The sequence below is a fragment of the Hyperolius riggenbachi genome, chromosome 8 (assembly GCF_040937935.1).
Source record: "Hyperolius riggenbachi isolate aHypRig1 chromosome 8, aHypRig1.pri, whole genome shotgun sequence".
Classification (NCBI taxonomy): domain Eukaryota; kingdom Metazoa; phylum Chordata; class Amphibia; order Anura; family Hyperoliidae; genus Hyperolius; species Hyperolius riggenbachi.
In genome coordinates this window covers 269,433,521-269,495,719 of record NC_090653.1, presented here as the reverse complement: position 1 = coordinate 269,495,719, position 62,199 = coordinate 269,433,521, and the positions used below count along the sequence as shown (strand labels likewise).

At 42.7% G+C, this 62,199-nt stretch overlaps 1 protein-coding gene across 1 annotated transcript; it reads right to left on the bottom strand.

The window, feature by feature from the left end:
• Positions 1 to 38,573: 38,573 nt before the first annotated feature.
• On the bottom strand, positions 38,574 to 60,739 carry PRDM12 (PR/SET domain 12). The gene is given in 6 exon segments (XM_068249903.1): positions 38,574 to 39,067; positions 43,551 to 43,662; positions 50,008 to 50,163; positions 57,743 to 57,933; positions 60,518 to 60,607; positions 60,610 to 60,739. Coding segments are annotated over 6 exon segments (1,062 nt in total). The 3' UTR covers positions 38,574 to 38,684.
• Positions 60,740 to 62,199: the final 1,460 nt, after the last annotated feature.

The following is a 62,199-nucleotide window of genomic DNA, read 5'->3' as shown; positions in this document are numbered from 1 at the left end:
CCACCCAGCATGGGTATGTGTAAAAATACACCCCAAAACACATTATACTACTTCTCCTGAGTACGGCGGTACCACATGTGTGGCACTTTTTTGCACCCTAAGTGCGCTAAGGGGCCCAAAGTCCAATGAGTACCTTTAGGATTTCACAGGTCATTTTGCCACATTTGGTTTCAAGACTACTCCTCACGGTTTAGGGCCCCTAAAATGCCAGGGCAGTATAGGAACCCCACAAATGACTCCATTTTAGAAAGAAGACACCCCAAGGTATTCCGTTAGGAGAATGGCGAGTTCATAGAAGATTTTATTTTTTGTCACAAGTTAGCGGAAAATGACACTTTGTGAAAAAAAACAATTACAATCAATTTCCGCTAACTTGTGACAAAAAAAAAAAATCTTCTATGAACTCACCATACATCTAACGGAATACCTTGGGGTGTCTTCTTTCTAAAATGGGGTAATTTGTGGGGTTCCTATACTGTCCTGGCATTTTAGGGGCCCTAAACCGTGAGGAGTAGTCTTGAAACGAAATTTCTCAAAATGACCTGTGAAATCCTAAAGGTACTCATTGGACTTTGGGCCCCTTAGCGCAGTTAGGGTGCAAAAAAGTGCCACACATGTGGTATCGCCGTACTCAGGAGAAGTAGTATAATGTGTTTTGGGGTGTATTTTTCCACATACCCATGCTGAGTGGGAGAAATATCTCTATAAATAGACAATTGTGTGTAAAAAAAATAAAAAAATTGTCATTTACGGAGATATTTCTCCCACCCAGCATGTGTATGTGTAAAAATACACCCCAAAACACATTATACTACTTTTCCTGAGTACGGCAATACCACATGTGTGGCACTTTTTTGCGGCCTAACTGCGCTAAGGGGCCCAAAGTCCAATGAGCATCTTTAGGCTTTACAGGGGTGCTTACAATTAGGCACCCCCCAAATGCCAGGACAGTAAACACACCCCACAAATGACCCCATTCTGGAAAGTAGACACTTCAAGGTATTCAGAGAGGAGCATAGTGAGTCCGTGGCAGATTTCATTTTTTTTTGTCGCAAGTTAGAAGAAATGGAAACTTTTTTTTTTTTTTTTTTTTGTCACAAACTGTCATTTTCCGCTAACTTGTGACAAAAAATAAAATCTTCTATGAACTCACCATGCCTCTCACTGAATACTTTGGGATGTCTTCTTTCCAAAATGGGGTCATTTGGGGGGTATTTGTACTATCCTGGAATTTTAGCCCCTCATGAAACATGACAGGTGCGCAGAAAAGTCAGAGATGCTTGAAAATGGGAAAATTCACTTTTGGCACCATAGTTTGTAAACGCTATAACTTTTACCCAATCCAATAAATATACACTGAATGTTTTTTTTTTTATCAAAGACATGTAGCAGAATAACTTTCGCGCTCAAATGTATAGGAAATTTTACTTTATTTGAAAAATGTCAGCACAGAAAGTTAAAAAAGTCATTTTTTTGACAAAATTCATGTCTTTTTTGATGAATATAATAAAAAGTAAAACTCGCAGCAGCAATCAAATAGCATCAAAAGAAAGCTGTATTAGTGACAAGAAAAGGAGGTAAAATTCATTTAGGTGGTAGGTTTTATGACCGAGCAATAAACCGTGAAAGCTGCAGTGGTCTGAATGGAGAAAAAGGCTCTGGTCCTTAAGGGGCGAAAAGACTGTGGTCCCGAAGTGGTTAAACACACCTCGGGTTCTCTTTAAAATTTGATGTGTGTACACGCCCTCGTTTGCTCATTGTAAAATCTTTCCTCTCTTTGATTTACATTCTGAAATTTATAACAGGTGGCGACATCTTTAGTCCTGTCAGGTGATCTCTGCAGAATGTTGCTGAGAATTCTGAAGCCAGTGAAAATAATGCCTGGTCTCCCCAAAATGGGGAGGACGGGTTCCGCATATCTAATCAGCCTAGGCTAAGCATAGGCAGGGTTACATACAATAAACAGCAATATATACTGTAGATACTAGCTCTCAGGTCCTTTAGAATAACAGGTGCTAGCAGGACTGCTGCCCCCACATCCTCTTGTTATCCACTCACTGTTGCCTGGTGGCACCTTGAACTGTAGACACGCCAGCCGTGATCTTCCCCAACACTGTACCCGGACCCAGGCCTCAAACCCCTCCCCCCACCTGCACACTGGCGGTAGATCTGCTGGCTGTGCGTGTGCAGAATGACTGTTTCTGACACGGACAAAGGTAGCAGATGGAACGCAGCGCCACATGGACTTTTTTTATATACGGTACTGTAGATACTATTAAAAAAGGCCAAGAGAAAAATTGTCAGCGCTCCTAATCAGGCTGCATCTGAAATGACTACCAACAGAGGCGTGCAGAGCCTCCCAGAGGCAATTACACACTATGCACTAAACCCTAAACTCAGATTAGAATGGAATGCAAACTTGATTTAATTGATTAGGAGGGCTGCCAATTTTCCCCTGTTATCTAGTAAAAAAGACCTACCAGTGAAATAACGGGCGCTAGGCCATGACAGCTATCTGAGGTGCGCACCAAGCACTATGGACACAGGAGGACGTAGGGACAGAGAATTTATTATGTAGATAAGTGTTTCTGATGCTAAAACCAGGAAAATGTCAGTAAATTTGGGTATCCTGAACAATTTACTGTATCTCACTATACTGTATATCACCACAGAGCCTCTTTAATGAAAATAAATTAACTTTTCATCTCGTTTTGCAGTCAGCAATGAATTTCTGTAAATGTCCAGAAGTGCACCGGTCACGTCTTCACATGAAATCGCTTACAAAACGCTCATACAAAACGCTAGCGATTACGATTAGCTATAGCGATCGGAACAGTTGAAATGGGAGCAAGAGGTGTCCTGTTTAAGAGGGCACCTGCTATAATAGCTGGCCACTGGGCTATTTAATTATGCAGGCTTCTCCTGGGAGACCAGGTTTTGTTTTTATTCACTTCAGAACAAAACAACAAACAATAATTCTCCAGTGATACACTTTGCCAGCAGTAAAAATGCCACCACCTGTGATAAGAGGTTGCTCGAACCTCCGATTTTAGGTTCGCGGACCTCGAACGCGAACTTCCGCAAAAGTTTGCGAACCTGCAAACTTTTCAAACCGCAATAAACTTCAATGGGCAGACGAACTTTCAAAACTTCAAACATTAATTCTGGCCACAAAAGTGATGAAAAAGATGTTTCAATGGGTCTAACACCTGGAGGGGGGCATGGTGCAGTGGGATACACACCAAAAGTCCAGGGGGAAAATTACGGATTTGACGCACAGCAGGGTTTTAAGGGCAGAAATCACATCGCACGCTAAATTGGAGGCATAAAGTGCTTTAAAATATCTTCCATGTGTATACATCAATCAAGTAGTGTAATTAGTGTACTGCTTCACACTGACAGACCAAACTCAATGTGTAACGCGCCGCAAACAGCTGTTTGTGTAGTGACGGCCATGCTGGACTGGTGCGCACCATGGCGAGAGTACAGGCGATGGCGGTTTTCAAGCCCATATGGTTGCCGGGCTGAGGTAGCTCAATGATAGAACAACAGTGACTGTCCAGCTGATCGAATTTAGTCTGTCCACAATGAAGCAACAACCTTATTATCTTGGGTGTGCCCCCCAACACACTCATATAGCCGGCGGTCATTGCTTCATTGTGATATGCAAGCCCCTTCACCGCGGCAAGGTAACAATCACGAAGGGGAATTAACACATGTACATGCCTTTTCTTTTGTTGTTGCAGCTGCAATGCAGGCAGAAAAATTAGGCAGGCATGTACACGCACCAGGAAATTGATTATTCTTTTTGTTCAGGAATCCACCTGGAGTCCTGTACCCTGTTGGTGGTGGCGGAGAAGGCAGTCAAGCGACCTGCAGGCAGAGATGCTGTGTGGGGACTGACTTAGTCTTGGGGCAGGCAGAGATGCTGTGTGTGTGGGGACTGACTTAGTCTTCGGGCAGGCAGTAGCCCTCCGGGATCCATGCCTCATTCATTTTAATAAAGGTGAGGTACTGAACACTTTTTCGACCTAGGCGACTTCTCTTCTCACTGACAATGCCTCCAGCTGCGCTGAAGGTCCTTTCTAGGATGCTTGAGGCAGGGCAAGGCAGAAGTTGGATGGCAAATTGTGACAGCTCTGGCCACAGGTCAAGCCTGCGCACCCAGAAGTCCAGGGGTTCATCGCTACTCAGACTGTCGATGGTTCTTTCTCTACCATTGTTAAAGAAAGGGTACGGATGGGGAATCAGGGTTCAATTCTGGTCCAGAGTGGGAGCCTGAGAAACGGCTACCACCACACATCCAAGGAAGGCAGCAGGCACGGCACGCAAGTCCTGACTCGGGGAGGTAGTGACAAAAAATAACAATACAGGACTCTTTCAAGGCCCTGTATAATGATGAGTACACTTGAAATCCTTTAACGGGAATCTGTTATGGAGGGCAAGTCAGCCATTAATTCAACTGCGTGGTCAACTCTCATTGGTACTTTCTGCACCATGGTGACCATGGGTAATGGCCGGGGAATCAGGGTTCTATTCCAGTCCGGAGTGGGAACCTGAGAAACGGCTACCACCACACATCCAAGGAAGGACCCAATGTGCTGTATAAGTAATGTACCTGCCCTGGCCGTGCTTTGCAGACCAGGCATCTGTGGTCAGATGGACCCTTGACCCAACGATGTGTGCCAGAGATGACATCACTTGCCTTTAACGAGAATTTGTTATGGAGGGCAAGTCTGCCATCCATTCAAGTGAAAGGTATGCACTGACTCCCAGGTATAATACAATGTGCAGTGACAGATGCAGTGAAAGGTATTCAGTGACTGCTGGTATAACAATGTGCAGTCACACAGGTGCAGTGAACAGGTATGCAGTGACTGGTTTAAATACAATGTGCAGCTGTCACACACACAGGTGCAGTGAACAGTTATGCAGTGACTGCTGGTATATAACACTGCATGCTGTCACGCAGGTGCAGTGAACATGAACAGGTATGCACGGTCGGACTGGTATTACAAATGTGCAGCTGTCACACACACAGGTGCAGTGAACAGCTATGCAGTGACTTCTGGTATATAACACTGCGTGCTGTCACACAGGTGCAGTGAACATGAACAGGTATGCACAGTCGGACTGGAATTACAAATGTACAGCTGTCACACACACAGGTGCAGTGAAAAGGTAGGCACTGAATGTACTGGGCTTGGCAGTGACACAGTATAGGAATTAGCAAGGGCCAGCTGTGACTGACTGACAGGGCTATATATGAAAGTGTCAGTGGGCCACACACAAAAAAAAAACAGATCACAAGAACAACATTAGCTCTTAAAAGAGCTGTTCTGGGGTGCTTTTTAGCAATAAGTATTAGCAAGGAGAAAGCTAACAAGCCTAACAACAGCCTAACTAAGCTTTCCCTAATCTCTGCAGCAACCTCTCTCCCTTCTCTCACTAACTGCGCAGCACACAGAGTGATATCATGGCCGACGCAGCTGCCTTTTATAAAGGGGAGGGGGGCTCCAGGAGGGAGTGTAGTCTGATTGGCTACCATGTGTCTGCTGACTGTGATGTAGAGGGTCAAAGTTTAGCCCAATGATGTAGTATAGGGGGCGGGTCGAACTCGCATAAAGTTCGCGATTCGATGCGAACGCGAACCACCAATGTTCGCACGAATCAGTTCGTATGCGAACCGTTCAGGCCATCTCTACCTGTGATAAATTTAAGAATGTAAATCAGGGCGAATAAAGGTTTTAAAATGTGCAAACACCGACTAAATGATTTATAAATGAATATTGTAAATTATAAGCAATTTGAATCATTAAGTCACACTCAGTAAAATTCCTCTATAGGTTTAGAGACGGTATTGTTTGCGACAGAACCAGATAATCCACAAGGCAAACCTAGGCAGCTGCCTAGGGCCTGGAGAGAGTCTAGGGTCTGGCGGATGCTAGCCCCCACTAAGCCGGGTGACCATCAGTGGTGGACAAAAATTGCTATCTTGCCTAGGGGCGTTTCATCTTAAAGGGAATCTAAAGTGAAAATAAACGTATGATATACTGAATTGTATGTGCAGTACAGCTAAGAAATAGAACATTAGTAGCAAAGAAAATAGTCATATTGTTTCCAGTACAGAAAGAGTTAAGAAACTTCAGTTGCTATCTATTCTAAAAAAAAGCTTCTCTGAGCTCTCCGACTAATATAGCCAGAGAGCAATGCCATTTTCTGAAGCACTTATCTCAACCTGTCTCTTACTGTTTCTTGTTTGTTTAAAGCTTTTCTGCCAGGAAGTTCAAAGGGTCAATGGCTCTGTTTCATCGATTAAATAATACAGTGTCGTTTATAAACTGGAAATATTAGAGAATGATGTAATGGTATAGAAAAACAGCTGTATAACTGAAAATAAAAATATATGACTCGTTTGTTTGCTACTTGTTATAAACTGTTCTTAATCACCTTTTTCCGGCACCAGCAACTCATCAGCAAGAGTTGCACACACTACTCATCACAGCAAGCAGGAGATAGACTTTTCTCAGGCTTCTTCAATGTGTAAGGAGTTTATTCAGGAAACATATATACAGATATAGTTCATCATATCCTAGCCAAGCAAGATTCTCATTTAGTCATTCCGTTGCGCAGCTTCTTGATTAAACTTCCTGCTGAAGTCAATCAGGTACCTTCTTTCTAAACTACGTTACACTAGACTACCTATGTACAGCATACATTATAAGTTTTATTTTGCTTCAGTGTCATTTTAATCCTTTTCTGTTGAAAAAAAAGTGAAAGTAGAAGCAGAGGTATTATTTTGTTTCTACTCTACAGGTAAACTCAAAGCATTACAGGGGGTGGCAATCAAAAAGCAGACAAACATTATAATAATTATAACATTTTCTATCATTAGCTAAAGTGACTCAAACATACCCTATAAAGGCAGCGACCTCGTTGAGGAAAGGTCAATAAATCCATTTCTTTTCATTAAACGTAACTTTGTTGATTCTAATTTGTTTTGCACTCTTCCCGATTTGCACATTTTTACCGCCCCAAAAAAAAAACAGAATATCATTAATGATCTGATTGTTTTCCCTTAAAAAAAAACGCTGCAGTTGGAAGCAAAAAATAAAAAGCTCTATTTTCTCTGACATATCTGCCCTCCCGCAACAGCATTTGATGTGCCATCATTCATCTGCATATTTAACATATGTTTTATTTGTGATTCCTGCGGCTTTTAATTGCCCACAATTCATTGCCACACATTGCCACATACACTTTGCACGCTTGCAAAATAAATAGGGAAAGTCGGAGTCACCTACTGTGACAGTGGGAGATGACAGCTGAAACAGCTGGCTCTTGTTTTATGCAAACTACTCGCCCAATGTTGTGATGGGCAAAGAAATCGTTTATTTTCATATTTTTTTCCTTTTTTTTATTTGTGTTTTGCAGGAAAATTAAAGGACTGCTATCATGTATGTTATTCTGTTACTTGCATGTTCGAAGGGGAGACCGTAGAGACGGCTAATGTGATGAGCACGTATTCATATTTAAAAGCTTTTTGTTTCTTTTTTTAGACTTTAATTACATATGCCTGTCAGTCAGAGGTTTGTGTGAAGACGGGGATGGCGGCGGAACTGCGGTTTACGGTAAAATCTGTGCTAGTGGATCTGATCCGCTCACCATCACCATGACAGTGGCTGGATACCGGATCATGACAGGTCTGTTGCTTGACCACAGGAGGACCAATTTTGCCCATTTTGGTGCAAGGAAGCTGTTGCCTGCCTCTTACCCATTAGGGGTCTTTCACACTGGCACGGTGTGAGATTTTACCACAGGCTAACGCTAGGGCAATGAAAGTCTATGGGGCATATCACACTACACACGGCATGGTGCGGTGGGAGTAGCTATTCTAACACGAGCGCATACCTATGTTACCGTGCAACCTCTGCGGCAACCTGCGGCAATGTGCGGCGGACCGAAAGTCATGTTAGTCTATGGCGACACACATGTTTTAAAACGACCGCAGCAAGTTTTATGCGTTGAGCAAGCGTGGAAGCGTATATTAGCAATACACTTCCACACACGTCACTGATTAGACCACAGGAAGTGAGCGTCACTTCCTGCTTGGTTCCTGCTGCTTCCTGCTGCCAGACTCAACTTGGGCCTCTGCACAGGGAAGAAGAGAGGGAAGCACTCAGGGAGGGGAGTGAGCTGCCTTTCCCTCATCAGGCGCCTGTAGGCACATGCCTATAGTGCCTTATGGTGAATCCGGCCCTGGTCAGAAACATCTGATCTGCATGCTTGTTCAGGGTCTATGGCTTAAGTTAAAAAGCTATGTATACACACTAGATGAAAGGCAGCTGGATCAGCTGATAATGTCCAAAACGACACATCATCCCCTGAGCAGCCCAGATTGTGCTGTTCTCGTCGTATCCCACACCCACGTGAAGCCACTCTATTATGTGCCATTGATCATCCCTCTGCCCCGCCCCCTCCATAGAAACAGAATGCATTACTAGCCTTCCGGCTAGAGCTGCATCTGTACAGCATTTGGCCCAAGATTGTTGCCAAAGGAATTGTTTCAAGATCCCGATGGGTGATAATAATAGGATGTGTGTACTTAGCTATAGAGACAGAGGATCAGCAGGACAACCAGGAAATGGGCATTGTTTAAAAGGAAATAAATAGGGCAGCCTCCATATCCCTGTCACTTTAGGTGCCCTTTAAAGGACAACTCAAACAAGAGGGATATAGAGGCTGTCATATTTATTTCCTTCTACTCAATACCAGTTTCCTGGCTATTCTGCTGATCCTCTACCTCTGATATTTTTAGCCACAGACCCTGAACAAGCATGCAGCATATCAGGTGTTTCTGACATTATTTTCAGATCTGACAAGATTATCTGCATGCTTGTTTCTGGTGTTATTCAGACATTTCTGCAGCCAAATAGACCAGCAGGGCTGCCAGGCAACTGGTATTGTTTAAAAGGGAATTAATATGGCAGCCTCCATATCCCTCTCGCTTCAGCTTTAAAGAGGAACTTTAACGACAAAACGTCCCCTGGGGGGTACTCACCTCGGGTGGGGGAAGCCTCCGGATCCTAATGAGGCTTCCCACGCCGTCCTCCATCCGTCAGGGGTCTCGCTGCAGCCCTCCGTGCAGCGGTGACGTAATATTTACCTTCCTGGCTCCTGCGCAGGCGCTCTGACGGCTGTCGGCTCAGAAGTAGGCGGAAATACCCGATCGCCGTCGGGTCTGCTCTACTGCGCAGGCGCAAGTTTCCGGCGGCCTGCGCAGTAGAGCGGACCCGACGGAGATCGGGTATTTCCGTCTATTTCCGAGCCTAAAGCAGCCACAGCGCCCCCGCTGGAGCCAGCAAAGGTAAATATTGAAGCTACAGTCGGCTCTGTCGCCGGCTGTTCGGAGGGCTGCAGTGAGACCCCCGTGGGACAGAGGACGGCGTGGGAAGCCTCATTAGGATCCCGAGGCATCCCCCACCCGAGGTGAGTACCCCCCAGGGGAGGTTTTTGTTGTTACAGAGTCTCTTTAAGTTGGACAATACTTGGGTTTGAAAATGTTATGTAGTGGCTCTGAAGTTGTGGATAGCTATGTAGGCGTATTATTATAGTCAGACAATGACACAGCTTGCTGCTACGTATATCACAATAAGAACTTATCAACAATGTTAAGAGGTGACCTTTGCTCTTTGAATGGGGATACAACGAGGAGCAAGTAAACTGGACTATATCGTCTTTATTGTATGTTGTATGCCTGTTAATATATGTGAAACTTTTACAGCTTAGTACAATTACTCATTTTAAAGGAATGTTTATCCTTACAGGAGTAAATGTGTTTATGTATTTTATTTGTTGCTGAGCATGAGTTGTCATGAAGATAGCTTATGTCGTTGGTTCCTGTGATTGTAACAACCCCGGGTTCATCTAAAAGACAAAAGGAGACCAGGAGCCCAATGGTGCAGAATCGTGTAAGAGTCAGGAAAGCAAATTGCTAAGGATATATATACTCACAAAGGTGGGTTGCAAATCCTTGCAACCACCGTCTGAGCAGGTGGGAAGTTAACCATCCCCCCTCGGATTTCCAGGTCTGTGACAGGAACTGTGTGGTCGCACTCCGGAAGTTCTTTAGGACAACTAAAAAACTATCACCTGTCTGTCACCGAGAGGCGCTCATGCTTACTACACAGCCATGGCAGTTAAGGCACCTGTTTTTTCACTGACCTGAGGAGGCAGACAGGCACCCACGAAATGCGTTGTCAATTTTACGTGCTCGAATAAAAGATCTTTTTTCAATAAACTGGTCCAAATTCTTCAAGCGAGGTAAGATTACCTCTCTGTTTATAAGATTAACAGCTTATTAGCCTATCTTTTATGCATTGGGCGCCTTCACCCCTATTTTAAATAAGTTGTCATGGTTTATCATATGAATGTCAACTGTCCACATCGTGTGCAGACATCATTCAATTTGCTTTTGAGGCCCCTTTCACACTAGTAGGTTAAACCTGCATTGCGTTACCTTATTTTACCTCAAGGGGCCACAAAAGCAATGAAAGTCTATGGAGACTTACGGTCCTTTGCGTTGCGCCAGAAGTGTTTGATCCGATGCAAGGGAAACATCATGTTACTGCGAGCACCTCACTTAAAGAGACACTGAAATCTCTTTTTTTTTACCTTATTTTCTTATCCAGCCCTCTTCAGCATTCAATTCTAAGCTGACTTGCGGCATCCCCACAGCAGAACGAGTGATTTATGTCCCAGAAATAGCCCAGCAAAGTTCCTGGCCTGCAGCATTTTGCTTCCTGGTAGAGGCAGAGCTGTATGCAGTAACTCTGCCTCCTCTCCAGTCAATCTTCGCCAATCTTCGCCACTCCCTGCCTCTCCCCGCCCCTCTCAGTCTTCTTTCACTGAGAGGGGCAGGGAGAGGCGGAGATTGACTTAAAGGAGAACTGTAGTGAGATGTATATGGAGGCTGCCATATTGATTTCCTTTTAAGCTATACCAGTTGCCTGGCAGCCCTGCTGATCTATTTGGCTGCAGTAGTGTGAATCACACCAGAAACAAGCATGCAGCTAATCTTGTCAGATCTTACAAAAATTTCAAACACCAGATCTGCTGCATGCTTGTTCAGGGTCTAGGGCTAAAAGTATTGGAGGCAGAGGATCTGCAGGATAGCCAGGTAACTGGTATTGCTTAAAAGGAAATCAATATGGTAGCCTCCATATACCTTTCACTACAGTTCTCCTTTAAGAGGAGGCAGAGCTACTGCGCACAGCTCTGCCTCCCCCGGGCAGCAAAATCTGCGACCTGCAAAGTTGTGGAACTTTGCCGGGCTATTCCTGGGCCATAATAACTTGTTCTGCCGTGGGGATACAGCGAATCAGCTTAGAACTTAATGCTGAAGAGGACTGGATAAGAAAATCAGGTAAAAAAAAGAGACTTCAGTGTTTCTTTAACGCACATAGCTTGAAGTAATGGAAGTTTATGGGCAATGCAGTAAGTGTTAACGCAGGTGCGCAGGGCATCACGGCACACATGCACGGACCGACAGGAATCCTAGTGACGTACTTCCAAGGAGTACGCCACTGAGTGGATGGCAGCGCTATACACATGACCCTGTCGGCGCACTCTGATGCAGGGTCATATGTTTGTTGTTTTTTGCATTGTGGTGGGATGCGTCAGGAACATCGCATCACACAGTGCAACACAAGTTTCAGCCTGTGGAGTGATTTTTTTTCCTGTTTGTTAGACATTGTCAATATCGAATCCTGAGGAAGCGGGGTTGGCCTGCAAAATGCCTTGTTTGCAGTGTTTGAAGAGGAACTTTACTGAATATAACTTAATGGAAATAAATTATTGAATATAATATATGACTGAATATTACTTTATAAATTATTTAGTTAATGTTTGTCCATTGTAAAATCTTTTCTCACCCTGATTTACATTCTCAAATTTAAAGAGAACCAGAGACGAAGCACCCTCATGTATTTTATTACATTTATCAGTGGGAACATGACAGTAAACATCTATCCTGCTTTTAAGGGGCCCATACACCTAACGATTTTCCCGCCGATATACAGAAGATTCGACCACTGTGATCAAATCTGCTGTGAAATTGTTGCACTAAAATGCTGAACGAACGATCGATTTCTGTCAGAAATCGATCGTTCCCGTCGATCCGTCCGTGCGGAAGATTTTGATCGATCGCCGGTGGGTCGGGAGTGCGTCGATAGCGGCGTTCGAATGTCCGACGACCGACGCTAGCGGCAATACATTACCTGCTCCGCCGGCGCGTGTCCCCGCTGTCACCGCTGCTCCTTCTCCGCTGGGTTCCGGCAGGCTTCACTTCTTCCTGTCCCGACAGGAAGTTTAAATACTAGAGCGCCCTCTACTGTTTAAACTTCCCCGGGCAGGAAGAAGTGAAGCCTGTCGGAACCCAACGGAGAAGGAGCAGCGGTGACAGCGGGGACACGCGCCGGCGGAGCAGGTATTGTATGAGGGGGGGGGGGGGGGCGGCGGCAACGGCAGCTTCACAGATGGTGAATCAATTTCATGCTGAAATCAATTTACAATCTGTTTGCAGTAAAGGCAGCCATACGATCCCTCTCTGATCAGATTCGATCAGAGAGGGATCTATCTGTTGGTCGATCTGATGGCAAATTGACCAGTGTATGGCCACCTTTCTTCTCTGCTAAATCTGCCTGTTATCAGCTCTGATAAGAATCCCCAACTGAGCATTCAGTCTAGGTTTGACCTGGAATCATTATAGCTGAGTCAGTCTTCTGTGGAGTCTTTTCAAGCCCAAGCCCGCCCCCTCCTGGCTCACTTTTCCTGCTTTGCATACTCAGAGCTCTGATGACATGGGAGGGGCTGCTCTGGTGAGAAAGAAGCTCTGAAACAGACAAGTGTGGCTGCTGTGTGATCTGTGTGCACTGTGCAGTCATCATTATTATCTGTTTAGTTTCATTTCTATGAGAGTCACTTCCTACAGGCAGCTGCACAGCATACCAGAATAATGAAAGATGCTGCAGCAGCCCTACTTGTCTATAGTCTCATAGAGAGTAGCCAGCACATCCAGAACAGCTCATATTAACCTGGAAGCAGAAGGGGTATGAGCCGGCGGCCATATTGAATTTTTCCTGGAGCAATAATGGATAAAAAACACTCAAAAAGGCACACCAGAGTGGCAAAATTTTCAGGTAGAGCATTTATTCTTTACAAGCTATTGACTGATATGTTTATTTTGTGTGAAAAGTTAATCTCTGGTTTCCTTTAAAGTGTATTTGGAGGGGGGGAAAAGTGCCCCTACAGGGTCACCATAGGAGGGGGAAGCCTTTGGAGGATCCACCTCCTCCTCCTCCACAGGCCCGCTCCAGCTCTGAGATCCCCAAAAACCTGCTTGTCAACAGTTTGCACATGCTCAGTAGTGTGGACCTGCTCAGGCAGCAAAAGCCAATCCCAATCAGGTATGTGCTACTGCGCGTGCGCAAGCTGTCTGTGCCTACGCGGTAGCATTGACCCTATTGGGCTTGGTTTTTTCTGCCTGAGCCCAATGCAGGTGCAGTGTGGCCACGTTACGGGGATCTCATCACTGGTTCGGCCTGGCTGAGAAAGACAGGGGAAGCCTTCACCACCTAAGGTAAGTATTCAAAATTGTCTGTAGCAACTATCACAGGTTTGCTTTAATACAGGTGGTGACATCTTTACTGCTGGCAAGTAGAATCACTACGAAATGTTTGTTTGTTGTGTGTTCTGAATTAAGCAGAAACAACACCTTGTCTCCCAGAGTGCCCTAGGAGAAGAAGGCTTCTTGACATCATCGCCTAGGCCTCGCATCACTGGGAGGGCGTGGCTACATAGCAATATATAAGTGCAGGAAGTGTTGCTGATGCTGTAAGTAGGATAATTGGGCACCCTGAATGATGTAATATTTTTTCTGTATGCTGTTGTTACAGTGTACCTGTAATAAAGACTATTTGCCTAACAGGCTGCGATTTCATTCAGGAGGTAAGTATTTGTCACACCTGCGCTCTCTTTCACATCCTATATACTTTAGTTTAAACTATTTTATTTTGTGACTTTCCATCTGAGTGTGGTAATCAAAGGAGAGCTTTGTGATGTGTTAATTAGGTTTAGTGTTTGTTCACACCTAGAGCGTTTTCGGGGGTTTTTTAAGCGCCGGCAATTTTCAAAATCACCAGCGCTTGTGCAATGATTCCCTATGAGAGTGTTCACATCTGTGCATCTTGATTGCTTTCCGCTGATCAAAGTGATGCCTGTACCATTTTCTGAGCGTTTTGACTGTAATGGAAGGTATAGGAAAATCGCTACGCGCTTGAAAAAGAACTTTGTATAGCGATTTTCCGAGCGCTTTTAAAGTGAACCCGAGGTGAGAGTGATATGGAGGCTGCCATATTTATTTCTTTTTAAACAATACTAGTTGCCTGGCAGTCCTGCTGATCTATTTGGCTGCAGTAGTGAACTGAACAGGGGCGTAACAATAGGCCCTGCAGCGCCTGCGCCCGCGGGGGGGCCCGGCCCCCCCCTGGGGCCCGCTCGGGGCCGTTTTTGGGGGGCTGGAGGGGTGGCAGCATGAGGGGAAAGCCTTGCCCACAGTTGGCGGGGAGAGGGGAAGTTCCCCCCTCTCCCTCACCTCGGGGCTCTACCCTCTGCGCTCCCCTCCAGCTAGTGAACGTGTGTGGGCAGCGGGCAGCAGCGGCGGCAGGATACATACCTTCTTCCTTGCGTTCCATCGCCGCCTTCTCGCTCTAGCGGCTGATGTCACTTCCGCTTCCGGGCTCTAGCGGCTGATGTCACTTCCGCTTCCGGAAGTGACGTCAGCCGCTAGAGCGAGAAGGCGGCGATGGAACGCAAGGAAGAAGGTATGTATCCTGCCCGTGGAAACCAAAACTAATCCGTGGTGGGGGATTGGAGGATCGTTCGAGGACCGGCGCGGGCACAGGATGTCTGCATGGGGCTGGTAGAAGCCCCAGGTAAGTGAAACTCTTTTTTTCCACTTTGGTTTAGGTACACTTTAAGTGCTCAAATCCCACTTTAAAGGCAAAAGCCATCCCAGTATTCTATCTAGCTAACCGTTGTCCCTATCGCAGTCACACATACCAGACACGTTGTCCAGCAGGTACAGGTAATGGATTTCAGTTACAACATGACTTGGATAGCGATGATGTATAGATTTTTGGTGAAGTGGAGTAACTGCTGTGCCAGCAGTACAAAACATGTCCATTAAACACCATTGCTATCATTGATCATATAAATAACAGAGGAAATTCTGTCTTTCAACCTCTAGTGCCAGAAATGTCATGAAACAGTGATCTGAGCAGGTCTGTGGACAAACAGCTGGTATTATTGACTTGATTTATTATGCCTAAGAATGACATGCAGTGATCATGAGGCCAAGTTTCCTTAAGGTAAGCTCAGAGGTATGTTCATGCTGGATCCACATATCTCTCTGCACTTTATGTTCCTCTCCTCATGACCCCCTTGAAAAATCTGACTTTCAGTTAAAGTGGACCTGAACCCTTGCACAGGACAGAGGGAAAGCATAGAGAAATGCACCCTGTATATATTTAGAGAGTTTAGCCTGTCTAATCCCCCCTCATCTGTGACTAATCACAAGTTTTTATTTGATCCTTCAGCTGTGTCAGACAGTAGTAGTTAGACACAGGATGTTAACCCAATGTCTGCTTCCATGAAAGCAAGAAGTAGACAAACTGCAGATTTATTGCGGAATTTGTATCAGCTGTAACAAATAAATGTTATTGTTATTGTTATTGTTTTGTTATTGTTATTGTTTTTTGTTATTGTTTTCTTTAAAGGTTATTATGCTGTTTCTTATCATTTTGAGCAGAGAATAAGTTCTGAGGTTAGGTTTCCAGTATAGATAACTAGCTATAAGTGCTCCTAGTATAGATTAGCCAGGTATAGGTGCCGCCAGTATAGGTAGGCTAGGTATAGGTGCCGCCAGAAAAGGTAAGCTAGGTATAGGTGCCGCCAGAATAGGCTAGCTAGGTATAGGTGCCTTCAGTATAGGTAGCAAGGTATAGGTGCCTTCAAGATAGATAGCTAGGTATAGGTGCCTTCAGGATAGGTAGCTAAATATAGTTGCCAGTATAGGTTAGCTAGATATACAGTATATTGTTCATTTACAGCAACACAAACGACTCTTGCAGAGTCGGGGAATGATCATTTGTCGTTGGATCCCCCGATCCATCTGGTCGCATCTGTAGATGGGTACTAAGCTTTAGAAAGAGATGCCTTATTGCTATTAGGCAGGGCCGTGCAGAGGATTCTCAAGGGGGGGTGCTCAAATTTGAAAAAGGGGCCCTAATCGATAAATCGTGCTAAATTGTGTATGTAATACCCCTTCTCCAGAAAGCACCAGGCAGTCTTAACACCCCAACACACACACACACACACACACACACACCTTTATAGAAGTATCAGGCAGACTTTGTGTCTTCTTCCAACCAACTTCTTTGGTGCCACCACCCTCAAATCAGCAGTCATAGGTGCGCACTATTAGAGTGGGCACAGTGGAGCCTGATGTAGGCATGGATTCCCCCTTCATTACTGGGACCTCTGTCCCTCTAGATCAGCACCCAAGCTTTTCAGGCAAAGAAGAAGTGGTTGCCAATATGCAGTGGTTGCTAAGCATTAGTAGATGCAAAACTGCAGTAAGTGCCAAGGTGCAGTGGGTGCCCAGATGCAGTGGGTGGTAAGACGCAAAGGTCCAATTTGTGCTAAGTTGCAGTGGGTGCCGAGATGCCAAAGTACAGTCTGTGTCAAGCTGCTGTGGGTACCAAGGTCCAGTTTGTATTGGGTGTTTATTTGCAGTGGATGCTATGCAGTATTGGGTGCTGAATGAGTAGCAGATGGTGATAAACAATAGTGGGTGCCATGTGAGTGCTAATTGGTACAGGGAGCCATGTGAGTGTTGGACATGAGTGAGTAGGGAGTGCCATGTGTGGTCTGGATGTGTGCCATGGGAGAGTACTGAGTCTCATATGGGTTCGGACCAAGGGTGGGTACTGGTTGCTATTTGAGTGCTGGCCATGGATGGGTACTAGGTGCATATAATGGCTTTGGAACTTTGTGCTGTGTGAGTACTATGCCATGTGGGTGTTGATTATGGGGGTTATAGGGTGTCATGTGGGTCTTAGGTGCAAATACTGAGTGCCAAGTGGGTACTGGGAGCAAGTACATGGTAACATCTGGGTAATGGGTGCTGGCTAGTGGGGTATTTGTTGTCATGTGAGTGATAAATGCAGAAGCTGGGTGCCATGTGGGTTCTGGCACAGGGTGTCATGTGCATTCTGGCTGTATGGTTTGGTGTCAAGCATCATGTAGGTGTTGATTGCAGTTACTCAAGCCCTTGTGAGTTCTGGGTGCAAGTACTAGATGTCATATGTGAGTGCTTGGTGTGGGTGTTGGGCACCAAGTGGAGGCTTAGTGCAACTGGAACTACTGCAGATGAAACATGTGGGTGTTGGGTGCAGGTACATTGGTGCGAATACTTGGTGGATTGCCTGCACTAGGTGCTAGCTATGGGTGGGCATTGTGTGCCATGTGGATTCTGAGTGCAGGTACATTGGGTGCTAGTACTGGTTTATGTGAGTTCAGATAATGTGCAAGTACTGTGCCAAGTGGGTGTGAGTACTGGGTGCCAGCTATAGGGTGAATGATGAAAGTACTAAGTGCCATATGGAGGTCGGATATAAGTATTGGGTGCAAGTTGCTTGGTGCAAGTACTGCGTGCTTGCTATAATGGGGGTTACTGGTTGAGTGTAATGTGGGTGCTGAATATTGGTGGGATTGCGGTGGGTGCAGGGAGTGGGAGGACACTGTGGGTACTGCTATGAATGGCATACTTGCTGCTAGGGGAGGTAGAGGTCAGTGTGGTTGCTGGGGGAGGTAGAGGTCAGCGTGGGTGCTGGTGGAAGGATAGGTCACTGTGGGTTCTGTGGAAGGAAGAGGTCAGTATGAGTGCTGGAGGAAAGGGAGGTCACTGTGGGTGCTGGGAGAGGTCATTGTAGTTTTTGGAGGAGGGAGTAGTTGTGGATGCTGTGTGTTGGGAGAGATCAGTGTGGGCGCTGCTTTTGGGGTGGGAGGTCCCTGTAAGTGTTGCAGGGGACAGGAGGGTAGCCTCTGGGGGAGGGAAAGATCACTGTGGGTGCTGGGGGAAGGATAGGTCAGGGTCGGTGCTGGGGTAGGCAGGATCACTGCTAGATTTGGGGAAGGAGAGGTGATTGTGGGTGGTAGGTGAAGGGAGAGGTCACTGTGGGAGGGAGAGGTCACTGTGGGTGCTGGTGGAGGGAGAGGTCACTGTGGGTGCTGGGGGCGGGAGAGGTCACTGTGGGTGCTAGGTGGAGGGAGAGGTCACTGTGGGTGCTAGGTGGAGGGAGAGGTCACTGTGGGTGCTAGGTGGAGGGAGAGGTCACTGTGGGTGCTAGGTGGAGGGAGGGGTCACTGTGGGTGCTAGGTGGAGGGAGGGGTCACTGTGGGTGCTAGGTGGATGGAGAGGTCCCTGTGGGTGAGGGAGAAGGCACTATGGGTGCTTGGGGAGGTAGAGGTCAGTATGGGTCCTAGGTGGAGGGTGAGGTCAGTATGCCACACTAGGATTCCTATCCAGGCCTCTTCACCTAAAAGTGCCCCAGGCGGAGCTTCTCGCGGGTGGGTGGGGCTTACCGCAGTAGGGGGCGGGGCTTATTTTGCGCGATCAGGGGGCCTTTTTTGCTGATTTTAAAAAGGGGGGGGTGCCTGGGCACCCAGAGCACCCCCCTCTGCACGTGCCTGCTATTAGGAGACAGCAAATGCACTTTACCCTGATGAAGAGGGTGAAATCCATTAAAACGTGTTGTATGGTGCTAATATTTGATTGGATAACTCTTGAAGGTAGCCTTAGAAGATACACGTTTTACTTACACTTCCTTTTTATGTGTTAAAACATTTTAAGCATTAGTTGGACGCCTACAAATGTTCTTTCTTGTCGCTTATTATATTCAGCGTATAGGTTCTCTCTTTACAAATGTCATTGAATTTTAATTCTGCCAGTGAGATAAGGAATACATAGTATAAAGGCGTGTTGATGAAATCTCTCTACATTTCATAAAATAACCCAGATTAACTAAGTGTAATTCATAACCTCAGATAAAAATAAATGAATGGCATTATTTCAGGAGCGGCAGCGATGTATAAAGTACTGTAAGCTGACAAATCACCTTTTATCGGCATAGAGAAATCCGGGCAAAGAGAAAAGGTTTCCATTTATTGATATGGGACACTTATTTCTTTAGTGCATCATCTGCTTCATTCCTATTATTAACCATGTGGACCCTAAAAACTGACCCTTAACAAAGAGACAGTATAAACTGAAGAGGGTAAGGGCAAATAAATGTATTAAATCAGCCTCCTGATGCTGTACCACTTTGCTAAAAGGAATAATCTAATACTCTGTTATTGAGGCAAATTTTAAAGGAGAACTGTAAAAATATTGACCAAAGACAGGTATGCCAAACTGGTCCTACGAGGGCCGAGATCCTCACACATTTTTGGTTTCAATATTTTTATTGATTTTGTAACAATACAACAAAAAAGAACAATTGGAACAGTTGTACATGTATGATACAGTCAAAACGGATCCTGGCTTGAGGACAATCCGGCAGCCCATGGCAACATATACCAGAGAGTTCAAACCAGAGCATATGGTGCGTACAATCGTTACCTTTAATAGAGAACAGAAACGTAGAACTTGGTCCTGAAAGGTCCCACTGCTATCAGTGCTGGGGACCAATTCTCACAGGTGGGGCTTTATTGAGGGGGGGAGGGGGGGGGGCTAGCCGCCCACCCACCCTCCATGTTACCTGTCCCCCCGGCCGTGGGGCATGGCCGAGGAGGAGGAAAAGGAGGGGTGCGGAGAGGGGGGAGAAAAAGGAAAAAGAAAAGAGGGAAGAGAAGAGGTAGAGAGAAGATAGAGTCCAAGGGAGTCCAAAGGGAGTCAATACGTTGTAAATTATTTGTTGATCTGCACCCTTATTGCTCCCACGGACCCCAGTGGACTCGAAAGTGAGAGGATAGGTAAAGAGGAGAGAGAGGAGTAAAGAGGTAAGAAGAGCAAAAGGAGGGAAGATAGTCAGAATTAGGGAGTGAACAGTAAAACACCAAATAGCCTCCCGAGATGACTCTAGGTCATGAGTGGGAGTCATGGTGGGGGTCGCAACTGCCAGCTGCATGGTTGGGAATTTGAGGTGGGAATGTGTGGGCATTCCCAAGGTAGGGGGGCAATCCGATTGAGTAATGTCCCAGGCTTCGAGAGCAGCTTAGGGGGGTAAGATCTTGGTGTGCTGTAACCTGGGGTTGTTAGAGGGCTATGCTGGTTAGTCCGGTGGTTTAGATGCTAGAGGAGCGTGCATGCGAGTGCGCTCCAGTATTGGGGTGGTAGGAGAGGAGGGGGGGGTTGGGTAGGGGAATTGGGTGGGATAGGAGGCGCAATCGCATGCACGCTTAGACAGGCGGTATGTGTCCAGTTTGGTGCTTTACGCTAGCCTCCTGTCTAGGATAGGATTACGGGAGGTTGTACTGGGCGAAATAGTGTTCTAGTAGGCCGCGGAGGCTAGTCTAACGGATCAAAGTTCGCATTGTTGCTGTTTCTCGTGGCGGGCCACAAGGGTCATGCCAAAAGAGAAAAAGCAAGACCTAGTATAAGGCAACACATCAAGGAGGAACATTCAAAATAAAGTTATATTACATTTACATATAAAGGTAACAGTATAAATATATATGACGTTTAAGCGTTTAACCGAAGAAAGCTGATCTTGGAGTGGGAAAAATGGACTACCTTCTGTAGTAGGTGCGGCCAAGGCTATAATCCGTGTATCCCCGTGGCGGGTTCTGCTATGTCGTGCCTGTGGGAGGGGAGAGGGCGCCGGGAGGGACCAGGCTAATGATCTATGAGGGGTCTCTACTGTAGGACCTAGTCTAAGAGGGCACCATATTAGCACTGTGGGGCAGGTACTGCGCGCCTGATTGAGGGGGCGGTGTACTGACTGAGTCAGATGCGGCTAGGATTGTGGCGTAGTGTGGGTTCCTCAGTCCAATGGACCATAGAGGCTTGTCTAGTGAGCAAGGGTGTATAGTGTTGCTTTTCTCTTATGACGGGCATCAAGAGCCGCTTCCAGGAGGAAAAGTCAAGTCCAGCCCAAGGCGACACCTCAGGGGGAAACATTCAGAATAAAGTTACGTTGTATTTGCGTATAGGGGTGTCAGCAGGGATATGTCAAAGCTAATATTTCGCAATTTCCTCAGTCCAATGGGCCGTAGAGGTTAGAAGAGTAAACTGCCGCCCGTTATGGGTACGGCAGAGGCTATAATTCGCGTGTCCCCGTAACGAGGTCTACTGTGACGTGCCTTTGAAGGGGAGAAGGGCGCCGGGAGGGGCCAGGCTGGCGGCCTATGGGGGGTCTTTACTTCGGGGCCTAGTCTACGCGGGCCCCATGCTAACGTCATGGGGCAAGTGCCGCGCATCTTGTTGGGGGGACGGTGTACCGACTGGATCGGATGTGGCTAGGATTGTGTCGTATTATAGGTCCCTCAGTCCATTAGGCCATAGGGGTATGACTAACAGATCAGAATGCGCGGCACTGCTACTTCCCATGGCGGGCAGCAAGGGTCGCCCCCAGAGGGAGAAGCAAAGCCCCGCCTAAGGCGACTTATCAGGGGGAGATATCCAAATGAAATTGTATTACATTTACGTATAGGAGTATCAGCAAAAGTTTGCAAAAGCTAATATTTCACACTTTCCTCAGTCCGGTGGACCATGAAGGCTATTCTGGAGGGTGGGACAGGCAGCCCCGCTGTTCTTTATAACAGGCAACGGAGATGGCGCCAGAAAAGCGAGGCATCGCCCGTTCCCCCTCCCGAACATCACAAGGCATCAAACAGCGTAATTTGTTGGAAAAGAGCATGTACATCAAATAAACAGCAACATGAATGTGGTTAATAAAGAGAGATAAACTCGAGGTAGGGGGAGGTAAAGTGCTATCTGGGTTGGATGTAGCAGAGGCTGATGGCGCGCGTGTCTTCATGGAGGGCAATCTTCCACTGTGTCACGCATTTTTGAAAAGAAAAAGGGCGCCAAGAGAGACCAGCCTGTTAGCCTACAAGAGGTCTCTGCTGCGGGGCCTAGTCTGGAGAAGCGCCATGCCAGCATTATGGGAAAGCTATAGTTAACAACTTATGGGTAATAAGAACTTAGTTCTAGTAAAACGTGTGGTAGTAGTTGCTCTGGACCGGTTCTTCGCGATGTGCAATCTTCCATTAACCAAAAAAATCAGAGCTTGTTTGCGGTAGGGAGCAGTACTTACGGTTGGATGTTCGATCGGAGTGTCAGGGTGTCTTGTGTTAGGGAGAAACGTGACAGCCTCGGGCTGCAGAGCCAAGGGTTTCGCCGAGGCCTGGTGGTAGATGGAAAGGTGTATAAACCGCTTCTCTCTCTTTGAGGTGCGGTTAACGGTTGGGACAAATGCCATGGCTTCAGGAGCTCTCACTGCGAGCAGGGGACGCATCATGGGTCGAGGACTGCCTCTGGGATGCTCGCTTCCAATTTGAGTGCGGAGGAGACGATCGTTGTGTGTCTTGCGATCCCGAAGGCCTGGAACGGAGAGGCTTCGTAGCTGGAAGGGTGAGCTTTAGCTTTTCAAATAGCCACTGGGCGTCATCGGTGGTGGTGGCGCTGTGCAAGCGGCCATTGTAGGTGAAGCTTAGCTTGAAAGGATGCCCCCATTTGTATCTGATACCCTGGGAAATTAGGATATTCGTGAAGGGCTTCATAGCTTTCCGCTTCAGCAGGGTTGATTGCGCCACATCTGGGAAGATTTTGTATGGATGTGTCTGGAACTCGAGATCTTTCTTCTCCCATGCGGCTTTTAAGATGGCCTCCTTCGTCTTGTAGAAGGTAAAGGCTATAACGATGTCACGTGGTGTCCCATCCGGGCGTTTCGGGCCGAGCGCTCTGTGAATTCTGTCGAACTCCAGCCGTTCAAGTGGGATGGAAGGCACAAGCTCCTGGAAGAGTGCTGTAGCTGTGGAATTGACGTCTTCAATAGACTCTGGCAGACCTCTGATTCGTAGGTTACTCCTGCGGGCTCTATTTTCCGCGTCCTCTTGGCGGAGGTGGGCTTCAGCTAGGTCGGCCTTCATGGTGGCTGTGTCTGCCTTGAGTTCTACGATATCTTGTTCGTGGGCCTCAATCACGGTAGTAGTGTTGTCCAGCCTTTCTTCAACGTCTTCCACTCGAGAACCCAGCTTGGTAAGCTCACGTGTGAAGTGTGCTGCCAACTTATTGGTAGCCGAGTCAAGTTCCCGATGGAGCTCGCGCTGTAATAGGGATTTGATTTTGTGGAGCAAGGTGGCGTCTCGGTCGGGTGCCTCGACCTGGGAGGTTTGGGAAGCAGTCTCCTCGTCTGAGTTGTGCGTAGTTGGCTTAGAGTTGCGAGACTTACTGCTAGTGCCGGAGCGCGCGCCCGCCATCTTGGTCTGGCCTCGGATCCTCTGAGGGAGCCCTTGGGGTGCTTCTTCCTCGATTTCCTCCGAGTGTCTGTGGGGCATTGTATGCCTGGGGTATTTAGTCGTCTGGGGATGTTAAGCAAGTCGGAAAAGGATGCCTCAAAAAGTGATTAAACTGAACCTATGCAGCATGGCAGTGCAGAGCTAGCTCAGACAGCGTCCATCCGTCAGGCCAGCTCGCCACGCCCCCAGATCCTCACACATTTTTGATACAGCTCAAATGAATTGATGGGTCTGAATCAGGAAAGGTGTGGTCAGGTAGAACACATTCCTTTCTTTCTCAGTCCATCCTAAACACTGGCATGGATCTGGCCCTCCAGGCCTGGAGTTCGACACATGTGACCTAAGAGAAGTGTAGGCTCTGGATTAGGGATGGTCAATGAGATGCAAATAATTTCGAGTTGATGCAGCTTTATGCAAATTTTGTATGCAATATATGCAGCTTGATAATGAACCAATCAAATCCTGCTGAGGTAACATTCAATTGGTCCATTTTGTCAAGTTTGCATAATGTTGCATCAAACTGAACGTATTCGCATCTTATTCTCCCCTGATGGCGCAAGAGTGCGAAACCGGTCGGGAAGGTAACAGGCGGCATCATTGTCTATTGATCTATTATTGACCATTACATGCGCGTTAATCGTCCGGGGCTCCCAGTTTATGGGCCCCGTATGTGAGTTATTGTTTTTATATCTACTGCCTTTTAAAGAAATTTTATCTAAATAAACGGGTTACACTTAGATATTGCCATTTTTGTTTTCCTATATAAATTCCTGAAACTTTACCTCCATACGGATGTCCACTGGATCTTCACGACGTCTGATGTTCCCTGGACGTTATCTGTGACCTGAGCCATATTACAACCTTATAATGTGGGTTGTTGGGAGCTGGTAAGCCTTTTCTAGTTTTGATGTTTGGCGGATACCTACCTCTGAGCATTTGATATATTGTGGTGAAGAATTTATCATTCCCTACATACAATGGGCCTGATGCTATTCCAAGTGATAAGTAGCTTGCAGATGCGAGCTACTTATCACCTTGCCATCGCATGAGGATTACCGGCAAATGCTATTGCCAGTTTCACTCGTGCGATGGCCGATCGTTAGGGAGCATTACTCAGGCGAAAGCCTGAGCGATGCTCCCTATTACCCGGGCGATGGGGAGCGAGGTTTACCCTGTGGTGCTGTCCATCAGCACCACGGCCTTGCTTCCCACACATGCGCACAACCCACTGAACATCCGCCGCCATCTTCCGCCACTGCATCTGGGGGTCTCCTTTAATAAGGAGACCCCCAGAGCTCCCCGCCGGCCGCCGCTCGTCTCCGCAACCCCCCACAAAGTTACAAAGCTACAAATTGCTTAAATTCCTTACCGCCGCTTTACACCCGTCGGCCGCCGCATCTCGCCGCAAGTCCCCGCTGTGTAATTACAGTGTACGAGTTACTGTAATTACACTCACTAATAACAGAGTCCCGGCAAAGCATCTTTGAATCAGCCGCCGGGGCACCCCATTGGTTCACAGGCTGGACCAATGAAAATGGCTCAGCCTGTGAACCAATGGGGTGCCCCGGCGGCTGATTCAAAGATGCTTTGCCGAGACTCTGTTATTAGTGAGTGTAATTACAGTAACTCGTACGCTGTAATTACACAGCGGGGACTTGCGGCGAGATGCGTGGGCCGACGGGTGTAAAGCGGCGGTAAGGAATTTAAGCAATTTGTAGCTTTGTAACTTTGTGGGGGGTTGCGGAGATGAGCGTCAGCCGGCGGGGAGATCTGGGGGTCTCCTTATTAAAGGAGAACCCCAGATGCAGCGGCGATGTCGTGCGTTAACATGTTTAGACCTGCTGTTTGCAGGTCTAAGCTAACGCTCATGTCTGCCGGGAAGCATCGCTTCCCGGAGGCATGCAAAGTGTAATAGGATAGGGTGTAAGGAACTTGCTGGGCGATAATATCGCCCAAGCGAGTTCTTTTAGCACCCTGCCTAGGGCTAAATGCAATTGGATCAGGCAACTTTATAGTCGCCTGATTATCGGACTCACCAGCGTTTAACACTGGCGAGTCTGACAATTTCATCAGGCCCAATGACTTTCTAAACCTGCGCTGACCTTTGATGTAAAACTGAACGTATTTGCATCTTATTGACCATCCCTACTCTGGATCCCTTAGAGCCTTCCTGATCCTCTTTGCATCACCTCGTTCCACCACCAGGCCAACCCAATCTAGCCTCCGACTTAATGTCAAAGAAGTACTTGGGTCTCCAAGTACTTCCAAAAATGAGCAGCTTCAAATTTCCCATGCGCTACCACGGAGTTGTGCATGTGCAGTACGAAGCCGCACATTTTCGGGAGTACTTTGAGACCCGAAGATGCAGCTGGCAGAAGATTTGAATGGAGTGCCGGCATTAGAATGAGGAGACACGGAAGGAAACGGGATGGCACTGAGGGATCCAGAACCTTTACTCCTCTTAGGTGAATATGTAACTTTTTTGTTTTCAGGAGGTTATAGTTCACCTTTAAAGCGGTATTGTCACCATAAAAATCAAATTTCAACAGCAACTAGTCTGAGTGTATTAAGTGATAAAGATGCTAATCCTGCATTCAAAACTTGCAAAACTTTTTCTGCTGGAGTTATCACATACTTTATGAGCACTGATCTCAGTGCCAAACAGTGCCAAAGAGTTGAATGCTGGGAGTTCTTTTTATCTATAATTCCTTCCTCTTCTTCCATTTATTTCCCTGCCTAGTTTTCTTATCTGAAACACCTCTGCTCACTTGTGTTTACAAGCAAGGCTGACTTGACTGAGCGATTGGAGGAGAAGACAATACAGTTCCTAGTATACACCTCAGTGGGAGTGTCTGAAGCCTCTGAGAGGATACACAATGAGCAAGAGAATGGAGGGGGGAAAACAAGAGTCAGGGAGGATATGATGTCAGCATTAGCTTGGCAAGATGGCCACTGCCTAGAATAGGATTTTCTGCTTTTCCTTTATAAAATTCACAGGAATCATTACGTAAATAACACAATACATCTGTTATGCAAGTAGAAGTAGTATTTATCTACTTATATATGTGTGTTTTATTTCTAGGTTAGCATCGGTGTCGCTTGTTCTTTAAAGTGTTGCATCAAGCTTATGACACTTTAAGCAGGCTTCTCGCCTATATCCTCGATAGCTTTAATCTCTGCTTCAGAAGCTGTGGCATTGAAGGCTCCTTCTTACATATGTGGTGGCATTGGACCATTTAGGGCTCGTTCACATCATTTAGCAGAGATGGTTGTGCGATCGGAACGCAACGTGTACGATTGCACGCCACCTGCGCTACTATGCCCTGTGCTGCAGATCCCATTCACTACAGTGTATGAATCTGTGCTGTGATTCCCAAAAATGCATGCAGCAGTGAGATAGCGCATCGCACTGTGGCGCAGCACATATGACGGGAACTGTAGAAGGGCTATCTAAGCCCTTCTACCGTTCTTACGTGTCGCACCCTATACAAAATGCGCACGGCAGCGCGTATAGTCTAAACAAGGCCTAAGTCTCCAGATTCTGGGATACTGTTTGTAATTTATAACTGAGGTCATTCAAGAAACATTAATCAAGGAGGCAACTATCCTACTTCTAGGTAATAAGGACAAAGTTTCCTGAATATAGATTAACTCATATTGTATGTATACTAGCCAAGTCACATTTGGCCTCTAAATGGAATGGAAAAACCCACAACTATCTATAGAGGCCGTGAATCGTAAATGTACGAGCTATTTATTTATTTATAACAAAATGGTAACCTTGAGAAGAGATCCTATGCCTCACTTTTACAAAACTTGGTTTCCATGGCTTGGTTACTCTGCCGATGCGTTGCCTTGGATGAATATGTCCCTCTAAGTCATTGTCCCTAAGTCGTGTTAGTGACTCGCTCTATTCCTGCTGGATCTCCTTACATTTTCAATGCTCTAGATTATTAACTTTTCTGAACTCTTCTCTTTATTTTAGCGATACTTAAAGTATACTTACACCAGAGCACATAATAATGTGTCTCTTGTACAAGTATGAATTCTACAATGGAAACGTGTTATCCTTCAAGAGGGAGATTTGCAGATTTTGTATACTTCACTTATAAATTTCTAAGCCCCTGATGAATAACACATTGATAACCCCAGTAAAGAGATGGGAGAAGCCCCTGGCTGCCTGTTGTTCACACATGTTTCTCCTTTGCCAGTCAGAGGCATAGCTAGGGTTTTGAGTGCCCAGGGACAATGCCAGTTTTTGCATGCACCCCTCCCCCACAGTGTGCTTAGCACACCATGCAAAAATGGGCATGTCCATGTATCAGAATGTGGGCGTGGTCATAGCAAACATAGAGCCTCTTATAGGAAATGCATGGAAACATTAGACCTCATATGAAATACAGGAAACATTATGTCACATATAGGAAATGCAGGAAACGTTACACCCCATACATGTAAGGCAGGAAACATTATGCCACATATAGAAAATCCAGGAAACATTGGACCTCATATGAAATACAGGAAACATTACGTCACATATAGGAAATGCAGGAAACATTACACCCCATACATGTAAGGCAGGAAACATTATGCCACATTATAGGAAATGCAGAAAACATTAGGCCTCATATGAAATACATGAAATGTTATGCTCCAGCTGCGTGTGCTCCCCCCAGCAATGGCCACTGAGCGCCCCTACATTGCCGCGCCCGGGGACATATGTCCCCCATTGCCCCTCGCAGGCTAGGCCCCTGTTGCCAGCAGCCTGTACATAACATGAGCCGTGTCACAAATGCCTCTGTGCTTGCACTCTGCTACCCTGTCCCATTGTGCCTCTATGCACAATTTTGCACAATTTTGGAGGAGAAACCAGTTAACTTATCACTATGTCTTTTGGGATGTGGGGATGAACTGGGTTGCCCAAAGGAAAGAAATGCAAACAAGGAGAGAAGATGTAAACTTCATGCAGATAGCATCTTGGCCAGGTTTCCAATGCGATAACTTATTGAGATTGCTATATCACCCTGCTGCAGATACATAGGTAGGTAGATAAATAGGTAGATAGCAAGACAAATAGATAATTAAAAAGTGATAGCTACGTAGATAGATAGATAGATTGATAGATAGATAGATTATTCATTTATGCAGAACTGACATCTTCTTCAGCACTTTACAGAGTACATAGTCATGTCACTGACTGCCCTCCAGAGGAGCTTTGTAGTCTAATCTCTAATGTTCCTATCAAAGTCTATACACAATTTTGCAAAATGTTGGATGAAACCAGTTGACTTATCAGTATGTTTTCTGGGGATATGGAAACGAACTGGGTTGCCCAAAAGAAAAAAATGCAAACAAGGGGAGAACATGCAAACTTCATGCAGATAGAGTCTTGGCCAGAATTGCAACCTGGTAATCTAGTGATAATGCTATGCCACCCTTCTGCACATAAGTAGGTAGCTAGACAAATAGATAATTAAAAAAGTGATAGGCTGGTGGATAGATAGTGCTAGACAGATGAGAGGGTAATAGGTAGATGGGGGTTAATAGCAGACAGATAGGAATGAGATAGATAGATAGATAGATAGATAGATAGATAGATAGATAGATAGATAGATAGATAGATAGATAGCATCTCTGTTTTGCTGTGAAGCAGTTAAACTCTTCTCTGGCATATTTTGCCTCTTGTCACCCCTTCTCTGAGTTTACTGCCAAGCATCCACATTGAAATCATGGAAGAAGCAAGCCACTTACAGAATGGCCCATGAAAAAAAGATAGCGAGACATTTCAGGAATAAGAGCCGCAGGAAAAGCATTATAATTTCATAATATTATTTCCTTAAATGCTGCGGAGAGATGCATTCAGATCTGCGGTTTGAAAAGGAGCGATGCTTTCAGCATAGTGGCAGGCTGGGAATTTTTTTCCTCTCCCCTCCCTGCCTTTTGGTCATGTTGCTTTTACCTGTATTTTGAAACATTTCAGCGCGGCTCCCCGCTGCGAGAGAAAGAAGTACACTACGACTGCTGTCAGGCAACAATCCCATTCTAATGCCTGACATAGCCCTCTATTCATTTCCAGTAATAGGTGCTTACAGCGATGCTTCAACTATACGATCTGCCTGCGCTGTGTCTGATTTCCAGCGATTACTTGGACTGTGTCACATCACGCGCTCAGAGGTCAACGTCACGCAGCGGGAAAGGCGACAGCTGGAATATTTCAGAATATTTTCCACCGCCAATATCCCTCTTGTATCTATAATTCATCCCTGCTGCTCAGCAGTGTCACAGTTATGAAAAGCTTGGCATACCTCTAACAACATATACAAAAAAGGAAAAAAATATATAGTCTTTTTTTGTTTTGCTGTTTTCTATTTTTTATTTTTTTTTACAATTGGGGGATTGATAAAGTCCTAAAATTAATTTTATATCGTGTTGTTTATGTTATTACTTATATTTGCAATATATTACTTAGTTGGTCATCTACATACCGCAAATATAAAATATTTATTGGAAAATACTTTAATAGGGTAGATCACTGGTTTGAATAGAATAGACTGTTCAAGGAAATGTGTAGTGTTTTTTTTTTAATATTCTAGTCCTTTATATTATGTTTAGTGCAAGTATATTATTATTATTATTATTATTATTGATTTATAAAGCGCCAACATATTATGTGGTTCTGTACAAAGTAAGAAACAAAATAATACAGACAATGGTGTACACCAATATACAAAATACAGAATTGGTACAAATTACAGAATTGGTAATATGAATAAAATGTGTAACAAATTTTGAGACACAAAAAGTATCTCGCTTTACTCTAACATTACAGAAGTTGGGTTTTCTGTAGTGACTGATAATTAATCCCCACTGCTCACTACGGATTATTCTTTACTTTGGACCGATCTTTCTTCCGTTCAGTAAAACAAAAAAATTCTTTCCATATGAAAAACCAGCCTGTCAAACCAGAAGGCGGAGTTCAAAAAAAGCAAAACAGTTATCTACAGCATATTTTCCTGATTAAAAATAAATATCTTTTTAATGTAATATTACCACCGTTGATTAGATCCTAGGTTCTCAACGTGTGGTACGCGTACCCCAAGAGGGTACTTCTGATGGTTCCAGGGGGTACTCGGGCTTGATATACTTAACCAAGAATAACAAATTTAGAGTTTATGAAAATGATAAATCTTATTTAAACAACACCAAATTAGTATTTTAACTAATTAAAAGCAATAGTAAATGCTTAGAAATGGTTTAGAACCAATTATCATGTACTACGATTAAATATATATTTGTCAAGGGGTACTTGTGATAATGTTTACTATGCTAGGGGGGTACTTGGTGAGTACAGGGTTTTAAAAGGGGTACATACCAATAACATGTTGAGAAACACTGGATTAGATTACACTTAATAAATATTCATGACTATATGTATAGAGTAGGTGCCCTTTGATAACATCTTTCAAAACCTGCCGCTAAGTTCCTATCTAAAACAAAAGCAAAGGATGACAAAAGTGTTTTCTATAACATTTCTTAGCATGGAATAAATTGTGGGGAAATTCTATTATTTTTCATTATCCATTATGGCTGCTGGAAGCATTCATTGAAAAGAATAGTTAGAAATAAATCAAGTCTCATTGAATAGCACAGCGAGTAACCATAAATATTCTTTACGGCGTACATTGTGCAACACAACATTTCAAGCACTGTAAAACATTCAGTGACTGTGTATAGTTTTCTAATGATGCGTCTTCTATTTAATTAAATTATACCATCCCCTATTCAGATTAAAAATTGAAAATTCTTTTGAATTAGGGCCTAATAAACAGAACAATAAACTGTATGAAAAGGGGGGAAAAAGTATTTTAATTTTATTTCATGCTTCTGCTCTCTCTAAAATATGTTTTCATCAACTGAGCAACCTGTAATGCACACCTTTGAAACACGGTCAAGTAAGCAGTTAAAAACTACATTTTCATCTGACAATAAGCCATTCATAACCTAGCAGTATAGCTAATAGAGAAATATGCTGCATTGTTGCAAAGATTCCCAATATAAATTCCCCTTTGTGCAAGGTGCATTGTGACACATAAAACAGGTCAACAAGGAACAAGGTTACAGCAAAAACATTTCTTTGTACGATTGTCAAGTGCATTAGGATGCAATATGGAAGCTTGGCACAACAATGTGTACATCTTCAGGGATTTTAAAAAGATACACTGGTCTTTTTGTTGCTGGATTTACAGGAACATGTCAAAAGAAATATGTACGGAGCAAAGGATCAATCCCCCAACATCAACATAATAGTTTTTTTTTCAGTTGTAGAAAGCACAACCACCGCCTTTGCATGGCCGTAGTGTAGAACACCAAAAAATGTGTGTAATCAAGTACTATTGAATATCAGAGGTTGACTTTTTTTACCCCATAAAGCTTTGTTTCTTGAACAGCAATAAAAACAAAAGCCTTTCATTAAAAAATAAAATATTTTGCTACTTAAAGGTTAAGATCTGTAGATAAGTAAAGACAGGTGTTGCGAGAAACAATACAATAATTTAGAGACTGAATATATATATATATATATATATATATATATATATATATATATATATATATCAATTTTTTTCCATTATTTTGGGTATATCACATTGAAGGTTATTTCAGTTATTACAGCGGTACCTGTCTTTTGTTTTGCATTGTTGTACCTGTTGCAGGCTAGAGACAGTAAAGGACAGTAAGGTTGTACTTGAAGTATACTATTGGTCTGGCAAAAATGTACATATAGTAGACAGAAGTTTAAAGAAGAAATAATAATAACAACAACATGAATTTATGAGAAAGATCAAAATATTGCTTAAAAAAATAGAAGTACTGGTTGAACTCGATGGACGTATGTCTTTTTTCAACCCAAGTAACTATGTAACTATGTACTTACACTTGAAAAGAGTCTATTAGCAATAGCCAATAGGCGTAAAAAAGGTGAGTGAGGATCAATAGTATTGCTTTTGATGTAACATGAAGATCGGCAACTTACACTTCTTAATAGATATACCAACATCGACGAAGATTAGAATATTGACAACAGTTGTTGGCAATTTTTCTGCACAATTAGTTAAAAATAATGATGCCTCTACAGCAGATACATTGGAATACCTTTTCATTTGTTAGCGTGTGGCAATTTTCATATCCCCATTTATCTTTTTTTGTAAAATACTCTATGAAACAATGTAGACAAATATGACAATAATATGTGCATCTGTATGGGATTTCACCTGGATGTTAAAAATATATATAGATTTTAATAAAAAACAAAAAGTGTGTTGCTAATGCCTGTATCAAAATAAATATCCATAAGCCTGGGTTTGAAATGGACTCAGATACAGAAGTACATTTATCAACTCCTAGGGGTTGCCACCTGGGAGTGGTAGATGCAACTGGGGTTAGTGTTAGTACCAGCACTGTTGATTCTGATACATGGGTACAATGACGCAAGCCCTTCGTAAAGTGAATAGGAACCACATTTTTTTAAAAATGAAGCAAATACTTACCTAAGGAGAGGGAAGGCTCTGGGTCGTATAGAGCCTTCAGTCTCCTCTCTCGGTGCTCTCTATCCTGTGCTGGCTCCCCCCCAGTTTCAATCCCCCGCCGAAAGGGTATTTGGAAGTCTTCGGCTTCGGGAGCCGTGTCTTCCCGAAGATGTACGGCTCCATACTGCACAGGTGTGAGCGTGCTTGCACAGGCGCAGTACAGGGCCGCCCTTCTTCAGGAGCACTCGGGCTCCCTGAAGACTTCTGAAGCCTCCTTCGGCCGGGTAAAGTAGTATTTGACTAATTTAGTCAAATACTGCTACCGGGCGAGCCAGCACTGGAACGAGGGGACCAAGAGAGGAGCGGGAAGGCTCTATAGGACCCAGAGCCTTCCCTCTCCTTGGGTAAGTATCTGTCTCATTTTTTTAAATGCGGTTCCCATTCACTTTAACTACTTTTGCCCCTTTATCTGTTGACTCAGTATTAAAAGCCTCGTGGCTAGAAGTGTTCTCCTAAAACTCTCCTAAAACCTAAATCTGTACCGGAACAAAAAAGAAAAAAATGGACCAATTAAAACCAGTGGTTGTGAGCAGCTGGTTAATTATTTGAAAGCTAGATGCTTTGATTCGTTTTTTTTTTCCTTCCTGGAACCCTGGAGATTTCAAAGTTAGGTGAATATCTTGTTCAACACTAGTGATTAAATATATAGAATGCAAAACAATTGCAGGCTTGTCTGAAAATGACTCTACTATTCTTATACGGTACCCATACTGTTTCATTTACACTTGTATTGAAGGAAGTGTCTACATGAACTTTCCATTAATATAAAATATTAAATAAATGCATGGTTGCAGCTCAATGACACGGTATACAAAGCAATTTTTGGGGATGGAGGCCCCCGAAATGTTTGGATAAATATTAATATAGGCATAAACTTTTTAAATGAAAAGAAAGATAAAATAATGAGGGGTCTTATCTTACCTCTCCAGAAGATAGGTCACCAGTTTAACTGGCAAAGCTTTTGTATTCAAAACACAGTTAAACAACACGTTACATGGGTGCTAGCCCGCTTCCTCGGGTCAATTCACAGTGCTTTTCAGCAATATGAGTAGCGTATAGGCGCCCCAGATTGTACAGGGAGTACAAGCCCACTACAGGAAACACCAAAACCTTTCCCCAGTATACAAAGCGCAGTAGCTCTTAATCAAACAAAAATGTTCAAATAAACTTTATAGACAGCAAATGAAAGTGAAATACCAATTGGTTGGTCAATAATAAGGGGAATTTAGTTGAGATTTTTAAATCTCTTAAGTTAACTTGGGTATTTTAAAATCCAAACAGACTTCAATGAATATTGTTCATTTCAAGGACTTCTTTAGAAATGCTGGGTCAAGAACCAGTACTGGAAATCTCTGTAATGGAGCAACTGAGAACATTTTATTATAGCCTTATAGCCTCCTTCTTTCCCTCCACCATTATCACCATTAAACCCTATCTACAGAACCAGTGCCCCTATTCAATTATTTTTTCTCCTGAGTCTTTGCACAGTAGATGTTTTCCCAACTTATCAGTTACATACCCCAGAAGGCAAGACTGTGCTCAAAATTAGTTTGACATTACCTTTTCACCAAGTTTTAGCACTTTTTCAGTTGTTTCATACTTCAAAGTTATTTTGTAGATAAGATGAAAAATGAACTCCTGGGAGAAAACTCCAGATTAAAGTTAGTTGAACAGGGGCCACGGACCTCTACAGAATCCAACATAAGAACAACATTTGTTTAGGTGATACCTATAATGACTAACTGTACAAGATTTCTTTGCAAACTTTTGAAACTTTAAGTTTCTTCTTCAGGCTTGTTTCAGAACTGGTTCTGATCTTAAACTTTCAAAAGCTTGCAAAGAAATCTTGTACAGTTAGTCATTAAAGGTACCACCTAAACAGCTTTTGTTGTTATATCTTCACATTCTCTACACTGATACTGGACCACAGGCAACTGGACCTCCTCTACAGATGATTTATCCGTGCCGGGCAATGAATATTGTCATATCATAAATGGTTGATCTCCTAAAGCAGATGTAGAACAATACATTGATAGCACATTCATTCAACCATCCAGTCAAGCACAGTAACATAAAATAAGAATGGTTATACTATGTGATTTAAGGTTCTAGGTGATCATTGTATTTTCACTGCTTTTTACCTCACACCTCCTTGAGTAATTTTCACCTTTGATCCCTAATTTGGCATTAGAAGATTAAGGAGATCCATAGCTTGGGTCCAGAAACAATCATTTATATGGATCAAGTTAGGTATTCACATTGTTGGATGTGAGGAATGTTAATGATAGTTGTGGTTAGTGGACTTTAGTGAGAGGTTTATGAGGAATGTTCTTTAAGAGATTAAGGTTAGGCAAAGTTATAGTAGGGGAAAGGTTTGGGTTAGGTTATGGTTAACAGTAGCTTGGGATGAAAGTCAGGGCTAGGTGTCACCTAAAGTGTAGAGACTAGAATTATGCTTGCTTAAAAGTTAATTGTTTTTGTTAGGCACTGGGCAAGGAAATTACCTAAATTAGACACATGGTTAAAACCAGATTTAAGGATTAAAGGATTAAGCATAGTGTGGGGAATAGGATGGGGTTGGTTAGGATTAAGGCCCATACACACGTCGGATTTCCGCGAACTACGGGTCGTTTGCACGCCCGTCGTTCCGTCGTTCGCCCGCTAAATCGGGCGTGTGTACAGACTGTTGTTCGCTTGATAAGGGTGAGTTTGAGCGATCCGCCGGGCGAACGACAGAGAGAGGAGTGAGGTAAGGCTAGGCATAGTAAAGGAGTGTAATATAATTAAGGGGAACATTAGGAACTGAACACACAGGAGAACATTATCATTCCAAACCAGCAGTGGCTGGATATGGTACTGGTACTGGTTAAGGGCTCTGCCTCTGACACAGGAGACCAAGGTTCAAAACCTCGGGTATTCCTGTTCAGTAAGACAGCACCTATTCGGGGAGGAGGCCTTGGGAAAGACTCTCTAATGCTACTACTGACTATATAGTGCACCCTAGTGGCTGCAGCTCTGGAGCTTTGAGTCTGTCACTGTCAGGAGAAAAACACAATATAAATGTTCTGTTTCTGTGTCCAAACCAGTACTCTAAAATGATCACAATGCTGAAATGATTAAAGAGGAACTGTTGTAAAAATCTTAAAATTTAAAACACATACAAATAAGAAGTACATTTCTCCCAGAGTAAAATGAGCCATAAATTACTTTTCTCCTACGTTCCTGCTATTTACCGTAGGTACTAGAAATCTGACATTACCGACAGATTTTGGATTAGCCCATCTTCTCATAGGGGGGTTCTCAGGGTTTTATTTATTTTTAGAAGCACTTAGTGAATGGCAGTTGCTCCGTCCAACTGCCAAAATAGTGTGCAGTGAGGCTGGCCAGCATCTTTGTATAAAGATTTTTCAGGGAATGACTTTATAAAGAATAAAGGCCATGCTGAGAATCCCCTATGAAGAGATGGACTAGCCCAAAATCTGTAGGTATTGTCAGATTTCTAATGCCTACTGTAAGTGACAGCAACATAGGAGAAAAGTAATTTATGGCTCATTTTACTCTGGAAGAAATGTACTTCTTATTTGTATGTGTTTTAAATGTTAAGATTTTCGCGACAGTTCCTCTTTAAAGCCAACATACCACTGTGGGTGTGTGCACACAGTCCAAGTCTTATCAACTCAGTTTACAGACTTACAGTAATGTCTCTCAGTCTGTTGCTGTGCTTTCCTGCGCCAAGCAACATTTAGTTATAGAAAATGTTGAAATTGAGGTATTTAGCGACTCTCCTCTAGTCTGTTGATGATCGTTATTATTGTTGCCTGAATTTTTCTAAACTATTTGCTATATGGGTTTAGAAAAGCAGAAAAACATAGACTGACGCACACTCTCTCTCTCTCTCTCTCTCTCTCTCTCTCGCTCTCATTTTTCAGACGCTCCAAATAATCCCAAAACTTGCCATCATAAATGAAAGGAACAGCTTTCACAAAATAAAGTTCTCTCTTTTATTCTGAATATGTTATAGATATTGAGAAGTACAAATTACTTACAAGTATGATACAGATAATATCAGAAAAAGAAAAGATTTTACATTTTTTATTTATTTATTTACAGGTATAAAGTGACTCAATTAGTGGATTTTTGTTTTGTTTTTTACCCATAGAACACTGTTTTTGTGAAAATGCTATATATATATACTTTAAAGGTATTATTTATATATATATATTTAAACTCTTTCTCTTTCTATATATAGATATGTATATATTTATATAATTTTATAGATTTGTATATACTCTTTTATACAAAAGGCCTTGCCAGTTTTTAAGCAGTAGAGAGTAGTTTGCACAAGGTGGTGGTGTCAGGACTATAAGCAATGGCCTCTTTCCCTGCTTGGAGGGCTATAATACTTATAGAGGTTTTTTGTTTTTAAGGTTTTTTTTTTGTTTTGTTTTGTTTTTGCACAAGGATTATCCAAGGTGTTAAAACAAGATTGACCAATAATGTTGCAAAGAATTTCAAACAATAAATTTACATCCTTCAGGGTTTTATGGATGCAACTTCCCAACTCTATGTCCATCTTACGGCTTGTGGTAAAGCATGCTGGGAAAAATACAGATGAAACTCGAAACATTAGATAATCATGCAAAAGTTCATTTATTACAGTAATTCAACTTAAAAGATGAAACTAATATATGAAATGGAACCCTTTGCCGGTGTGTTGAATGAATTAGCTGATTAGAGTCTGACACTTTGAACCTGGAATATTAAACATCTTCACAATACTCTACTGCTCTGAGATTTTGATTTCGGAGCAATCATAAGGTGTAAGCCGATTTCATGAAAATTATAACAAAAAAGGCTTGAAATATCTTGCTTTGCATGTGAGTCTGTTTCATATATTAGTTTCACCTATTAAGTTGAATGACTGAAATAAATTTACTTTTGCAAATTTCAAATTTCACCAGTAGTTTGAAGGAACAAACGCTAAAACTCCTAGTTGCTACCGGTATTGTGCAACTGCCTCTTCCTTCATTTAGGAAGAAATGGAATTGTCGTTCTCTGCCTCAGATCTAACTGGTAAATTTACTTGAGTTAAAAGCAAAAATACGGTAGTTTTATTTGCACCCAGTTTTGTATTCTGGAAAATGTTGAACAAGTGATACCTTCATAAAAAATTGTACTAGTGGCAGTAAGTGTGTCAAATTTATGTCCACCTAAAATTGTGACGAACAACATGTTGTAGTGTGGTGACAACACCAAGGGATCTGTCTCCTTTCTCACAAATACTGCAGAAGTGTACAAAATGGTTGAATTGCAGTTGTATCCTGTTTTCACCAGACATGGTGGAAATATGTTTTTTTGGTACTCTGTTAAAAAGGTTGAGGAAAGTTTGATAGAAAATAACCTGCAAAAACAACAACAACCCAAGAGCAAGTAGTGGAACAAGTCACTGCAGTCCAATGGTCAACTTATAAAGTGTCTCTATATTGTAAGCTGAGCATCTCTAAGGGTAAGCGTTCTTCACAAAACCATGGTGGGGATATGATGAGCCAGAGAGGCTGGATGTGGCACTGGCAAGGTTGGAGAGTGGGCCTGGATGGTGCCATTTGGTGGGCGGTGTCGTGCGCTCTTTTGGTGGGCTCGAAGTCCAGCTAGTTGAGAGTAGGCACTCTGACAGACTTGACACTTGTATGGGCGCTCTCCCGTGTGCAATCGGACATGGTTACGCAAGGTGGAAGACTGGCTGAATCGGCGATTGCAAAAGCGGCACACAAAAGGCTTGTCCAAGGTGTGAATTCGCATGTGGGAGCGTAAGTTGCTGCGGGAGTTGAAGCCACGGTGACAGATGACACAACGCATGCGACCGGTCAACACTGGTGCAACATCTACACCACCAAATTCATCTATGGGAGAAAGAAGGGTTTTCAGTTATTTGTTCTTTATTAATTTATACATATTATTTGAGTGCACAATATATTAATACATATCCAAGGACAACAGCCCCTCTACCAGCAGGTTCTTAAGGTGGGACAGTTCTCACTATCACCAGGGATATTATGGTAACATCTAAGACACAAGAAACATTATCAGGGTCCATTACCAGTGCACCACTTTATTGCCAGGCATGTTATCACTACTCCTCCAAGGACATTTTCCGGCACACCTTCCATATAAATCCTACTATTACTGTAAGAAGTGATCATTTCACTAATGGACAAAAATCTCCTAACCAATCTGATCAGATTGATGGGTTGGATCGATTTCATTAATCTGATCATATTGGTTAGGAGATTTGTGTCCATTAGTGCTCCCAAATGATCATGTCTGCCACCTTTAGTGGATAAAGTAGGGAATGTTAGCTTCAGTTTTAGTCCATATGGTTAAGTTTAGGCATCAAGAAGGGCGAGATAGGTGCCAAAAAGGGGTTAACAGTAAGAGGGAAGTTAGCGTTTAAAATGAGGAAAGGGTTAATACTAAGTGGAGCTTTTAGGTTTATGGGTTAGGAGGGGGCTACCAAAAGGGAGAGAGTTAAAGTTGACCATAAGGAAGAGGGTAATCTTAAGGAGAGAAAGCATGCAGAAGGAGTTAACATTCAGTTAACGGGACGGGACTAACATTAAAGTGGTATTTTATTACCAAAACTAAAATTTCAGTAATTACTCTTAGTTACATAAAAGAACATGTGAAAGCTTTCCCACACATTCCCTGTGTGTAAAATAATTTATTTTCACTGCAGAGAACAGCAGAAACTTGCTTATCGCTTGTCATCGGCAAAGACAAGAATCTCCCTGTGCTTGTGCCTTCACTCTGCCCCGCTCTGCTGAATAGACACAATGCCCTGGCAACAGCTGAGTCACTTCAGCAGAAAAGACTGGGGCAGAGTAAATACACACGCACAGGAGAAGTTGCCTTTGACGATAATCGGAGATAAGCAAGCTTTTACTGCTCTCTGCAGTAAAAATAAATGATTTTACACACAGGGAATACTTGGGAATGTTTTTAAATGATCTTTTATGTAACTAAGAGTAGTTACTGAAATTTTACTTTTGGGAGTATAACACCACTTTTAATGTTAGCCCCTACTTGACCCTTAACCTTAAGGGGTTAATGTTGAGGGGAGCAGGGGGTAGGGGTCGGGAAGGGTCTTTTTAATTAATGTAATAGATTAGAGTTAAGCTGTCGTCATGGGAGATACGCCAACATTAACTAACAAACACAGAGTTGCAAACCCAAATCAGCAGAGCATTGCTAATTCCATTACTGGTACTGGCACTGGATCTACTGGCAAAAAAACAAACATACCCCTCCCTCAATAAAAATTGTTTATAAACCCCTTCAGCAGTAACATTTACACCACACTCATCTGTACTGTGCTGATTCCCCCATCCAAAAATGCAATTTTCTACTCCTGTCAAACTCCTCCAATGCTGTTAATAAACTGAAGTGATAAACTGTTTATTACAGTATTTCCACACATCAATGATCTGTATAGCAGCTCTGAGAAGACTTCTGTACATCCTGTTAACACCCAGGAAGTAGGAGGGATGCTGAAAGGAACAGGATGGTTCTGCAAAGCACAGATCAGACCCACTGTAGCGATCACTGATATGTGAGTAATACACAAAGCATGGACATGAGATTTTAGAAGGAGCAGATAAATGCATAGACAGGCAGAGCAGTCGTGAGTAAGCACAGCAATGCTGCGTATTGTGCATAAGCTGTTGTAAAGATACAAGTTCTTAAGGTACCCACTAATGATACAATCTTAGGTGGCCATACACTCGTTAGATTAGCAGCAGATAGATCATCAGATAGATCTCTGATCTATCTGATGTGTTTAGGAACATTTTTTACTAGGAACAGATTTTTAATAGATTTCAGTATGAAATCTATTGAAAATCGATCTGATGGCATTTTTTTGCCATCAGATTTCCATTAGGTCCAATGCAAAATGATAAGCAATCTCAACAGATCTTCCTAAATTTTCCAACATGTTAGACTGATTGAAATCAATCAAAATTGATCAACATTGACCGCAAATCGATTGATTGGTCAATCGATTTGCAATCGATCGATTGATCGATTTCGATTCATCGATCGGCCGATAATCTGCTGAGTGTATGGGCCCCTGAATGGTACAATCTAACCACTTCTATGTCATATGAGGAACTACCATTCAAAGTATATTCACTTGGCTTACCCCTCTACTACATACATTTAGTAAGAGTGTGCAATCAAGATTGTATCATCAGTGGACACCTTTAAGGTAGCCATACATCTAGCGATTCTGATTCAATCGACAAAGTGATCGACTTTATTAAGAAATGTACTTCAGTGTGGTTGATTGAAAGTCGATTGACTAGTGACCCACACACTACAAACGATATCCTATGCGTTTCACCTTCACTAATCAATCTGTCCAATGTTGTGCCTCCATGCCCTGTATGTAAAAAAATCGATTCAGAGTCGATCGAATGACATGTGTACTTTTCAATTGGGAATTCCGAAACACACTCAATTTCCTCTCGATTCTATAAAATGATCAAATCGAATGGTCGATCGTACAGCTAAATCTCTAGATGTGTGGCCACCTTTAGCTGAGGAGTTAGGTCTAGTTTCAATTCACAAGGCAAAATCACAAATGTTCTGCAACTACATTATTGATCGGAGGCAAATTGGACATTGTTGGGAATTTTTGAAAAATGTATAAATGTGAATAGATTCAGCATTCTGAAAATAAAATAAGCTGGAATAACATCTTAGGTCTGGTTCACACTGCAGGCGTTTTTTTGTTTTTTTCGGCCGTCTGCGGTTTTTAAAAACGCCCCCCGACGGCGTGGCCAATGAATGTGTATGACAAGGTTCATATCAGCGTGGGTCGTGTGAGTTGTGGAAAGCGGTGCGTGTTCCATTTTCGGGGTGATTCAGCCTCAATGGAAGGTATCGGAAAATAGGCGAACGCGTACAAGAATGCACAATAAAGCGATTGCAATCACGTTTTTAAGAATAAATACATTGTATTTATTCTTTTACGGGTGAAAGAGTTCACCTCCTGACTTCGGTCAGGGAATGAATTACAAAACGGCTAAGAAAAACCACTTAGAAAACCGCTAAGCACAAAAACGAATCGCCGACCCAAGCACCGGGAATTAGGGAAAAAAAGACGCCTCAAAAACATCCCAATGTGGATGGACACGCGAACGGAATGCAATGTGAACAAGGCCTTAGAGAAATGTTTTTTTTACTGTCAATAAAAATACTAAAGAATCATCCAATAGCAAACTCAAATAGGCAGGAGTGTTTTTTTACACGGCAATATTTTGAGTGATGTCATAGCTTTGACGATGGCTTTAGGTGCTGATGAGAGATGATAAATTATCTTGGTAGAATGTCTCGAATAGGCTCTCCTCTCGCGTATGTGTTAGTACGCCACCGGTGAGCGGGGCGCAGGGTGAGCAAAATGACAGCTCACCCTGCTGCCACCCAAATTCCTGGCGGCATTAAATACTATTCCCCCTCCAAGTCATAGCAACTTGGAGGGAGAAGTAATTTGGGGCCCAGAACCCTAAATTACCCTTGCGCAGGGTGAGTAGTATGGCACTAGTGCTATAGCGGCCCCCAGCTTCTGTGCTCGGCGCTGAGTGCTGAAACCACCTGCTTCGCTCCTCCCTGTCTCTCTGGACGTCTGTGCCATGTTACAAATGCTAGAGCTGAAACACTAGAGGCCTCTAGTGGTCACACAAGATATTTACCACACTCCATCTAGTGCCCCTAGGAATGTGCTACAGTGCCCCTCTAGCACTTCTCATGAGACACAGGCTCCTTAGAGTAGACACAGGGAGGATGGCCCAGCGGTGGAGAGAAGTCACGCCCCTGCACACTGGTGAGTGTAAGCTCTTCTGTTGCTACACAGCCTAGAGAGACTGGGAGACCCAGGGACCCGACAGGCAGTGTGTACAGATTTTCAATGTAGACAAAATAAAATGAACAAATGTGTGCTTAAAAAGAAAGCCAAAGGCCTCAATTCACTAAGATCATGTTGGAGATAATAAGGCAAGAGAAAATTTGCCACCACACAGTGAGAGAGTTATCTTATCTCTTCATTCCTTAAGTTACCTCCTCTGTAGTTAAGTTAACTCCTCTGTAGTTATTTTTGCACGCAGTTAATTAACAGCCTGTCTTTAACTTTAGAATTCTGGAGTTATTTTAAGGATTGAAGAGTTAACTTAAAGACAGAAGAGTTAACTTTAGGTTTGCCTGAGGTAAAATGTTTCCTGAATACGACATACCTTATCACCATGGTGACAACTCTAGAAATGTTATTAAAGACAGGAGATAAGCTTAGTGAATTGAGGCCAAAGTCTTGGATTTCTTTACAAAGCTCACCATGCTTACTCTTTTTTTGTTCTTCTTCCATTCCAGGGACTCCGGGGATGCCAAGGAAGGTGTTCTGTGAGTTGCCGTACCAAACCAACAGCTCCTGATCCGGAGGAATTGTCTGAATGGAAAAGCATGACGGTAAGTCTTAGTTTATCTACTCATAAAGTACATCTTGCACCAAGCAAAAAAAAACCCCAAACATTTGTTTTAAATAAGACAAAAGAAGAATACAAACGTATATTAGACCTGGTCCTGTGCAGAAAGAAACAGCTGTTTTTTTATGGCCACTTCCATTTTACTCAAAATGTACCGGTGCAGATTTAAGGCTCTCCTGTTTGAGCAAAAAATTGATATAAGAAAACTAATATTGCTGTTATCTTTGGCCTGCATGCAAATTGCATGTTGTTTGGAACTGGCTCACTCACTCAATCTAGTGCATTTTTGATTGGCCCAGTTCCAAACAACAGTCAATTTGCATACAAGATATCGCGTTTAACATCTCGTTGACCATCTCTTTATGCCCCTGAAAGCCAGGCACACATAGATTTTACAGAGCAACAGCAATCTGATATGCATACAGCTGTTTTGGACATTCTGTTTCTCATCAGTGCATGGCATAGTTTGATAATGACCAAAGTGCAGAAGATGGCATTTGGAGGCACAGCTTCCAGTAAAGGTGGCCATACACTGGTCGATGTGCCATTAGATTGACCAGCTGACAGATCCCTATCTGATCGAATCTGATCAGAGAGGGATCGTATGGCTGCCTTTACTGCAAACAGATTGTGAATCGATTTCAGCCTGAAACCGATTCACCATCTGCTGAGCTGCTCCTGCCGCCTCTCCCCCCCCCCCCCCCCCGTATACATTACCTGATGCTGGCTCCCGGGCATCTTCTCCGCATTGCACGGCTCTGTTCTGGCTCCATTACGGCGCTTCCATGTTACTCCGTGACCAGGAAGTTCAAATAGAGCGCCCTCTATTTGAACTTCCTGGTCACTGCAGTGACACAGGAAGCGCCGGGATGGATGGAGCCGGAACAGAGCCGTGCAGCGTGGAGAAGACGCCCGGGAGCCAGCCTCAGGTAATGTATACTTGATCGGGTCGGCCGCCGCTAGCGACGCGCACTTTACCCGCGGGCGATCGAGGGTAATTTCCCGCATGGCGCGATCGACGGACCGATCCGATTTCGGGAGCAAATCGGATCGGCGGCTGCGTTTACCGCAAACGATTGGCAGCAGATTTGATCCCAGGATCGAATCTGCTGTCGAAACGGCCGGGAATCGAGCCAGTGTATGGCCTGCTTAACACTTTTTATCCTTCAAGACCAAATCAATAATGAGCGTAACATACTTATAAGCAAGTTTGGGGAAAGAAACTTTTGTCGTTTAGGTGGGCTTCAAATATTTTTAGATGTCTCATATTTCCATGAACTTTTTTTTAGTGTTACCAGACTGCCTCATGTTCGGTGTAGAATGGCCCATCATACGGATCCCAATCTTATTGAATCAAGTCTTAGTATCTAAATTAGCTAATACCTGAGTAATAAAAAGCACTTATATCTGTTTGACTGGCCCAAAATTCAGTTCCAGTGTAATGGGAAGAAGATGTCATGGTGGGTCCAACTGGTGAAAACAACTATAAAAAATGTGAGCATGTACGTCTCTTATCACTGCTATAAAAAGATCTGAACGGGCAAGGCCAACATTTCCTGGACAAATAGGTCATGTGAATTAGCTACATATCTAACATCCTCCCTTGTTATGACTGGTGAACACAAAAAATTAAATCCAAGCATGGATGATCCAGTCTGTGGACCCCACAAGTAGTACTTGGAAATCCATGTGGCTATCACTAAAGTGAAGTTTTTAGGTGTTCACAGGTATTTAACATTACTTTTTCTTACTCCCCCCTCAGAATAAGTAATTCTATCAACTATTTAAATCTAGAGAGACACATATTCTATCTGTGTGTCTGTCCAGGAACCTTTCTCCAAGGTGGTGGACACCATAGAAACGTTGTTACATTTTTCTGGGTGTTCTTCGCTTTAAAAGTCCTCTAGCTTGAAGTAAAGGGTGTTTTGACAGCTGAGCCGTATCATGTGCTGTATGTCTCAAGGTACCAATAGCTTACTGTCTTTGTAGATAAAAGTATTTTAGTTACAAAGAAGAGCCTGAGTGCTGCCATGAGTAGACAAGACACAGAACATTTATATTGCTCTTTTCTCCTAGCGGTCTCAAAGCCACTAGCGTGCACTCAGTAGGCAGTAGCGGTGTTAGGGAGTCTTGCCCAAAGTCTCCTTACTGAATAGGTGCTGACTTGCTGAACAGGAAAAGCCGACATTCGAACCTTGATCTCCTGTGTCAGAGGCAGAACCTTTAACCAATACACTAACTGACTTATCCTCATGGCTTGTCTGACTGAGGATGGACATTGCACAGGGCACTGAGCCAACTTCACCATATTTTTTGCTGTACCTTGGTTAGAATGGCAAAAGATTGGTGGTTTGCTAGTGTGACTACACATGAACATCAAAGGGAGGTATGGCTGTTGAAAAGTACATTCAGTATATATGTATAAAAACGAACAAATAGGTAAAATGAGGCACTGCTACGTGCCAAGTTCTCAAGATGTTCTCTAGTGCCATAATGATGAGCATAGCACATCTGCACCAAGTGTCTGAGAGTCTCTGTAGAGCATAGCCTTCTCCTCGCTATTTTCCTCTTTCTCACTCTTCTTTATGCCACCTCAGAAATGCGTTTGTGTACCAATTCTGCTTGCCTGTAAAGCTTGGTGTCTCCTTTGACTCCCGTTTGTCAGCTCCTTGGTTACCAAGGACACCTCTGAATAGGAGGGTTATTTAACATGCTTTTATTAAACAAACAAACCAGGAGGAAAAGGCAGTGAATAGGAAGTTTGTGCTGCCGGGTGCCTGCGTGTTTCGCGTTGGCACTGAACAAGTGCTGACCTTGAGCCAAGCACCGTGAATCCCGGGGTTTAAGTGCAAGAGATATGTTGTTCTGGTATTGTAATGCCAGCCATTCTTTCCTTCTCCGGTTAAAGTAGTCATCTAATTTTTCAGACAAATGTGATGTGATAAGGCACAGCTATGCAGTCAACACCTTGCTACCTGAATTTATTGACTGTCTTTTCCTGTTATGCTGGGCATAGACGGTACGTTTATGCGCCGGAATCGAGCCAGAGGCTCGATGCCGGCGCGTCACCGCTCGTCCACGCGTGTGCGCGGATCGATTCCCGCTCGTCCCCGCGGGCACTTCCTTATCAGCGCTTCGTTTTTGCCCGCGATGATCGAGCCGGGAATCGATCCACGCGGTGATCGGACACGTCGGAAATTATCAATCGAGCCATCAGCGGCTCGATTGATAAGAAAAAACGTACCGTCTATGCCCAGCATTACACTTACTGAAATGTCCATGACCTTAAGCTAGAAGTGATCTGATTCTTCTTGTTCTCGTGAAGGCCTGACTGAAACTGTCTATTCATGAGAGTCTTGATGAACCTTCCCAGTGGTGTAGGTTTTACCATAGCAGCCATAGTGACTGCTATGGGGTCTCTAGCCATAGGGGGTCCAGTGGCATATGCCAGCAGTGATAACGGGGTCCTTGATGGGCCCCCTTAGCTGAAGAGTACTACAAGCAGTGCAAAGGAAAGAGGTTATCTAAACTGAGATTACCTAATACTGGGGCCTCTCTGGCTTCCTAAACTCGGGGACTATTACTGGAAGATTCTCTGACTATCCATACTGGGAGGATACCTAATACTGGGTGTACTTTTGGCTACTAATACTGGGGGTTTGCCTAATTCTGGGGGGTTCTCAGGTGTGAGAGGGCACAAGGGTGTCTTATCATTTTTTTGTGGAAGGCCCCAACCAATATTTTGCTGTGGGGCACCATGGTTTCTATCTATGCCTCTGAACCTTCCCATGGTTATCTATATTTGGGCATTATCAAGATGTCAAGAGCCTGTGAATAAAGAAACAAGACTGTTGGGAACCAGTCGGAGAAAACAAGCCCACGGATTTTTCAGATCTAAAAGAACTCTTCTGGCAACGTTTCTGCATAGTGATTTGTATTTTCACCTTTTTGCACAAGGCCATATTGATAGTGACACTTCATTGCTGACCATTGTATTTCACCATGTAGAAAATCTACTGGTGGACCTTGACACTATCAGCTGGCTTTGCAGTGGCAGTGATAGAACAGAAGAACTGAGCACCTGGAGAGGGTTAACTTACTATTAATTTCCATGAAGTGCATAGAGAACCAGTACAGGCTTATTATGCCAGCGGCAATAAAAAACTAAGATATCAAATTTGCTTTAGTTGGCTTATCAAGCTGGGCAAATCTTGTAGGCTATGGTAAGACATGCTGGTCTTGACTCCCGCTACTATACATTTGGAAAGATTCTTCTCCATTCCTCTTGGAAAAGGGAATTGATTAGATGACTGGTACTAGTGCCAACCAGGGGACATCCATTGCTATTTTATGATCCACAATACTTAAAAAGTACATCTTGTGGGCAGAAGCTAGGTACTAGAGGAGATAAAGCACAGGGCAGAACAGAAAAATTTCAGGCTGTACTACCTTGAGATGTTGCCTTAGTTTTTCTAGCAATGTGATCAAATTCTGAGTGGTGTCATTCTATGTGAGGAAGAACCACACCTTAACACCAGTCTCTTGTTCAGGTGTGAAGACATAAAATACCCTTACACCTGAAAACCGATCAGTGGAATCAAAATCTGTTCAGATAAAAACCAGACTGGTGGCACTGGTAACTACAAAATCTTATGTTTAATAAAAGAACAGAGGCACATATCGTCGGTACTCTGGACCTTTCCATAAATGATTATGCACCATCGCCTAACTAAATTGCCACCCATGTTCACACTTCTAAGCTCTTACCAAAGATTAGTTCATCTTTAGAATTAAGAACTGGGCATGGCCGGTAATCCACCCCTACCCATCATCTGATAGCAAAGCAAACAGAACTACTACATGTCAATAGCAAATCAAAAAATAGATGGTTAGTCGGAACTCTTTTATTAGTTAAGTGATGTTTACAGACACTGTTCCACTCAAGCCTCCTTTTGGAGCTTGTCTGAAGAGTACATCTCTAAACATTGCCTAGTTTCAGAGCTATTCAATGAACCCTGCCATTTATTACATACCAAATTGATTTTTCTTCTCTTAGAATAGACAGTAACCTTTTCTGTTGAGCGATGAGACTACAAAAGGCATCCTATTGTTGGGCGACGTAAAATGCCTCACGTATTTGTCATGAAAGTACAGAGTGCCATTACCGGTCCTCAAGACAGCTCACCAAGCTTCACTTAAGGGATGACTCTGCCGTCACACAACTGAATGAAAGCAGAACGCAAATAGCCAAACTGTGTTCAAGAACAGAGGTACTTGATGTGCAACTAAATCCTGGATAGGTGCGTCAGTTTGTACGTTTAACTTACATTTGTCTCTTGATGGACAAGGAGCTTTAGTATGGGTGGCCAACCCAAACCAGATATTCTGATTATATAGACCGTTTAAGTGCCCTCACTCTAATAAAGTACAACTTGTTGTTTCATTGTATATGGTAATCAAGATGATCTTGAGCTGCTTTGGATCTGTTTTTAGGCATCTCTGTTGAACATAACATCTACTCTTCTGGTCCAGCCACCTTCACTTAAAGCGGAATATAACCCTGCATTTCAACTTTGCTCTAAAACATTATTTACAGTATATTATATGCAACCAGCATTTTTTTTTTTTTACTAGACCAGCATTGGAAGGGTTACACAGGGCTTTAAAGTCCCTAGAGATTTCTGCAACCGAATCCGAACTTGAGTTAGATACTTTTTGTTTACAAATATGTGTTTATTATGACTCATCTCTCTCACTGAGAAGGAGCTTGGAGGACAGCCAAAGAGATGTATCTATTGATAAACAGTTACACACTAACTAAATAGAATGTAACTATCTGAATGTCTGCACGGAACTTAAAACCTCTGTGTTTAACCCTTCCAATGCTGGTCTAGTAAAAAAAAATGCTTTTTGCATATAATATGCTGTAAATAATGTTTTAGAGCAAAGTTGAAATGCAGGGTTATATTCCGCTTTAATATCCATGCCCCACCCATCAATTGACGGTCTTCACTGCTGGAAAATGTACAGACGTAAAGACTGGAATAGTCCATGTGATTAATCACCATTACGTCAACTACCATATGGTATGGGTCATGTGACTAACATCATGCCAGTCGGCTGTCTGCATTCAAAATGACGCCTACACAACTGGAACCAAAGGTATACCTGTACCTACCATTGTTCAAGGCCTCTCTAAATGTATTTTAAGTGGAAATGTATATCACTCATATATTTAATCTTTGTTAGTCATGGAGATGTACACTTTATTTGTACTTCTTTGTATTTTTTGCCTTTATCTTCCTTACCTCTATGGCCTTGTAGAAAATGCTATTCCCGATCTGTACCACCTCCAGGTTCTGCTCTTGCTCATTCCGAGCGCACTTAATATAAGTCATCCAGCTTCGATGATCCTCTTGGCTGGCATCGATGAAATAACGGACTGTGCCATCTTCATTGAAAACCTATGGGAAAATTAAGAAATGTTAGAAGAACATTGAACTGATATCTTAAAGGACAACGGTCGCGAAAATCTTATAGAGTTGAAAATCTTAAAATATGAAAATATATGTAGTCACATACAAATAAGAAGTCCATTTCTCCCAGAGTAAAATGAGCCATACATTACTTCTCTCCTATGTTGCTGTCACTTACAGTAAGTAGTAGAAATCGGACATTACCAACAGGTTTTGGGCTAGTCCATCTCTTTACAGGGGATTCTCAACATGGCCTTTATTCTTTATAAAGACACTCCCTGAAAAAGATTTCTACAATGATGCTGGCCAGCCTCCCTGCTCGCTGCACACTTTTTGGCAGTTGGACGGGGCAACTGCCATTTACTAAGTGCTTTTGAAAATGAAGAAAACCCTGAGAACCCCCCTCATGAGGAGATGGGCCAGTCCAAAATCTGTCGGTTCTGTCAGATTTTTAGCGTATTTTTCACATCGCGTCATGCATTTCAGAAGTTGAGCAATGTTTTCCATATCGCTCCTGTAAGCTCAGAGTTTGTACATCACTGTACAAGCGATTAGCACAATATAAATGTAGTATCCAAATCACTATATAAGTCTTAGTTTAGTTACCAGGCAACTGGTTTGCGTGCCATTTCATCTGTCCTTCGCAGGTTGCAACATTTCAAGATTATGACAGTGTAATATCTAACATGGCCACCTACGGCTAGATGTAATTCAGTACACAATTCACAGAATGTATAATCTATAATAGTGTTCTTTCGTCATCACATAATGATGCCCTTTATACTGTATTTGAAAAAAACATTTACAGTAGCATTCCTTTATACTGTGCCTTGAGTCCATGTTCCTACTTATGTGTGTATCTTTTGCTTTAATATCTCTCTCGCTCTATCTATCTATCTATCTATCTATCTATCTATCTATCTATCTATCCGTATTTACTGTATCTGACTATCTATCTGTCTATCTATCTTTCTATCCATCTTTCTCTGACTGTCTATCTATCATCTATCTATCTATCTATCTATCTATCTATCTATCTATCTATCTATCTCTCTATCCGTATCGACTGTATCTGACTATCTATCAGTCTATCTATCTTTCTATCCATCTTTCTCTGACTGTCTATCTATCATCTATCTATCTATCTATCTATCTCTCTATCCGTATCGACTGTATCTGACTATCTATCTGTCTATCTATCTTTCTATCCATCTTTCTCTGACTGTCTATCTATCATCTATCTATCTATCTATCTATCTCTCTATCCGTATCGACTGTATCTGACTATCTATCAGTCTATCTATCTTTCTATCCATCTTTCTCTGACTGTCTATCTATCATCTATCTATCTATCTATCTATCTATCTCTCTATCCGTATCGACTGTATCTGACTATCTATCAGTCTATCTATCTTTCTATCCATCTTTCTCTGACTGCCTATCTATCTATCTATCTATCTATCTATTATTATTATTATTATTATTATTTAGTATTTATATAGCGCCGACATATTACGCAGCGCTGTACAGTGTATATATATATATCTTGTCACTAACTGTCCCTCAAAGGAGCTCACAATCTAATCCCTACCATTGCCATATGTCTATATTATGTAGTGTAAGTACTGTAGTCTAGGGCCAATTTTTTTTAGGGGGAGCCAATTAACTTATCCGTATGTTTTTTGGAATGTGGGAGGAAACCGGAGTGCCCGGAGGAAACCCACGCAGACACGGAGAGAACATACAAACTCTTTGCAGATAGTGCCCTGGCTGGGATTCGAACCAGGGACCCAGCGCTGCAAGGCGAGAGAGCTAACCACTACGCCACCGTGCTGCCCATCTATCTATCTATCTATCTATCTGTCGGTCTGTCCATCTATCTACCTGTCTATCTATGTTTTTGTTTATTCTATTTTTCTATCTTTATTATCTATCTCTCTATTACTTTATTATTTATTATTGATCTATCAATTCATCATCAATCTAACTCATGGCTGATTATGTCATTGTGTTTTCATATTGAGTTTTTAAATCATTATTGTTTAAATGTCTATATAATCTGAGCAGAAAAGAAAAAATTCCCATTACAACCTAAATGAATTGTCTGTTACGAAGAAAAACATATCGTATTGAAAGGCCAATTGTCTTGACATTACCATATCCTCTGCAAAAGGATCAATTATGCCAGGAGAGGGTTTTTTTCCTCATTATATAAATATGTGAATGTAATATGCAGACAGGAAGTAATTAAGGTCATCATTTTGCGCGTACAAAGCCTGCGCTACATTTTAGCACAATAGCTACCTGACCTCCACCCACACAGGCAGGTCTTAATTGAAATAATTAGAAATTTGCATCAATGCTTTAATTCCAAAGATTCTGATGCTAGCTGAAGAGAAGACTCCTTTCGAGATTTGTATTTGTTTTCTTTTTGCTTAGCTTTTTTCTTTTAGTTTCCTTAGCTAAACATCGTACGCTACACAAATCTTCAATGTCATTCACTGCGTAATAACTGGAATAGGTTGTTGAACTTCATAACAAATATATTTGTCATTCAGTGTCAACAATTTATCTTGTGATCTTGAGGCAGATAATAGAATTCTCAAACAAGATGCCGGAGGGTCAGCTGAGACATTGATTTAATGATTTTTGAAGATGGCAAATGGCACGGGAAATAGGTTCCTATAATGAAAGGTTAATTGGAAGTGATGGCTGGGATAAGGTACTCAAAGGTGCTACGGCCTTGGAGGTCCTTTCGACTATTGGGCGTACGGTAGTTCTATCGCTCATGCAGAACTACTGTAAATAAATGTAGAGGTTTCTAAAATACACATTTGCTTTTCGAAAACACTGTCAATAGTTTCCAAGCAATCGCTTTGAGAAAAACAAACATATTTAAAGGACTTCTATTTCAAAAAATTGTAAAATTAAAAACACGTGTATAAGTAGTACATTTCTCACAGATAAAAATGCACTATAAATTCCATTTCACCTATGTTGCTGTTGCTTACAGTAAGCATTTAAACTCTGACAGATCTGACAAGTTTTGGACTAGTCCATTTCCTTATGGGGTATTTTCAGTATTTCCTTGATTCTTTACAAAGCACTCCCTGGAAAGGATGTATACAAAGATACCTTCTGGTCTCTCTTCTTGCATGCACACTATTTTGGCAGTTAGACTGATCAGCAAATTATTTTACAAATAAAGAAAACCCTGAGAATCCCCTATGAGCAGATCAACTAGTTCAAAACCTGTCAGTTCTGTCAGATTTTTAGAACCTATTGTAAATTGGCTTGATTAATTGGCTGGAGATCTCACGCTTATCAAAACATCTATCGTTTGTGTAACAGCAGCAGCAGAATGGATTGGGACGCAGCCAGAGTTCATGGCATGCTGGAATCTGCGCAACATAATTACTTTAAAGGATTACTCCATTTTTCTACAGATTTGATACTGACAGCATGATAATAACCCTGGGGATAAGTACTCATTACCTGTTGTGTTCTACTTGGCTTGTATAGATCTTTGTTTTGCCCCACAAGGTCACATTTTTGCTCCATTAGAATTCTTGTAGTCGTACAGTCAATGGCATTAATTTACTAAAACTTGCCTTAAGTGCCCATTCTAATGATCCAGTGTTCGGAACAATCAACTGTTTGACCCGATTGTTGCAATCGATCAGGAATAGCGAAGGGGGAAATAATCAAAAAGCAATTCGATCAGACTTAAAGAATCATTCTGAAATTTGATTTGACAGAATGATCAATATAATGATCATTTGTCGACAATCGGCACCAACGTATGATTCATTGTTCAGGAGATTGTACTGTTAATAGATACCTTAAAGTGAACCTCCAGACTAAAAATCTACTCAGCAGTGCTGAAAAGGCTCAGTGTTTCTTTAACAGCTTCAAAGCATCTGAACTTTGTTTTTCTTACATAAGCCTTATTTTTAGCTACACAAAAGCCAAGCTCCGCCCCATCAAAGAAAACTGCCCAGGCTTTTATTCCCTGATGCTGTGCAAAGCATGATGGGATTTCCTATTTTGTTATTAACGTTGCCTAGCAACTGGGAGGGGTGATCTGCACACAGGACAGTTGGAATTGTCTCTCATTCTCCCTGTCACCTCCTTTCAACCAAAAAGATGGCTGCCCTCATGAAATCAAACATTTGCCTGTTCTTTTAAAACAGGGTGGGTAAGAGATTATATTACCTATCTATTTGAATTACCATAACTAATGTAACTTAATGACAGTATGTTTGTTTAGGCTGGAGTTCCTCTTTAACATATATTCAATTACTCTGACCATTTTGCCCACTTTATATGAATTTGCCAGACACCCACTGCCCCCCGCCCCAAGTGTTCCTAGATAGCCTCCTTTTGATCAATTTTGATCGGTTTATCGACCGAAAGGTTAACTGGGCATATTGGGGGGAAGTTGGGTGATTTATGGGCGTATAGCCTTGTGCAGCATTTAAAGGAACAAAACTAACTGCTCTATTGATCCTTTTACAGATTTCTGATGATATATATTAAAATTCTGTGAAAAATGTAGTGGACAATCAAAAATCAATCTTCACCCAATGAATCTACAGGATCAATCACTGGCTATATCAGAATGTTATTGACCTGTTTAGGGCTAGCTCATGGCTAGACAACACAGGCTAGACAACACAACCAACACACTACATCTGGTAACAGGTGGAGTGTTTTACAGCCATAAGGGGTCATATCAGAACATAGTGGGCCTGATTAATAGATTAGCAGTTGCTTGCCTTCAGTGATGTCCAGCACAGGTTCTGAAAACATTTTTTTTGTAGTAATTGAAAGGAAAATGCTTGTTGTGCATGCTTGCATGCAGATGCAATAGCTTAAACAAGAATTCACTAATCTTGCAAACATTCCCCACTATATTCTGATATGACCCACACTAGGTTTGCAAATGCTGGTCAAATAAAGGCAAATTGTTTGTGTAGAAATCCATCTCAGGTTTGCTAGTGTATGTAATGACTTGTGTTCTTCACTGTTAGCCAACTATATAAATCAATTGTAATGTAGCGTACGATTTCAGTATTTCTTACTGGGCACAATGAATAGTATAAATACTATATATGTGCAATAAGGAACATAAATAACACAAATAAAATGGACAACTACTTATATTGCCTTTCAAACGTAAAACCCCATAAATAATTACCAGGGCCGGGCTGAAGCAGAGGCAAGAGAGGCTCCAGCCTCAGGGCACAGTGTAGGAGGGGCGCACAACTCTCTCAGCTATCATTCCCCTATTGTGTTTGAAGCAGAGAGAAATAAGAAAAGGGAATACATGGCAGTGACTGCAAGCCAGATAACTAGAGATTAAGGTGTTAGGGGCCCTTGGTCTAATAGTAATCAGTGTGTGACTGCTGGGGTGGGAGGGATGGAGGGGCGCACTTTGGTGTCTCAGCCTTGGGTTCTGGAGAACCTTGTCATTACAGTATATAGGATGGGGCACTGAGAGGGAAAAGCAGTAGGAGCTGCATGAGTTTTAAAGCCTTCTGGCCGTGGCCGACTCACCCATTTGAAAAAGACAGGAGCAAACTGGAAACACTGATTATTTGCATTACAGTTGCAAAAGGGTTACAAAAGGGTTACACTTAAATACAAAAAGTTGCTTATAAGAAACAGCTTATCAGTGTTAACCCAGCAGGCGGTGTAAAAATATATTTTGAATAGCAGAAACGCAGTCTGTAGCTCTATTTCAGAATAATTAAAAAGGTAAGGAGAAAAACAACTTTCAAAGTTTAATTGCAATAGCTGATATAAATAGGGGTTCGTTTTATTTAATACACAGAGGAGTTCTCCTTAAATTGTGGCCTAGCCTTGTGGGGAAATTTTAAAATGAAATGAGAACTTTCATTGGCTGAATAGACTGATTACAGCTGCAGCGTTTTAAGTCACCTTAGGAGGAGAATGCAACTGTCCCAAAAACTTGCAGTTATGATTGACTCGACAAGCAATAAAAATAACATTTAACCAGTTTCTTTTTTTTACCAGTGCCGAAGATGGTACAATGTTCAGCTGCTATGGCTGCCTGCGGTGTAGGTGCGGAGCTGAGGCGTATCTAGAGGGGTGCAGGCATGGCTTGTGCCATGGGCGCCACAGCACCATGGGCGCCATTCCTCCTCCTGTGCTGCGCCCCCATGCGTACCCCCATGCTTCCCCGTCACTCAGACCTCAGATTAGATTAATTCTGTTATCTGGGAAACATGGGTACTTGATTTATGTATGTAGGGTGCATTTGGCTTATTGTTAGAAAAGAGGGCAGAGAGGGAATAAAAAGAGATATTTCCAAAAACGTTACTTCAGCAATATCCTGAGTCCAAAAACACAGGCAACCATAACACATTCAGAGGAGAATGGGGCTCTGACCGGTGGGAGGCGCAATTTCAGTATTTGCCATAGGCTCTATATTACCCAGATACGCCCCTGGTGCGGAGGGGCTGAGTAACATTTTAAAGCCTCTTCAACTTTACTCATTTCTATTCTGTGAAGGGCCTGAATAGATTGTGTTGGTGTACACCATATCTTATCAATGGTCTTCACTATCTCCTGAATGATCAAGAAAAGGACAGTTCCACTAAAGATGCAATTATCCTACACAAAGGCTTTAACTGGCCCAGAGAAGCCCTCAATCTTCTTGGGAGCTTCTCAGCCGCCAAGACAGTGGTTACATTTAGACCTCCAAGGGACACCTTTAACCCAGCCAACCTGACATCATCCCAAATGGATCAGTAATGTGAAATGTCCATGGTGTGGTGTCAATTAATGTCATTAATCTTCAAGTCCACTGTATTCATGGCCAGTGTATCCAGTTAATCTCATTCAATTAGAACCTCCCTTGAGGAAGAAAGCCATCTCTGGCTTATCTAAGCCCTAGAGGAAGATAGATAAAGCAAAGAGTTTCACACCTGAATACACAAATCTATGGACCTTACCTGTGAAGGATGTAGAGAAAAAAGGACCACCTTGAAAGGAATACTCACTAGGTACAGAAGAACCACAGTTTCAATAATGACTATTGGCTGACAGGACCTGCAAGATGTTACCTACAAAATAATGTTACCTACAAAATAGAGCTGTTGAGGGATCATAAGTCCCCACTTGAATTACCAAGATTTCAAGATCTTGTTGGGTGGTCTTGATGATTCCATCTGAAACCACAATTTTTCATTCACTGCCGAATCCTTCAGCAGGGTATGTTGGGACCTTTGTTACTTCAACAGCGTAAACATTGTAAATAAGATTAAACATGATAGGTGCTAAGAACATTGGGCCTTGCAGATGCCAAAGAAGTAATCTCAGCATGCCTAGCCCTATTCTGGCTGGCAAAATGCACCAGAATACAAAGATCTACAAAAGACAGCATGGGTCAATACATAGACCCAGTGACAACTAGCATAGATCTGCGCTGTAGGAAAACCACATGTCTCAGCATGCCTGGGAAAACATGCTGGGAAGTGTGGTTCCTCCTCAACCAAATTCACCTAAACCTCAGTGAAAACAGCTATGAGGGTCTGCTTACCTCCCACATCAGGTTGTTGTTCTTGCAGAGGTCCACATGTTCCGGTGAGATGACTCTACCAGTGAAGGGTCCCATCTCGGTCCCAGCCTTAATCCAAGTCTTGGAGAAGATACCAAGCCCTTCGCCTGGGATGGAACTTTGGGCAATGATCACTTCTGAAGGCAAGACAAGGCTAGAGAGCTTCTGCACCTCTGTGGAGGACATTGGACATAGGAGAGATCCATCAGTTTGAGGGCTTCTTTACGAAAGCACTTTTTTAAACATCACTTTAAGACTTGAACTAGACAGCTTTATTGTAAATTCTGCCACGGACCTCTCTATTGTAAGAAGTAACAACTTGGCTGAGCTCCAGTCATCTCCTGGCTGAGAAAACATTCAATAGTTAATTGATTGGGCTAGAGCTGAGATGAACTAAACACTTGGACCATTCAAGACCATTCAAGACACACACAAAAAAAAAGACTTGTCATATCAACAAGGAGTCCTCAAAATCAAACGGATGGGAAAAAATTACACTTTCATTATGGAATTTCTGCCAAAATACAAAATTAACAATTTTATTGTCAAGCAACATATCTTAATTAGTCTAAATAATATAATTTGCCTTCTTAAACCCATAGATTTCCTCTCCTAATTAGTCTACTTTCTACAAGTTTTCTAAACTGTCTCTAGGTGGCTCAAGAGACAAATTTATGATAAAGCATTCTTTTAACTAGATGGATTGATTCCCAAGAAGGGGGTACATTTATAAGTATGATACAAGTGATACAAAATGCCTAATTTAAAATTTTTGGATTTTTATGTTTTTGTTTCGGAAGAAAGGAGCAGCTTAATCTGTTACCCCCATAATATGCAAGAAAAAGGAATGCAGAAATGAGTCCTTACTTTCTGAAACGAAATTAGCAAATTCAATGCTATCTACCCCATCAGATAAGTATAATAAATAATAAATAATAAATAAATAATCACATAAGTCTTTCCCTTTAACATCAGTTTATATAAATATATTTTTAAAAAGTTTAATTTCCAGCATGCTAATTAAGCCTAATTTATTCATTATCTGATAAACTTAACAGCTCAAAATAATATCAAATAGGTATATTTAAATATTTACCGTCATCATTAATTAATAATAAACTCCAAATACGTTCTGTATCTGTTCAGTATAATCATTGGAACGTTAATCTTTTGATTAGAATAATATATTTCATTTCCTCTGCATGACTATTTTTTTTTTACAGACACCAGCCTTTAAATACGGTAATAAATTCAAAGGGGTTTTAATCCGTCTCTTTAAATTAGGCGACAAATTGCCGGCAGTGAAATTGGTCGGATTCAGCGATTTTCAACGCAATTGTTTAAAAGTTCTGAGAAAGTGCATTGAAAGGGTCATTTTTTTTCTCTGCTCTGACCGGTACCTGCGATAGAAGAAGGGGGCAAAAAAAATCGAAATGGTGGGTATTTGTTCTCTAGACAGAGGTTAAATAGTGTCCCCCCATCTATCCGTCCAGCAATTTGTCACACTGTTAAAGTGATAGGCATTCATTTAAACTCAAATAGAAAGCAATGGCTAATTCAAAATTCATTAGGCTGTATGAATGGTGTAACTATACATTGATGCATCGTGTAGTCAGGACCGGCTATAAAGGTTGCAGGAATTTCGGCTACCAAATGGGGAGATTAGCTGGTTGACATAATCTGAATGCAAATGGTATTAGCGTTCATGGTAAATTAAGAAAGGAACATAGCCGATAATGGAGGGAATAATGCCTTTTCCACGGATGCCAACAGAAGGGAGGTATATTGTACTGAGATTGATGAATGAGGGATAAGAACTTGCGACATTTTAAAGAAAAGAGTATTTTTAAAGTCTTTTTCTCTCTCTCTTTTTTTTAAAGTTGGTTTAAGTGAGAACCGTTCTCAGGTCAATCGCAAGTTAACAAAATGAATTTGGAAGTCCTTTTTCTCTCTCTTATACCCGGCTCTAAAGCTGTCAGGACAGCGGAGGCTTAGGAGGGGGGAAAAAAACCACAGAAAAAAAAATAACGAAAATCAGAATGGATTTAGCGGAGTAGGAGAGAAACTGTCTGACAAGACGACGATGGTATTTCGTGGGGGGAAGACTGGTAAAAGCCGACACTTTGATGGGAGAGAGAACACTGATGAGATTTCTTTGTAGGACAAAAAAAACTAAATTCCTTGTAGAAAAAAAGTCCCAGACAGGCGATGGTGGGAAAGCTGGTTACTAAATTCGATAGGGATGCAGTTAGTGCCCAATAACAGTTGCATTCTTTTTTATGGCTAATCTTACTATTTCTGTGTAGTACCTTAATTATCCATTCAAAGTATATTTACATAATTTACATTTTAAATGCATACACCTGGTAAGATTGGACAATCAAGATTGTATCATTAGTGGGCACCTTAAAAGCAGATGGCAGGGCTGGAAGTGGTCGGATGAAAAAAAAACCCCGGTTGGGGGTAAAATAAATTCCAAAAAATTCCAAAAATGCATGCTCAATCTAGAAAAAAATGATCACTAAATTAATCACATAATTAAAAATAAGGGGTGATTTAATCTATTAGAAAATACTAGGTTGATCTTTAACTAGAAAATAGGAGGTCTTGGATCTTCATGGAGGGAAAGCTTCAGCTGGGACTTGTGGTCCTACAGAAGTTGGACAGGCACAGGTGAGCTAGTCCTGGTTGGGCACAGGGCTGGTTGGTTTGGGTGATTGCATAAAAAAAGTGAGTATGCCGATTGTTAGTACTCACCTCCAGAGAAGGACTGAGCCAGGACCTCGGCTGTGAAGGCGGTTTTGGGACTGGTGTGGTTATTCTTTTCCTCAAACAGTTGTTCCCCAAAACGTTCCTCCAGCGCCCGTACAGGAAGCTGTGCAGGATATCTGAGGTGATCATCTCAGCCAGGGACAAGGTGGGCTTATTCAGCCCACCCTTCAGCACCAGGGCTTCCGCAGGGAGCACCGAGCCCATCATGGGTACCAGCTGGAGGTTCTGGAGAACTTAGCGGCGACTGGAGAGCAATGAAGCTTGGCTTCAGGTGGCTTGACTTCTACAAGCGCTCCTTGGGCGTTCCACCTAAGTGTCTGAGTTGTGTACCTCTGTTGGAGCTGACTAGGCAGACTCTGCCTCTTCCAGAAGGGTAGGATTGCCAGAATTCTACCCAGCCAAAGCCCTACCCTCTTTATATGGGCCCGAATGACCCTCCTAATTGGTTATTAATGACCTCCCTGACGTTGTACGATAGACTTGTTTCAAAGGAGAAAAGAGAGAGAAAGAGCCAAACCTTCAGAGAGCCCCCTCCCTCTGGGAGACAGCAAGATAAAGAGCAGAGGGATGGGAGGAGGAGATGAAGAGATGGGGAACAGGCAGGCTCACACATCCCACCACCAAGAACCCACCAGTGGAGGAGATGCACCAGGCTCTATCCTCAGGCACCTGCTCCAGGGTACCCAATACTATGCGCAAAGCTGGAGGAGAACTTCAGTCCACCATAGTCCTCCTCAGGAGGTTCTGATCCTGAGACTGGCTGGTTGACACTGGGAAAATACCAGACTGTGAAGAACAATCTTTATTCTCTGGTCCTCTCAACTAGCACGGCTTGTAACTGTAGAAGTTATGGTTTACCTGCAAATAAGCTCACAGTTTTCGCACAGGTGCAAAAATGGTCAATAATTGGTAGCAAATAACTGGTCTAACGCGTTTCGGTATGCGCGTGTGTATTCTACATAGATTGGATATATAAATGATTTATATACATATAAATATATTTTACACGTTTTTACATATATTAATTATGTTACTATGTTTTTGTTATTATTATTGCCATCCTGTATTTATCTTTTTGCCTTATTTCGGTTGAGGGCGTTCGCGTTCATTATTAACTGCTGCCTCAAAAAAATATTATTCGCCCCCAATTCTCCGATTATTCGTTCCTCTCGGAATCCGAGAAAATTAATGAACTATGGAGGGAGTGGAATACAGCTAATGAACTCCGCTGAGGAAAGGAAAGAGGTGGATTGCCAGCTCCTGGGCTCACCTGATAAGCGGCAATGGGCAGCCGTGTGCGGGACAAAAATGATTAAAGTTCAAAGCAGATTTTGTTTAACTTTGATGAAACCCAACGAATAATACTAACAACAAATCATTCAGATCCCCGGGCGGCTGTGTGTGGGGGGGGAGAGGATTGGGGCTCCGAGCCGGGTGCTGCTGCTGGCGGAGGGGATAGGTGAAAGATTCACTCCTTTTCATCCACGTCCCAAAACAATAATTACTAAATAAAATAAACAGTCCCTGGTTGGGGGGGGGGGGGGAGGGAGCGGTGAGGGGAAGGGGGACTCTTCTTGGGAATGGCAACCTAATAATTTACAGGCAGCAGAGAGTTGCTCCTCTGTATGAAATGGTACTACTACTGCCTATGGCTTATTTTATAAATG